The sequence below is a fragment of the Amblyomma americanum genome, chromosome 8, assembly GCF_052857255.1.
Source record: "Amblyomma americanum isolate KBUSLIRL-KWMA chromosome 8, ASM5285725v1, whole genome shotgun sequence".
Taxonomy (NCBI): Eukaryota; Metazoa; Arthropoda; class Arachnida; order Ixodida; family Ixodidae; genus Amblyomma; species Amblyomma americanum.
In genome coordinates, this window is record NC_135504.1 from 102,828,970 (window position 1) to 102,901,058 (window position 72,089).

Here is a 72,089-nt window from a genome sequence, read left to right on the forward strand (position 1 = left end):
GAGATGACGCCTTTTAGGCTCGTCCATGGCAGGGAAGCAACGACAACGCTAGGAGCCATGCTACCCAAAGTTACCGAAGAAGATAACGTCAGCGTCGCCGCCTAGTTTCGACGCTCAGATACCCGAAGACATCCCTGATTACGGATGCAATGCCATGAGCGGACCGATGCCGGACGTTACAACTTGCGAAGACGCATCGCTGAATAGAGGCCAGAAGACCGAGTCTGGGTTTGGACTCCCATTTGTCGCCGCGGATTGCGTGAAAAGCTTTTGCGCCACTATTTCGGCCCGTACAATGTTCTTCGTCGGCTTGATGAACTGGACTATGAAGTCATCCCTAATGAAATGATTACATCCCAGCGACGCTGCGCAGAACCAGAAGTTGTCCATGTAGTTCATCTAAAGCCCTATTATGCGCCCTTAAAGATGCTGTGTTTTATCGGTCAATTATTATTTTTGCACAATATATTTTGTTTCCTGCCGCCTCAACTGTTTTAAAGCATCGAGTCGATTCTTCTTTGAGAGGATAGCAATGGCGCAAATCTTTGCAGTGTGTGTTCATTCTTCAAAGCTGTCGGGACGCCGCTTTATCGCTTTATTTGGGATACAAGACGCCACCAGATTTATCTCGATCGATCGCACCCTGGCGGAGCCAACTCCACATTTTTCCAGAATGTTCTAGACACTTTGCACGCTTTAGCTGGAAAGCTCGCTACCTGGTTGAAAGTGAGCACGGCCGACAGCGACTGGGATTGTGTTCGACGACCGACGAGCACGGTTGTCACTACGCCGCCGCCGAGTTATTCAGTTTATTGTGGGTGCCAGTGAGGCCCAGTAAAGTTTTGTTTGGACGCCATTTTCGCTGTCTTTCTGCTCTCCAGGTGGCAGTCACCACCGCGTGAAAAAAATTTTATGACCATCCTTGATTGCAGGCTGAACATGTGCATATGTATATTCCAATCATTTAAGGAATATGAAATACTGATTAGTGATTCCTTCAATGCTTCTACAGACTATCGACAAAGTTCAAACTCAATCATTTCTTTTTGGCCTTACGGAAAGTGCATCACAAAAAATATAGACTGATTGATCACGCTTACTAGAAAGTCGCCATGCATGACTGAAACAGCCAGAAGCATATTCCGATTTCGAAGGTTGGCCTAAAGACACGGTTAGTGTAAGACCTTTGTACAAAATATAGAGGGAAGGCCAGGAGCACTCAGGAATGTTTGGGATTTTTTATCGGCGGCGCTGACTAGCAGACCCACAGGGAATTTTGTCTCAAAATAGCTCTTCTCGTTCTACGCATCAGAAAAAGAATCCTTTCATTACCATTCCGGCATCCGTCCAAATAAACGATTTGGTCGCGCTACGCCGCATGCAGGCATCATGGTGAGTAAATTCACACTCAGGCCGGCGCAGCTTCAAGCTGCCTGCCGGCCGGAATGGTGCTGAGGGGTAAAACTCTCTTGTGTCGAGTCGTTTTCTAGACCAGAGGCCCGCAAGTAGCTTCAAAAGACTGTGTCAGGGCACACTCTCTCTGGACCGACCACCTACAGATATCAAAATGGGCATTTCGTTAATGCAGTTTGCAAATAACATGAAAAATTGTTTACAAAATTTCTCGCACATTTGCTTCACTCGCATTTTCCGCTTCCAGATGCCTCTGCTGCGTCTTTTCTTCCATTTCAGCAGCACAGATAAGATTTTCCTGCCATTTATAGGCGGTCGCGGCTTCAGAGTTGTTAGCGAGAAAACATTCGATATTGCCCTTTTATTTGGCCTTAAGGAATCATTGGCCAGTTTTCTGCTCGCATCACAGTTATCAGGGACCATAAATTCCCGCAGAGAAAACGAGCAATCACGACCGCCGAAGGCATGAGGAACAGGAGATGATCGGGTCAAAAAAGAAGCAACGTTCTCACATTCCGTCTTACAGTTGCTGTCACATGCACTTTAACATAGATTGACTAAACTCTATGTGGCAAGTTCATTATATCAAAAGCATTGTTTGTAAATTGGAGCTGGGGACGACCTGGGGGAAGATGAATGTTTATATTAGAGGGGCACAAGAAATGTTTATTGTGTTGAATAACCAGAATTGTATGATGGCTCGGAAGCTACATAGCCCTTTGTTAAAAGACGTTTTAGTATTACTTGTCACTTATTGAGGTGTAGCGCTAAGAGTGTCTCATTAGTACTGTGGTGCGCCCGTTTTCAAAGATCAGGGCAATTTAGAAATTCCACAGAACGCTTCAGTTAATTATAAATTGAATGACCTTTAATATTTAGAAGCCTGCGCAAAAAAATACACGTTTATGTGTGGTAATGACAGGCTGAAAGGAGAACCAAAATTTTCCAGCGGTCTTTGACACGCCTAAGTTCAAAGGTCAAATTCTTTGCAGCCAAATAGATGAACATGGGCCTGCTCTGAATCACAACACCTTCGAAATGCGTTGTTCACTTCGAGAGAGGCAGAAATAACATCTGAGCTTAGTTGGGGTAGAAACGTGGAGGCTAATAAAAAACGGTTCAGCGTAAGTTAAGAACAACACAGCGAGCTATGCAAAGAAAAGTGATGGGTGTAGCCTTAAGAGACCGGAAGCGGGCAGAGTGGGTAAGGAAAGAAACGTGGGTTAGTGACATCCTAGTCGAAATCTATCGGAAGAAATGGGCTTGTGCAGAGCATGTAATGCGAAGGCAAGATAGCCGCTGGTCGTACAGGTTACCGCAGTGGATTCAAAGAGAAGGCATGCGAAGTTCAGGCTGATGATGATGATGATGATAGTGGTGATGACATGCTGCATGCATCTGCAGTGTTCAGGTCGTGAGCACACGTATTTCGGTGGCACCTTCTCTTGGAACATGTTACACACGCTTGATATCAGAGAATAAACGGTGCAGAGAGCTGAAGAGCCTTATAAACGAAATGCAAAATCTCCACATGCCAAATATGTCTTTTGAGGCAGTTTTGCTATTTCGCATAAGACGAAAACGTGGTAGGCTTACAGGTTTATTATATTTTATTCTAAAAGACGTTTTTTTACAGCAGTGCACCAAAACCAAATCTTTAGAGTGGGGCAATACGGCCTCACGAAGTAGATAATTATGTATGGGCATTTGCAGGCAAAGAGCCTTGGAAATAAACATTCAGCACAACTGGAAATGCTATTAGTGGCTCTAAGCTTAGCGGCAAAGCGCATTAAACAAAAGAAATCTGACTGGCATTAGCCGTGGAGAGGCCTGTAGTGAGAGACTTGCTTTGACTTTCGTTGTCTTTTTGAGGAAACGAAAATGCGCAGTAATTCTCTCATGTTTCGGTGGAACCCTGACCCATGCCGTAAGAGAAGTGTGCAAGGTGGGAGTGAAGGAAGAAAGAGAGAAAGAGGTGTCGTAGTGGAGGGCTCCGAAATAACTACAGCCACCTGGGGATAATTAATCTTAATTTGCACTCACAGCACACGGGCAACCTTTGCCGCCGAGCTCGGGTTGGAACCCCGGTTCTCAAGCTCAATAGACGAGCGCCTTACCACTCAGCCACCGCAGTGGGTATTTTTTGTTTACTTTTAACAGGACACAGCACGGTTGGGCGCCTCACAGGCCTGTTTTCACGTCTATACATTAACGCGCTTGCTCATCTTTCTTCTGCTTGCAGTCTTTGGCTAGATCGCACTCCCGGAACAGTTCACGGACTTGCAAGTCTGCTTGCATGAAACTAATAATTTTTGATCCCAGTGTTGATTTCGACCACGGCAGCTACATTTCGGTGGAAGCGAGACTCAAAAGACGCTCAGCGATGTAAGGTGTCAGTGCACCTGAAACATTCCCAAGTGGTCGATTAGATTGCAAACCTTTCATTGTCAAAGCAGTTCCTTGTGCTCAAAGCCTGCAGGACGGCCAAGAGGTCTTAGCTCTTGGCGGCGGCTTCAGCAAGTCGGACGGCTTCTAGTTAAATCTCTGAGCTATAGTTGAGTACGAGAGCCTCCCATTGGTCAAGTGACATTATTTTTGACTGTCCGGAGACGCAAGAGGGCATTGCCAAAGGATACAATTCAGGTTAGCTTTATTTTCACAGAGCTTAAAGAAAGTTGGATATTAACCCGGGTAATAAAGGCTGCACATCACTGGGTTCGATAATGTAGTGGTTTGCTGGCAATGCCGGGTGCAGCCCTCTGTTTTAGTTATTGTTTTTTGGCTTACGGGTACCAAGTCCTGCTGCGTCTGTAATGAGTAATTTCTCGGTAAGACACAAGACAATACATGTCTGTGAAGCCCTTAGTACGACCTCCAGCTCGTAAAACGAGACCGCGAGCTAGGTCGTGAGCTGGTTCATTACTAGCAACGAATGTGTGTGCAAGTCTTGAGGTTACTTTAACTTTACGGCCGTCTGTTGCGGCCCGCAAGACTCCTTTCGTCAACGAAGAGATCATCCGTCTGGCGAAGTTCATGTGGTCGAAAATATTTCGCAGCCTTAGCACGGTACCTATTTCTCTCCTTCTTTCACTCCTTTAATCCTTTTCTCACCTTCCGTTTTAGGTATTCACCGACAAGTGAGACAGTTATTGTGCTTTTGGTTTTCTCAAAAACTGACTTTCATCGCGTTCTTAACCGGTTTACTCCGCTTGTTCTAGGAAAGTGACAGTGCATAAGTGACTCACTTGTTTAGTGAACACATCAATCGCGCTTTGAGGTACTGGTGGTACTGGTAGTGGCGATTACAAAATTTATTCACCAGTGAGACAATTTGAAGCACCTGGCCACCAGTAAACTAGGTGTCGTCCTTAGTCCGGGACGTCATTGGGCGAAGCCGCTACTCGAGTCCGTTGGACCAGAGTTCGTTGTTCCTCTAATCTGGAGCTGCTATGCAGGGACGGGAAATAGAAAATAGTTTGAGGTTCTGTTTGCAGGCAAAGACCATGTGATATATATCTGCCAAATCACCACAGTGCCGGAATTTCCCATTGACGTTTGAATCAAATATTTTATTATAGCTGGACAGAGCAGCGTGTTTTTTTTTGTGGTGCCACAGGACAAGTTCTGTTTTAGACAGATCGTTCGCCGGAGGGGGATGCACCCGGCGCTGCTCGCAGTAGTAACCTCAGATTACAGTGAACTGTAGTAAGAGGTAGGACATTCAGGCTGCTCAGGGCAGCAGGGAGGTTCCCGTTTAATGAGTGCGCGGGCCTCTGCCTCTGCAGCATCATTACATCGAAGGCCCTGAATGGCTGGAGCTTTGATTTTTCGTTTTGGTGCAGGATCCCGATCCCTGATCAAAGTCGCAGAATTTTGTTGGCCAGCGGAGATTTGCCCTGCCAAGTAGCTCTCACAGGCCCTTTCAGAGCCTGTGAGTGTGCAATTGGACGTTTGGCCTGCAGCCGTCAAGGCGATAGCGAGCTCCTCTGCTTGGTATGAGTTGCGGCTCTAAATGAGATTCCGTCCACCTGAGTTACTTGACGTAAAACAGCCGCTGCATAATATTCATTGGGCGATGGTTCATATGCACCAACTTAGTAAATCATCTCTTGTTCAGTTTGTGGTTCCAGAGAACCACCTGCCTACCCACACTTTAAGATTGACTCCTCAGTATGTTATTCGATAGGTGAGATTCCGCTCATTTATAGCTTGGCCCGTTTTTCCTGCTATTTTACACTGTGTCCTTTTTATTTACCAGAATCATGATCACGACGTCTAAGCGTTTTGTTAATGATCATCTTTCTGACACTTTACAACTTTGTGAGGGCTAAGAATATAGTTTGGGCTAGTTGGTTTCTGTTTGAAACATTGTAGGGCAGCGTAAAAGAGGGGCACGGAACACAGCAGAAACAAAGCAGGAAAGGACGTATGCTGTGTCGCGTGTGCTGTGACCGTGGGCATAGTAGCATGGTCGCTGATCGAAAACAGTTTGCTAGAGTTTGCTGCATGTGCCTCCATATGTTACTTTGCTCACTTTCGTTATGCACTCAGCTTTAGCCGTTTATAGTCCGAGACTGGCACATTAAGCATTTTTATATGTCCACAAAAAGGCAACAAGCCCCTCTACTGAAAATTCTCATACCCACTAATCAAACGAGGCTCGTATTTAGAAGTTTATGGTATAAGTGTTTGGTGTGTCGTCAGAGTATACGGAGTATTGAGGGGACATACTAAGAGAAAAAGCAGGCTTGAAAAAACAAAATCAATTCGTACGACAACGCTGGCCTTTATTTATAGCGTAAAACACTAAAATAAGATGTCATCAGCCTCATGTTATTCATATTCAGCCCGCGTAATGAGACACCTGCATGAGGGCTCACAACAAAATACATGAACAGTCATTATTTTCGTGTATAAGACGTCTCAAAAAGCTTTTCTGCCTGTTTGGTTCCGACAGTAGCTGCTCAACTCCTCAGAATTTGTACTGAAGCATCTATCAGGCGCACGCGAGCTGCCACTGAAATCCTGAATTTAGATGCGCACTGTGATATGCCTCGAAACATCTTATCATAAGTTTACGCATCGCAGGCTGTTTGGGCTTGCTGACGTAGCGTATCAAGTCTAACGTTTTCGGCAAAATTTTTGAAAATTGGAAGATTGCAATATACTCTCGCGGAAATATTGAAGCCAATGGTCAATTGTTCTGACAGGTAGCAAAATCTTTGTTTAAAGGTTTGAATCGGTCGCATCGGACATTTAAGACTGCCTTAGAAAACCAATAGGGAACGTTTTTAACGATTGTTGAACCACCAATATAAAGAAGTTTTAAAACCGTTGTTGGGTGATCTGCGGGTATATATTGATTGTTATAGTGAAATTTTGCATCATAAAAAACAAATTGCGTTCATAAGCGCTTTCCCGCTCAAAAATACTTTTGTCCAGAATTGCTGCATATGCGAAGCCGATATCTCTATTATTACCGAACGGCTGAAGACCGCACTTGCGAATTTAAAAGAGCAAAATTCTAAATTTTACCTTCACAAGTGTTGTGTCCAGCCGCAGGCTAATAGCAGAGCTGTCGGCTTGGTTCGAAGTACACGTGATCCATAAACTTTTGTCCCGGCAGTACATAAACCTCACGTGACCCAGAGTGTTGTCGCATTACGCAATTTCGGATCTGCAGTGCCTTTCATCAGAACCGTGCAACATAGTATAGAAGAGCACATTTACTTACGAAGTAAAAGGACATTACCAAATACCTGAGGAAACGCTTAGAGGCGGACAGCTCAGCTAGATGACACACAGAACGAGAAAAAGAGTGTCAAAAGAGGTTAATAGCCTAGAAATACAGACAAAATTTTTCGAAACTGAAGCTGTTTTTTTTTTCCTTAGGCCCTGCTTCTTCCCTCGGCGCTCCTGTTTCGTGGCTCATCTTCTTTTCGGTTTGTTTCCTTTTCGGGGTGCGGGATTATAGCGTGCGCATATGCTCGTTATCTTCTCACGACAAAGCCTGGAATGAAGAGAGCCTTGAAAATTAAGCTTATATTTGTGTTCAATACAATGTTAAGACATTTTCAAAACATAGCATAACCGAGCCTTCACAAGAAAAAAAATCAATAAAATGGGTATGTAAAATTATTTGCCACGAATCAAAAGTAAATTCTTCCTCCCACTGCCTAATTGCAATGTGTGCTCTTGTACGCATAAAACTTGAGCATGTAGATCACTTTAGCTAAGGAGCGCTTTAAACCTATAAAATTTATGTCTTGTGGTGTTGTTTCAAGACTGGAGTAAAAAATTAGAGATTACTGCGACTACCCGCATTGGAAGAATGCGAAAGCGTTGAAGCCTCCGCGACACTGGTCGCCTTTCAAATTTGGCGCCATGGTTGTTTTCTCTTTCACTTGAATGATTGGTTACCAATTAACTCTGATCATATCCTCGTTTCACCCCTGCGACCATTTCCAGTTTTCAAATTTTCCGCCACGCTTCGTTCCCACCCACTCACTATATACCCGTCCAGTCTATTTACCCGTCCATTACCTTTTGCTTCTAAATAATTGCCTAATTTCCTCTAATTATCATTCTTTTTTTCCTATCTTCTGGTTACGTATCGATCACTTCAATGACCACGTGATTGCCCATTTCGAGTTTTCAGACTTGTTGCCATGCTCTGACTCCGTCAACAGTTCCGGTTTTGAAATTTTGCGCTACGCTGTAGCTGCGCCTACTTCCGGCGTTTTCAAATTTCGCGGCACTTTTGCTCTGGCCCCGCCCATTTTATAGACATTTTTGGCTCTAAATAATTAATGGTTCATCCGATTTCGAAATTTTGGGGGGGGGGGGGGGGGGCAGCGTCGTCACATCATCCTCTTTCGGCTACAATCACTTGTTTGACGCTACCACTTTTCAGTTGCCCACAACTCCAGCCTACACGTTTGGAGGACACTATCTCTGCCGACATAGCCTTGTAAAGTTTTCGCTTTAAAAATTTACTGTAACTTCACTGCATAGCTCATGTCAGAGTGGTTACTACCTTGTATGCAGCCATGAATAGATGCAAAGAGCCAAAGCACTCTACTCAAACGTTTTTAAAGTGTTCAGATATGTGGACGAATTTTTAATCATTTTTACTAAGGACGGAAGTTTGAACTTCGAAGAAAGTGTGCGCGATGTTTTATCCTTGTTTAGACAACATAGAAATGACTTTAGTTTTACTTGTGAAGTACATAAAGGTAATGTTTTACAGTTTTTAGATCTTAGTATTGAGTTTGTGAGGAACAGGTTTTTTGGGCGTATGCTCCGCGCGCATAAAAGGGGCTTCTGCCATATGACTCCACCCATTCAAAGCTAATAAAAAGGGCGATTGCTTCACATTGCCTCGAATCCACCCTCGGAAAATCATGCTCTCACAAGATGCGCCTAAGCTTTCAAAACCAATTGGCCAGGCTGTCTTCAGCTGGGTCCCCTGGTTCGCTCATAACGCGGTCGCTGAAGGCCGGCTACAGACGATGAATGGCTGTGAGAACTGGGGAGGATGTCCCTTGAGAAGAGGTGGTGCGACCTGTGGTGGTGCCCCACGTGCACAAGTTAGCCCCCAACTTGAAAAAGGTCGTGAGCAGGTAAGGTGTGCCGCTTGTTTTTTCAGCCACAGAAAAGCTCGGAAACCTTTGCTCTCGTATTGAAAGAGAACGAAAAGAAGAGAGAGGGTCTGGCGCCAAACAGTGGCGTTCGTTCATGAAGGCGCTGAAGGTGTTGTCTACGAAATTCCCCTCTCGTGCGGCCGCTATTATATAAGGCAAACTGAGCGCTGTGTTAACGAGCGAATCAGGGAACATGAGAGAAACGTTGAACAAGATAAAGAGGGCCCAAATATGCCTAAGTATATAAGGTCCTGCCCGTCAAGCTCTTGTGAGCCGTGTTATTCCGGTGCGTGAATTCTTTGAAAAAGCAAAGATACCAAAGTCCGAGAATTAATCGAAGGTTTTTTATTACAAAGAAAGGAAGCATGTGCATCAGCGACATGTCTATATTTTGTATAACGCTGAGAACAATTTTGTCGCATTTTTGCTATCATATCAACTTTGATGATGATAGTATATTCCTTGCGCGTAAGATGGTATATATTTTTCCGTGCTGCCTTAAAATAAATAAGTTGTGAGTGGCGCTCCGTCCCGTCGTTCTGCCTTGTGTTGTGTCAGTTTTCGCGCCTGTAGCCAAAGATACATTCAAATGGTTTGTACCTACGATCCGAGCAAACCATGCAATGAGATGCTGAGCTACACACTCTCGCACCAGCTAAACAAGGAGTTCGAATATATGCACAGCTTATGTCACCTCTGGAAAACATTCGCGCGGTTTTTTGTATGTTGTACAATATCCGATGCCTAATACCAATTTCTGTACGAGAAACAATTGTTCATGCCTTAGTTTACAGTATTATGCGTTATAGTTTGAGTGTGTATGGTCACTGCAACCTTAGATGGAGCTCAAGGGTTAATTCAATTTTACGTTCTTTGCTGTTGTCAATGGTATATGATTTATTCCCTAAGAAAGACACAGATGTGTTTAAGCTTTTGAATATGCCCTCGTTTACGTCTCCTCTGGTCGAAACTGTTACAATTAACTACTTTTGAAACAATGATTTTAAAACACTATTCACACCAACCCGCTGCCTAAGACCAGAGGATCCTTTCATAATCCCCAAGACTTCAACGAAATATGGAAAACCAACGCGACAATATTATGTTCCCGCAATATTTAACAAATTACCAGCGCCTGTTTTAAAAGCGAACACTAAACAAGAGATAAAAAGGCTGTTAAGAAGCACTTAATTTTTATGTTATTTTTTCAGTCATCTTTATATTTTTCTCTTTCACTGCTATCTTCAATAACAACTTTCTGCATTTTCTTGTTTTCTGACTGCAAGGCACTGCCAGTCAAGCCCTCTGAGGCTTTGGAAGGCCTGTCACGTGTATTGTGTTTTTGATTGCGCAAAATAAATATTGTATTGTATTGTTATGTTTTCGGTGTTTGCTTCTGGATGTGCTGTCTTGCGTACCACAGCAATGCCTCTGTGGGCTGCATCGGCCTCGTGAAGCCTTTTCAGTTGCTTTTTGTCGGCACGGCCAACATCGTCATGATGTTAAATAAAATTAATCCTGATTCTCCCAAGCAGCACAGGTAATCAGCCCAACATTGCAACAGGATGGTTTCATCCTGGTCCTTTGTAGGGCCGGCCTTTGCCAATACGGCTCCAATGTTTGGCCAATTGCCTGTGGTGCTTGGGCTGTACGTGAAATTTCATGGTTCGGATGGCGACGATATGTATATTTATTGTACACAGGTTGCAAGGTGTTGCACACTACTGGCTTTAACACCGGCTGCGGTGAATGCACCCATTATCAAAGTTGTTACACCTGCATCTAAGGTGACTGTACCCAAAGTTCATGATTTATGGGTGTTTAACGTCCCAAAGCGACTCAGGCTGTGAGGAAGGCCCTAGTGAAGGGCTCAGGAAATTTTGACCACATGGAGTGCTTTAACACGCACTGATATAGCTCAGTACACGGGACTCTAGAATATTAGCTCCACCGACATGCGACTGCCACGGCTAAGATCAAACCCGCGTCTTTTGGGTAAGCAGCCGAACGCATAACCACTGAACGATCGCGGCGGCTTCTACGCAAAGCTTTGAAGCGTGCCGATGAAGATAGGTAGAGGCAACCTCAAACATTTTATTAACCATTGTATATTATCACTGCAAGCATATTTGTATTTGGTTTGATTAGGTAAAGCACACACTTTGTATTCAGCCAGTCCACTTTAAGCAATTAATGCAGCGCCACATTTGATAGCGCCCAAAAACGTCTAAATCTGCATTCTTTTATTTCGATGTGTAGTATAGATGACGTTTTGTGCGCTGGAAAGATAACTCCTCCATAATATTAAAACAGCGCTAAGCAACAAGGACCAAGAAATAACGGAGCACACACAACGGCGCTGATCTTACAAATAAATTTTATTTGAAGTAAGCACGTCAATTTATACGTACACAAGAACACCAGAACAACCAGAACGTACACCAGTCCCTCAGCGAAATGTCTTGCAATTTCTTGATTTGAAACGGACTTTTGAACCAGACCATGTGCGTTGGCAATATTCCCCTCGGAGCGAGAAGCCCGTACTGAACTATAAGTCGTTCCATTCAAATCTTGTAAAAGCTAGAATTGTTACTAGTTGCTTAAGTATGGAAGGAAATAAATATTGCCTTCATCAAATGAGCAGCAGTCTCCTAGCCAAAGTGCGCAAGTGCAAAGAAGCAGGATACCCGGACTCGGTTACGGTATTAAGTGCTGATAAAGTGTTAAAAACGTTGAAGTCCACTGAGCGCACCTCAGATGTCCAGTCTAGTCAAAAAGACGTTGACTACCTGTTCACAAATAACCTGTTACACCGGTTTAAAAAACTGGAGGCTAAGTATCGAGTTAATTTTTTTTACAGCTTCTAATAAACTATATAATGTAGGGGCTGCAAGACAAAGAAAAAGCGAAGAACATAAAAAGAGGGAAGTGTGTAGCATCAACCATGTCATTTAATAGGTCCCTTGCACGACTGTCTTTGTCTACCACATCCCGTTGTCTTGTGGTCATACGAACATAGGTCATTCCGGCCGATGTATAAAGGTACGCTTCAAGGAGCACGCCAATTCAACGCGAAAAAAAGAGACTAACTTAGCCAAGCATTGCTTCACGTGTCAATACACACCGCATTTTGTCGACACTGAAGTGTTGTTTGTGCACAACGATCGGCGCACAAGAGAGATAGCAGAGGCCTTCCATATCAACAGAAAGACAAGCAGTTGCGTCATCACACCTTCAGTAACCTCAACCTCCAAGGAAATGATGCTGTTGCACAGGGCATAGCATATCGGCAATAATCGCACGAGCCTTTGGGGCGGTTTTATTTTTCTTTGCATTTTTTAATCAGTACCTTTGTGTTTGACAGTGCACATGCGCGTAGTTCTGGTGTACGTTTAAATTGACGTGCTTACACAAAATATAATTTAGTTGTAAGATCAGCGCTGTTGTGGGTTCCCTTCTTTCTTGGTCCTTTTTGCTCAGCGCTGTTTTATGATTGTGGAGCATCTCCAATTCACCCAATCTGCCGTTCTTCTAAAGATAACTCGTGTTTTTGAACCTCTCACGTGATCATGCGGTTGTGCGATGCAGCAGCAGCGCTCTAAAACGTCGAATTCATGAACGTAGCCACATTCGAAGGTGCCGCGAAGGTGGCGAGCGAGATGAATGGAGTGAGCAGTGGGTGCAAAATTCGAAGTAACAGATGTGAGCTGACGGCCTTCAGTACGGAAAAACCACCGAACAAGATAGTTTTCGCTGCCTAGACACAGGCCAGAACTCTGAGTTGTGTACCTAGTCAGCGGACGACATGTTACATCTGGCGCCTTGCATGTGGCATCTGCGAGCCTACGCAGTTTACTGCTTCTGGAATTCGCAGGTGTGAAATCCGAACCGCCCGACAGACGACCAGAATGCTTTTGTGCTGCAGACGAGCAAGAAGGTTCGCGCAGTACATGTATCATGTTATCTGCCGTCGCATGGAGAAGTGAGAAAGACGCCTAGAGACGACACTGCATCGGCATGGCACAGGGCACAAATTTGTGCTTTGTTGTTTTTTGTACCGATTTTGGTTTGGTTTCGTATGGTTTATGTGGGTTTAACGTCTCAAAGCGACTAGGGCTATGAGAGACGCCGTAGTGGAGGGCTCCGGAAATTTCGACCACCTGGGGTTCTTTAACGTGCACTGACATCGCACAGTACACGGGACTCTAGCATTTCGCCTCCATCAAATTCGACCGCCGCGGCAGGGATCGAACCCGCGTCTTTCGGGCCATCAGCCGATCGCCATAACCACTCCGCCACTGCGGCGGCTGTGTATCGATTTTAAAACCCAGCTTGTTTTTTTCTGTCCACTTAAGCAACAAACGTCCATATTCTGAAAATAACAGTTTCCGTTTGTTGTAAACTTATCTTCTCAATGCTTCTGGGCAAATAATTTAATAAGAAGTACATCGCACAGAATGCAGTTAGATTTTTGTCCTTATGTTCTACGTGAGGATGGCAAATCTCGCACGCACAAGGAAACTGCTCTTTGTGGGCGCTTTGCAAGTTGGTTCAGTTTAAGAAGTTTCAGCAGCCATTCCTGTCAGGAGTTGAAAAGCAAGAAGCGTAAATTACACAAGTTATCAGCTGCAATTGTGTAAAATGTTTCAGGAATTAACTAATCTATTTTAAGTGTATAAGTTGTTTTCATGCCGCAACTCCGCTCTCATTTACAGTGACTTCTTCATTGCATGTCATTTCGTAACTATTTTGCTCTTCTCTCGAATTTCAGAACTTTTCTCATGGGTGGCGTCATCGCAGAGAGCTGCCGCCAGATACCGTGCTGATCAGCGTTTTTTTGGTTTTCCCTAATAATCTATAATGAGCTATAATGACGCGTTAGAAGCTGTTGGTTCATAATATATATATATATATATATATATATATATATATATATATATATATATATATATATATATATATATATATATACGTGTTAGAAGCTGTTGGTTCATTATATATATATATATATATATATATATATATATATATATATGGTTGTTTTTTCTGCTACTTTATAAGTAATTTTCTTTAAACCGATTGATTGGCACTACAAATAAAAAAAAGATTTAAAAAAAAAAGATTCCCCTATGCCCCTTCGTTTCAGTGACTGTTGGCTTCCTTAATATGTCAAAACGAGCCCCTCATTTCCTTTACCTTGTCTGCTAATATATATATATATATATATATATATATATATATATATATATATATATATATATATATATATATATATATATATATATATATATATATATATATATATATATGTGCTAGCCATACAATCTTGACGGTAGAGATCCGGTGCACAAGTGCATAGGGCCTGACTGGAGCAGGTTCGATCTATGGCACATTCCTGAAACGATATCGTTCATATATATATATATATATATATATATATATATATATATATATATAATGTCTTGCAACAAAACCGAGGCTTTAATCAGTGAAAATGACAAAACAAAGCAGTTTAGTTCGTGTACCGTTCAGAACCGATAAGCCGGCTTAATTGAAGTTTCGGTGTTTTTCCGGGTCCCGTGCGGCACTCTGGCTAGCAATAGTTTCATTACGCACAGTACGCGTGACGTTGTTTGGCAGCCGTATTTTTTTTCGCTTTACTGTGTTGTATATAAGCATATATATATATATATATATATATATATTGTTACGGTGTGGGATGCCACGGGGTGGCCACGGGCCCGCCCAGAGAAATATAGCAGCAGTACGGAGGAGAGCCGGCCAAGCACGACCGGCGGCGGCCAAGCTTTTTCGTTCTATCTCCCTCGTGCTAGATCCGCGCGCTCGCCGCTCGCGCTCGCTCTCCGCCTCTTCTTTTATTCCCGTATCACCTTTCCACCGGGGGGGGGGGGGGGGGGGGGGGAGAGGCGGAGAAGTCAGGCCGTGCTTTGATGCAGGGTTTCCTGGGGCGATGCAATGTGGGCTCGCAGATAGGAAACGGTCACACTCTTCGTTGAATTCGAAGTGTGTGAGCTGGGCGAAGGTGTCTGCAGTCGCCGAAGAAGGTCCCACACCGGTTAGGCTAACTTCAGGGAGTTTTATGCATATTGAGCGGCGATCCGTTTATGGGACTGCATTGCGTGGGGAAGGCATGGAGCCAGCAGGCGGCGACGGCACTGATGAGGACCCGGTAGCTAAGTCGGAGTCACCGCAGGCGCCGTAGACATATCGCTTCATGTTTGAAACATGCTCTGGGAAAATGTGGTGCACACCGCATGGTCGATGCTCTGGCAGGTCTTCGAGGCGGTATGTCACGGGGCCGAGTCGGGCAACGACACGGTAAGGGCCGCGGTATCGGGGCAAGAGCTTTGCGGCACGGCCAGTCGCACGGATGGTGCGGCGAACGAGGACCAAGTCACCGGGCCGGAAGGGTGGATGTGGTGGTGCTGCCGCGTTGGCCGCTTGCACACGCGCGTGTGAGGAGGTTGCGCTGGGCGTCGAGGCGGGCGGAATGAAGTCGTTGAGCAGATTCAGTTGGTGACGCAGTAGGATGGGGAAGGCCCAACTGCGCGTCGAGAGGGATGGAGGGCGTTCTGCCATAGACGACTGAGAACGGCGTCACATGCGTTGTTTCTTGCGCTGCAGTGTTGACTGCAAAAGCTGCAGCAGAAACAAAATGATCCCAGTTTGTGTGGGACGGAGCGACGTAGGATGCGAGTATATCCGTGAGGGTACGGTTAACACGCTCCACGAGGCCATTGCACTGCGGATGATTGACGGATGTAGTGGAATGCGCAATGCCGAAGGAGCGGAGGGCTCGCTCGAATTCATGGGACATAAAGCAGCTCCCACGGTCCGTGATGAGGCACCGGGGAACACCGTGCCGAAGAACGAGATGCTGTTCCACAAACGCGACGGCATGAGCGGACGACGTGTCTGGAACGGGCAGTGCTTCGACCCACTTGGAGAAGTAGTCGATCGCAACCAGAACATACCGGTTGCCGGCACGCGTCTTCGGAAACGGGCCCAAATGATCCAGTCCAACCAGCTCGAAAGGTGAACTTGGTGGCGAAAAAGCCTGCGGGGGTGGCTTGGTTACACCTGTCGACGGTTTTCTGTACTGGCATGTCTGGCAGGACGCCACGTGTTCCTTGACATCTCTGGACATATTAGGCCACCAAAACCGCTCCGACACTCGTGCGTAGGTCTTGCCGCGACCAAGGTGACCAGCCATGGGAGCGTCGTGTAAGCCGCGCAAGATTTGCGACCGCAGTGTTGCCGGCACAACTGGCAACCAGACGGGTGGTCGACCACGGAGCCGCTTCACATGACACAAGAGGTCGTTCTTCATTCGATAGACCCGGCGTAGTTGGCGGAGGCCTGCGCCGGCGGCGGTGGAAAGGGAGTGGATTATGGCAGCAATGGCGGGATCTTGCGTTTGTGCAGTCCTCAGGTCCGTCAAAGCCGTCACGGAACAAGGCTGGCGAGAAAGGAAATCGGCATCTTGATGGGCAGAGCCGCGCCGATGCACTATTGTGAAATTGTACTCTTGAAGTTGCAGGGACCAGCGTGCAATCTTGGCATTCAAATGTTTGGCGGACTGCAGCCAAGTGAGAGCGCTATTGTCCGTGACTATGGTGAAGTGACGGCCATACAGGTAGGGACGGAACTTCTCGACGGCCCAGACAACGGCGAGGCACTCGAGTTCTGAAGAGTGGCGGCGGCGCTCAACGTCGGAAAGCTGGCGGCTGGCATAAGCTAGGACTTTGTGGTCACCAGACTCGTCTTCTTGCAGGAGGACAGCGCCGAGCCCATCTTGGCTGGCATCCGTGTGGAGGACGATGGGGGCCGATTCGTCGTAATGGGCCAATGTAGGAGGCTCGAGGAGGGCGTGCTTGACGTCAAGAAACGCGAGCTGTTGGGCCTGCGTCCAACTCCACGGTGCATTCTTCTTCAGCAGGGCGGTCAATGGAGCGCTGCGCTTGGCAAAGTCCGGAATGAAACGACGGAAATACGAAGCAAATCCAAGGAAACTTTTGAGCTCCTTGGCGGTGGTGGGAGCTTCGTAAGCTGTAAGCGCTTTTAGCTTTTCAGGGTCGGGACGGATGCCATGCCGGCTCACAACGTGACCCAAGTACGTCACCTCCGCGAAACCGAAGAAACATTTTTTTGGTGTTAAGCGAAGCCCAGCAGAGGTAAGGGCTTCGAGGGCGAGTTTGAGGCGTCTCTGGTGTTCTTCAAATGTAGCCGCGTAGACAATTACGTCATCCAGGTAGACCAAGGCCATAGTCCACTTCAAATGGCCTAAGACTCGGTCCATGAGACGCTGGAAGGTGGCTGGAGCGTTCGAGAGACCGAAGGGCATACGGTTGAACTGGTAAAGGCCGTCGGGAGTCACGAAAGCCGTCTTTTCCGCATCATCGGGGTGAACAGGCACCTGCCAGTAGCCCGAGAGCAGATCTAGCGTGGAAAAATAACGGGCCCCCTTCAGGCGGTCAAGCGCATCGTCGAGGCGAGGCAGCGGGTACACGTCGCAATTAGTAATAGCATTTAGCTTCCGATAGTCAACGCAGAAGCGGAGTGTTCCATCCTTCTTGCGCACAAGGACGACAGGGGAGGACCAAGGGCTACAAGAAGGGGCAATGATTCCCTGGTCAAGCATGTCGCACACGTGCTGCTGGATGACTCTCCGTTCGGCTGGCGCTACACGGCGAGGTTGGTGATGAACGGGCCCGCGGTTTTCGGTGTTGATCCGGTGTTGAGCCCAGGAAGTGCACCCGAGTTCACCGGCGCTGAGAGCAAGGCAACTGCGATGCTCGAGCAGCAAGGTCTTCAGAGAGGCGAGCTCCGCGCAGGTCAGGCTGGGTCCAAAGTTAAATTCTTCCCATGATAGGATCGCCGGCGCTGGAGGGTGGCGAGGCGGGGCTTCAGGTTGCAGAGACGCCTTTGGTGACCCGGGGTCCAAAACTGAGGCTGTACCCAATTGCGTGCCGGGAGTCAGCGCGAGAGGTACGCTGCTGATGTTGAGAATAAATACGTGGGCCTCTCCTTTGAGCACAGGCAGAAGGCTTCGAGGGGAGGTCATCTGACGGGCTGGATCTGAACACCGGATGGGTTCGAACAGCACGTCTGCTGTGACCGGACTGTCAAGCTTGGCATACACCCACGTTGCCGCACCCGGTGGCAGGGTCACGGCGGACGCCACAGTCACGGTAGTGCCGTCGAACGGCTTGACTCGACACGGCCACTTCGTCGCGAGGTCACGCAGAGATGTTGAGGCACGCTTGGTCGCCGACACCAGGGACTGCCACAGGGCGACACCGAGGCTGGAAACCCGGCTAAACCAGCCCGGCCCACAGAGAGTTCGGCTCGCCCGTGGTTTGGTTCTAGTAAAATTAAGGACGACTCCGGCTTGCTGGCACCACCCGCACCCGAGGACCACTGGCCAAATAGGGCTGTCTGCGACAACAAACTCGGTGGAGATGGTATTTCCGAGTGCTGTCAGGTTGACGACGACACGTCCGACTTGCTCCACAGGGGTGCCGTTAAAAGCTAAGAGCCGGGTTTTGGCGGCTGGCAGAAGCAGGTGGGGCGCGTTAGCAACAAACGATTTGTGCAGTACATTGACAGCCGCTCCAGTGTCAACCAAGGCCTTTACGTGCCGGTCAAGCAGGGCGACGTCGACGAGCACGTAAGGAGCATCAGTGCTAATCGGAGCCGACGAAAGGAGGGGACACGGAGAACGAAGGAGTGTGGGGACGGACTTTGTGTGGGGACGGAGTTCCGCCAAATCGTTTCCCGACGTTGGAGGGCCGGCACAGTCCCTCGCGTAGTGTCCCCGCAGGCCGCAGCGGAAGCAGGTCATGCGGACGTCGTTACGCAGGCGTCGGATAGAGGCCGCAGTTGGGGCTGCGGACCGAGGAGCCTGCACCCGGACGCTGCGCTCGGCAGACGGTGGCGACCCCCGCGTGGCCAGCAAAGTCAATTCCGCCTCGATGGCGAGCGCCATGGCGGCGCGGACGGAATCAGGACGGCCAGAGCGGACCAAGCGCTGCACCTCGGGGAGTCGGATGGCGTCGACAAACGCCTCGGTGCCGACCAGGGCCACGGCGTTCTGAGGCGCTCCCGGCAGCGACTGCAGAGCCAGGCGCTCAATGGCGGCGGCGGGGTCCTGGTACGTATCCCCGGGCTCTTGACGGCGGGCTCGCAGGCGGTGGTACTGCACATGGGGTTGACCTGAGGCACCATAGTGGTCGGCGAGGAGGCTCGCCAGAACAGTGTAAGAGCCCAGCTGGTCGGGCGGCACGTTCTGCAGCAGCTCGGTGGCGCGGCCCCTCAGTTTTGCAACGAGCATCCACGCCTTCATTTGCTCGTCCCAGCTTCTCGCCGCCGCAATACCGTCCAGCTGGATGCGGTAAGCATCCCACGAGATGGTGCCGTCAAATGTGGGCAATTCCACAACGTCCAACGAACACTGCGGCGAGGACGCACCCGCGCCGAGCACGCCATTGGCGGCCACGACCGCAGGACCAGCGACGGCAGAGCCGTAAACAGCGGCGGCGGGGACGCCCAAAGGCACCTGACCTGTGCTCGGCTCGGCTGGCACCAGGCGACGGAGTTCGCGCCGGAGAGCTTCCATCTCCCCAGCCTGGGCAGTCAGACGGGCCTCCCATGCGTCCATCCGTTGGGTGACTGTATCCAGGAGGCACTCAACACCGGCGTCCGGCTGCTGCGAAGAGCCGAGCCTCTCCGAGCGCCTAGGTCTAGCGGCGCCGGCCGCCGCGTCGTCGGCGCTATCGGCTGGTGGTGGACTCCTGTCGTCTGGCACGTCGGGTGCTTGATTCTGGGAGCGGGTGAGCGGCATGATCCCACCGCTGCCACCAAAATTTTACGGTGTGGGATGCCACGGGGTGGCCACGGACCCGCCCAGAGAAATATAGCAGCAGTACGGAGGAGAGCCGGCGAAGCACGACCGGCGGCGGCCAAGCTTTTTCGTTCTATCTCCCTCGTGCTAGAGCCGCGCGCTCGCCGCTGGCGCTCGCTCTCCGCCTCTTCTTTTATTCCCCTATCAATATATATATATATATATATATATATATATATCAACGATATCCTTTCTGGTTTTCGAGTCATGTCGAAAACTACGTCCTTCTTCGAATGTGCCATAGATCGAACCTGCTCCAGTCAGGCCCTATGCACTTGTGCACCGGATCTCTACCGTCAAGATTGTATGGCTAGCATCTAAACCTACGATTGAAGTTTCCTTTTCTTTGGTGCCAGCAGTACTTCTGAGTTAAGACGCTCGCTGAAGGATCAAACTTTAAAGACTCCCGTAGCCACCGTAATCCAGTTGTTAGAGTGCGTCGACGCCGGAAAGGGGCGTAGTAGGTCGGCACCAGTATAGTGGTAAAAACCTTTCGCCAAAAGGTGAGATGGCTGTAGATGTCTTACTCTATCAAACCATCTCTTTTCTTTTAAAAAAAGGGCAGCTTCGGTATTACTGAACAACTGCCGCCACTGATGGATGATTTTTTTTCTATGTCCACGTTGACAATACGGTGTAAAGGGCAAGCAGCTGCAGGCAGCGGCACTACTTATAACGAATTCTTGCAGAACGAATTTTAAACGCGGCAAAAACCTTTTTGCAATCTACAAAATAAAAAGCTAAAAGGACATAAAAGCTGGCCTGTATAAGACAAGAGTTGCAGTAGTCGCTTTATTTTTGGCGTCATATCCAACATTCCCCTGCTTTTTTCACGGCAATCCGAGGTGCTTTGCAAAATGCCTCGAGTATAAACTATCATGCCGGGTGAAGGTTTCCTATGCTGCGTAGTTTCGTCCAGCATGTGCACTGTGTCTTCTCTGAAAACAAAGACTAATTGTCGTAAAATCAGCGTTTCTCGTAGTGAACATAAATATTACTTCATTGGTATCTTTTGGCACCATAGCTAACCTTTCATGAAATTGTCTTACATGACCCAATTCCGCCATTGTGCGCAGTTTATATTTAACCGCTTTTCAAGATTTTTGAAAAGAATACACGTCCGAGTTAAGAAAATACCACCAAGGCTTTCTCTTTCACATTCCCATTCACATTCACTTTATTTCTCTTTTTTCCGCCGGCTGACTGACAAAATGCAGTGATGGCGCCGAGGTACAGCATGAGACTCGCTTGCAAGAGGGAAGCGTTTCGGATCCAGGTGCCACGCTATTCTCCACCGGGTTTAAAAAAAAAAACCTCCGCGTGTCGTTGGAATTGCATAAACAGCCTGAGGTACGGCCTGACCTCGGTGACCACTACCGAAGGTGCAACCATGACGACTAAATTGTTGAAAGCTGCTGTGAAGACGTGTAATCGGCAATGAATAAAGTAAAATCACATTACAATGTACTCATCAGTGGTTTAAATGCGAAAGTAGGCAAGAATTTTTGAAAACAGCGCAAAAAAAAGACACGGACGACACAGATGTGGAGGGGACTACATTTTTGCCGTTCGTCTTTTTTGCCCTATTTGCTACTGCTGTAGGCGTGAAGCAGGCCGCAGACCAGGTGGTAGGCGACTATGGGATAGGTTGTAGGAATAGCAGTCGGAAGGAGTAGAGTTCACTGAGAGAAATAATTTGCCGATGATGAATACCTTCATCCGCAAACGAGACGACAGTAAGAGGATGTGGAAGAGCTATAATAGTGATTATAAAAATAAAATACACTTCATATTCCTACATACGTTTGTAGGACGGCGAAGTGCTTTTGAGAGCGACGACGACACCGTTGTGCGCTCTTGTGATATTTTGTGAGGGGTTCGGCTGTCTCAGGCCTTCGGCCTTTGGTCTCGCTGAATGCCTTTGCTACCTCGTGGTTGCGAGTCGTGGGCAACGTTAATTCCTGCCCGAATCTTTCAGTGATCGCTTGCCGCCGCGGTGGCTCAGTGGGTACGGCACTCGGCCGCTGACCCGAAAGACGCGGGTTCAATCCCGGCCGCAGCGGTCGAATTCAGGTGCAGGCGAAATTCTAGACCCCTGTACTGTGCGATGTCTGTGAACGTTAAAGAACCCCAGGTGGTATAAATTTCTAGAGTCCTTCACTACAGCGTCCATCATAACCTGAGTCGCTGTGGAATGTTAAAACCCCCATAAACCACCAACCATCCAGTGATCACGGCTTCCACTTCTACTACCAACTTTTCGCCTCTGTACTGGTACCGCAACCATTATGAATAGCGTACCCCCGATGATCGCCTTTTCTACTTTAAATGATCGCGCGTAGGACACATCTTCCATCGCTGCCGCAGTTGTCTCCTCCATCCCGTTGCTTCCCTTTCGCTTCCGTTGCTTCTCCATTGCTTCACGTCATGATCCCCTGCGTGATGAGGCCACACCGCCAGCTTGGGGGTCCAGCCGCTGACCATCCCCGCAAGGTCGCCAATCCCGAGCTTCTCTGGCCCGCCGCAACTCGTTCCTGTTCAACTCCCGCCATTTCCCGGAAAACTAGGTGATGCAGCCCCCCGAGGTGATGCTGCGTCATTGACCCGGCCTGAAAACTTCTTTTGTCTCTCGCACCTCCGAGTAATCTCTTGAACGTTCTTGCGGATGGCGTCCCCGGTCACTGCCCTCATTGATACTAGTGCCCACGTGTCTGTCATGAGCTTTTTTCGGCACCGCCGCCTCAAAGAAAGTAAAACTGCTGCCGTGAATTTAATGTGCACTGCGCTAGTCAGCATTGCCGGTCTTCATGTTCCACTTCTGTTAACCGCCCAGACCAGCTGCCCTGGGGACGTGAACCTTGGCCTTGACTTTTTAACTGCCCAATCAGCATCTGTTGACTGTTCCTCTGGCCTTCTCCTGTTCAGTCCGATTCTGTGACCACTCCACCTGCTCTCTTGACCTTCACTCTACGGAGTTTGCTTGTCAGCCGCCTCAAGTTGACGTCTACATTTCTATGTCGCCTTCTCTACCTGTTCGTGAAGAAGGCTACGTCACTCACCCTATCAGCGCAATGACTCTGCAGCGTAACGTTGTCTTTCCCACCACCGCGGTCCATATCACCCATCTATATAACAACAGCGGCAACTACTGACATTGTCTGTATCACCCAAAACTGCACCCACCTCCCTGTGCTCAGCTGCAGCCTGCATGCTCTAGTTCTCCCCGGCAGCATTTTATTTGCTGACCCGTTCTAATTTACCGACTGCACAGCTTCTTTCCAAGCTCTTGTCCCACCGCCTGACGTTTCCAAAGCTCCTGCATCACCGCCCTTCCGTATCTTATTTTCGAGATTGTTGCAGACAATCTGTTCCTTGAGGACTTCACACAACTTTATAACCTCTTGCCTTCATACAGCAAAATTTCCGACTTTTATTGACCGTCCCTTGGGGCAAACGTCTGTGGTCAGCCATCGAATTGACCGCCGAGATGCCCGCCCTATTTACAGATGGCCCTATAGGGTCTCTCTCTCTCTGAGGGCCGTGTTATCCAGAACGATGTGTACAAGATATATAGAGCGGAAGGTTATCCAGCTTTGGAGTAGTCCATGGGCGTCGCCTGTCGCCCTTGTCAAAAAATAAAGATTAAACCTGGAGGTTCTCAATCAATTTCTGCCATTTGAATACCATAGTAAAAAAATACGTCTAGCTTCTTCCCTGCATTGAGGCGCCAGCTACTTTTCCTGCATCTGTCTCCGTTATGTGGACTGGCAGATAGCTGTCGACGAACGGGTCCGGGAGAAAACCGCCTTCATTACCCCGGACGGCCTGTATCAATTTAGTCATGCCTTTCTGACTCTGCAATAGCCGTGCGACCTTTTAGCGCATGATGGACTCGCTCCTGTGTGGCTTCAAATGACCGACGTGCCCTTCTAATTGGGTGATGTGATCGTATTTCGTGTGCATTTCAAAACTACCTGAACCGCCTTTCAGCAATCCTTTCCGTCTTCGGCCGCTATGGCCCTCGGTCACTTGGTTGATTCTACCGGGGTTGAACCCGACCCAGATAAAATTCGCGCCGTCAGTTCTATCCCTAATTCGCGTTTCTCTAGCGATGTGCACAGCATACTCGGGCTCTGCTCATATTTCTCCGGGCTCATTGAGAACTTTGCGGCTATTGTTCGCTCTCTTAGCGCGCTCCTCCAATAGGACGCCCCGTTTTCTTGGGCGCTCGACCAAACTGCCACCTTAAGAACAATTACCTGTGCCCTCGCCGATTCACCTGCCTTGGCTCATTTCGATGCTTGAGCACACACGGAACTTCAGGCCGACGCGAGTCGCAATTGCATTGGTGCCATACTAGCTCAGCGGCAACACGATCAGATTCTCGTGGTTGCGTAAGGTAGCTTCCTCCTTTTCCATTAAGAGCATTACTCTACAGGCAAGCGGAAATGTCTCATCTTCGTTTGGGCAGTTACCAAATTCCGTCCGTACTTGTTCTGCCACCCCTTCAATGTTATAACGGATCATCAGGCCTTGTGCTGGCTATCTTCACTCAAAGACCCTGCTGGACGGTTTGGGCGCTGGGGTCTTCGCCTTCAAGAACACATATTTTCTGTCGTTCGTAGGCCAGGCCGCTTGCACCAAGAAGCAGTCCCGTTTCGCGGTCGACCAGCTTTCCTCAAGCTGAAGTTAGACTTACGCCTGCGTTTTGTCCATATAAGACTTTCTCAACATTCCGCAAGAACAGCGCTCAGATTTCTCGCTATGCTGTCTTATCGACCGCATCACAGCTAGCATATCTGCTGCTTCTCTCGCCACATTCCTGCTCCACGAGAAGTTCCTATATCGGCTCAATATGCGGCCTGACAGTGCTGAGCTTTTGCTCGTGATTACTGAAGACCTGCGTTCCGGCGTATTTGAACAGCTCCATGATGCTCCCATGGCAGGTCATTTTGGCGTATCCCCGCTCATACACAGTGCGCCGCCGCTTCTTTTGGCAAGGTCTCTACTGCTCTGTCCGGCGCTATGTAGCCGCTTGCGACCTCTTCCATTGCCGGAAAAAGCCAGGACTTCTTCCGGCGCTGGAAGAGTGCGCAAGCCGCCGCCTTAAGCCGATTGCCATCCCGATAGATACGTTTTCCCGCGTCGGCCTCGACCTGTTCAGCCCTTTTCCGGTGTCTGCTATAGGAAACAAATGAATAGCACTTACGACGCACTACTCAACACGCTATGCCATCTCACGAGGGATTCCAAACAGCTGCGCCACTGATGTCGCTGAATTCCTACCGCATGATGTCATCCTCCATCGCGGTGCTTCCCGCCACATACTCACAGATCGCGGTCGCTGCTTTCTAGTCCAAGTGGTCGCCGAACTCCTCAGCTCGTGCTCCGTCCGTCATAATTTCGGCACGGCTTATCACCCCTAGACAAACGGCCACACCTAGCGCCTGAACCGTAACTTGACCGACATGATTTCCGTGTACGTCTCTGAACATCACTGTGACTTGTAAATTAGATTCATATTTGAGAACTTCGCATATAATTTCACACGTCACGATACAGCGGGCTCTTATGCATTTTATCTTCGGTTTCTCCACGATCTGCTGATGCCCTTCGACAGTGTACTGCCCACTACATGCTTCACGACTACTTACGCTCGGGACGCCATAGCCCGCACTGACGCCGCTCGTACTGCAGCTCGCGAAAGGTTGTCCGCATCCCAAGACTTACAGAAGCGCCGTCATGGCTGTCGCGATCAAAAGGTCACCTACCTTTCAGGCTCCCCCTCTTGCTGTGAGTCCTGTCCTCCCGTATGAACCTGTGTGAAAACTCCTACCCCGCTGCAGGCCTTTGCAGTGTCGTACGTCCTGTGACCGCGGTGACATACGGGATCATGCTGCTGCACCCACAGTCCTCCCTACCCGCTCCACCTCGCACAGACATCGTACACGTTTGCCTCCTCAAGCCTCACTAATCGAACGCGTCTAATACGCAGGACGAACCCTTGGTGCAGTCTTGTGATATCTTGTGAGCGGTTTGGCTCTTGGGCCCTTGGCCTTATTGAATACATTTGTCTTCAAGTAAATATTATATGCGCTCACCCTGGGATAGTGCAGGATCTGGAGGTCCTCGGACAGGTGCGTTGTAGCGACCACAGAATCTTTAAGTCTGAAATCAGCCTAGTCTTGAAGAGGGAACAGAAGAAATTTGTGAAGCGGAAGCTAATTAACGAGATACCTCTAAGACGGGAAGTAGCGGAATTCAGAATATCGCTACTGAACAGATTTTCGGTTTTAACTGAAGAATACGATCTTAATGATCAAACAATGAACTATAATCTCACAGCTGTTATTATGGAGTGCGCTGCAGGAGTGGGCGGCAAAATGTTTTCACAGGAAAACGCCAAGCTGTCTCAGGAGATGAAAGATCTGATTATGAAATGTGAAAGCATTAAAGTGTCTCTATGAACAGAACAGAACAGGCAGATCTTTGAAAGGTGATAAATAAGCGCAAGGTAGCCGACAGAAGAGAAGAAAAAGAAGAAAATTTAGCCGACGTTTAAAAACCGCTGGCACGCTACTCTGCGTTGGAGAGGGTATTTGGGCGGTAAGGACACAAGGAGAGCAGTGCGGGAAAGGTTGAATAAAGAAAGAAATAAAAGGGGGAGAACACAAAATGCGGTCATTAAATGCCTACTAAGGGGCATCGACGAGAAATTATGTAACATGTTAATTGATAAAGTACATAGTCTGAGAAATGGGCTAACAAAATTCCGCGATGAGAGTGCATGAAGGCAACATGCTAGATTAAATTAAAGCTTGTCAACAAGTCCAATTTCTTTTAAATACGCAAACAAAAATCTCATTGAAGTTTATGTTCTCTAAAGCTGGCTAAGGAACCGAAAACACTGTCTATTGTTAGTGGCACTGGGGAGGTGCTTTTCCGTGCAGTGTTTATAGTATGCACGCTCATAAGCATACGCAGGGCACACAAGAAGGAAGTGTTCCACGGATTCGATGGAGCCTCAGTTGTCACAAAGCGGGCTGTTCGCTTGACTGAAACTGTATCGCAAGCCGCTTGTAAACGCGGCGATCAGGGGAAGTCTGTGATAAAGTGTTTCCAGGTGGCGAGGAACTCTGGGTGGGACTCCTGATCCCAGATGTGGGTCAAGTGAGAGAAGAAATTGGTGGTGATGTGTCGGCAAGCTCCAGAGCCGACATAGGGAAGTTTATTATGGAGAGAATCGAGCGCGCTCAATAGGATTAACAGCCTAAAATTGATTAAGAGGATACTAGTTACAGGTAACATCAAGATCTATGCATTACACACAACGAGGGCAATGTGATTAGCAATACGCACACGATAGTTAACGTAGCTGAATAGTTCTACTCTAATCTATACAGTAGCCAATGTAATCAGAATGTTATTGAGATATACACTAGTGCAGAGAAATGGAGCATTCCTCATTAAAGAAAGAGGAAGTAAAGAAAGCCTTAAGAGCAATGCAAAGGCAGAAAACAGCTCGTGAGGATCAGCTTCCAGCAGATGTGTTGAAGGACAGAGGGTAGATTGTGTTAAAAAAACTAGCCATCTTGTATACGGAAGGCCTTATAACGTCAAGCGTTCAAGAACTTTTGAAGAGTGCCAAAACTAAATTAATTGATAAGTAAGGAGTCGTAAAGAAACTGAAAACTACAGACCGATCAGCGTACTGTCCATTGTCTATAATGCATTTTCTAAGGTAATCGCTAACAGATGAAGGGCAACCTAAGATTTCAATCAATCAAAGAATCAGGCAAACACTCGTAATGGATACTCAACAATGGCCACATTCACACAATCAATAGGGTGATAGAGAAATGCACAGAACAAAACGAAACCCTATATACTCTGTAGCTTTCATTGAATACAAAAAAAGCATTTGACTCTGCAGCCGTGCAGGCATTGCGTAATCAGGGTGTACTTGAGTGTTACCTGAAAATACAGGAAGATATCTGCAACGACTTCACCGCTCCAACAGACCTCCATAAAGTCAGCAGTAAAATTCCAATAAGGCAGAGTGTCAGGGAGGGAAACATAATCTTGGCAATGATATTCACTGTGTGTTTACTGAATTTATTCTGAGTCTTAGATTCAGAACAGTTGGGCAGAAGAGTTACTTGTTAATACCTAAGTAACCTGCGATTCGGCAATGATATTGCCTTGCTAAGACACAGGGGAGATGAACTGCAATCATGACCAATAAATTAGACAGGCAGAGCAGAACAGGGAGTTTTAAAATTAACACGCAGAAAACAAAAGAAATGCCAACAGTATCGCAAGTGAACAGCAGTTGAAAATTGGTAGCGAGGTTCTGGAAGTAGCAAGGGAATACGTCTATTCTGGGAACGTAGTAACCGCTGATCTCGACCGTGAGATGCAATTAACTAGAACAATAAAAATGGGATAGAGCGCATATGGCAAGTTCTCTCAGACCATTAAAGGCACTTTACCAATATCCCCTCGAGAGAAAAGTGTACAACAGCTGTATCTTACCAGCACTGACCTAAAGGCAGAAACATGGAGCTTAAAAAAAGATTCAGTTTGGGTTAAGGACAACGCAGTCAGCTGTGGAAAGAAAATTAATAGGTACAACGTTGAGATACTAGAGGGGCACAGTGGGTGAGGGAACAAGCGCGGGTTAATGACAGCCTGGCGGAAATTAAGAGCAAGAAACGGGCTTAGGTACAGCATGTAATGTGAAGGCAAGACAACGACTGGTCCTTAAGGGGAACGGAATGGGTTCCAAGAAATGTCAAGCGAAGCAGGTGGCGGCAAAATGTAGGTGGCCGGATGAGATTAAGGTGGGGTGAGACTCTGAAAGTGAGTTTCGAATGTTGGCTGTATAGCAGTTGTAATAAGAGCTATGGCTATAATTTTTTCAGTAATCTTAAAGATAGACGCAGCTTGCGTTGAGCTCAAAACGTGTTTTAAATTTAGTTTATTATTTTTATTCTTGTTGTTTCCTACTAACGTACGTTTTTCTTAAAATATCCTATCCGCAGATTGTTGCAATTTTGTGCGAAAGTATCAACCAATGCTATCCTTAAAGGGAACTAAACTTATGCGCTTCCATGAACACCTAGACCTGTTATGTTTTTATCTTTGTCGATGCAATAAAATCGGCACATACGAACGGGGCGTTTTTTCCAGAGAAACGCAAATCTACCTAAGCTAATGCTTCTAGTTTTAGGTAAGCAAATGCTATTAATTAACACCTGTGAAAACTTTTGTTTCCTTATTGCTTATAGTTCCTAATGAAATGGTGCACAAAACATCCAAAAAAGATTGTTTGAGGAAAATAACAATAAAACACCTGAAAATAATTCTGTTCACGAAAACTTCCCTTGACAAAAGAGAAACAGGAGAAGCCCCACGATGAGTAACCCCGTGATGAATAACCATGTGTGCACAAGCTTTTCGCTGAATTCCAGGGATAGCCAAGTTAAACCACTGGCAATTTTTTTTCCTCGATCAGGTTATCACCCCCTGCAGCGCGTGTGTCGCGCAACTTTTCTTTCCATTTAGCGCCGCGGTGAACTTAACAGAAGCCGCAAAACGCTTCTAGGAAATTGAAAACGAGAGTGTTTTGACAAAGCAGGGTCACACCACACCTGAAGAAGTTTACAGGGATACGGGGGCAGCAGCTGCCAAAAGACAGGGTGAATTGGCGAGACATGGGAGATGTATTTTTCCTGCAGTGGGTGCGCGTGGCTGATGATAATGATGACAAAATACCGTTGGGCTATGTGGCTATGTGGTTTTAGGAATGCGACTACTATATTACAGCGAAGTATATTGTGTGGAGGGGAGCACGGGAGACACCTTATGTACGGCGCATTCAAAGCAGCGGCTTGTGCGCCAGGCCGTCCACTCACATGCCCTCGGCTGCTGTGTTCTTTGAGGCTCAGAGGAAAAGTGGCGCGATTCATTCTGATATCTTTATGCAGAAAAAGCTTGCGAAGCTACCAAAATGAGTTGTTGCTGACCGCTTTTTGAAAGGTACGGTGGGAGACATGAGATCAATGCGTTTTGGCACCGAAGGCAACCTACTGGGAGCCTTGCTTGAATTCAGGAATATGAGCTGGTACCTTCTGCGTCATTTAGAGCACGTAAGCGTTTGCAGCAGCAGCACCATTTACCTCCTGCCTCATAGCTCTAGTGGTGGAGGACAAGCGTCGGCTCGGATGATGCCGCCGTTTGTACTGTCGAAGGGGAAGGCGGTCGTCGTCAGACCCCGACAGTGCGTTGCCGCCACTGGTTGAAGGATTCCATAGTGCATGCGCGAAAGGTTGCCGTTGAGCGTGGCCATCGCTAGGCCAGTGGTAGGTTTCTTCACAGACTGCCTATTTTCTGTTAAAGAAATAGACTCTCAACAACAAAGAAAAAATGACAGCAAGGAACCACAAGCAGCAATACAGCGCCAGTTTTCTGTGGTTGTAGTGAGTTATGCAGCATAAAGTGACGACTGACAGGTTTTATTAGTTTCTCCTTCGGCCTTTTTTCTGGATACATACCAAATAATTAGGCATTGATTTACCAAGTCTTCAGTACAAAAGACTGCTAGTTACTTAAAAATAGTCCCGAACAGGTTGTACTATCGATGATTGGAGAATTGCGAACAGTCGTTGTTCATCACGAAGCAGTAAAAATTTCAGCCGTCTACGGGACCTAGGGTTCTGATGCTCCCACCAAGGTATGAAGCCTTAGCTGGAGTGTGACGACCAAGTCTTAGTATGCGAGTTTGGATTCTTGAACAATATTAAAATAAGCATCGTCTGGGTTGGTTTTTATTATATTTCTGCAAGGCCTTTTGGTGAGAGCGCGGAATACCCGTCTGTCTAATCGGACATAGCGTGACACTACACCCGTCGCACTAAGAGCACACTTAGCTGAAAACACATTCAGCCTTCGCTCAGCGTTTCAAGTTTGCGGGAGCCGAGATTCCTTGCGCTGTAGTGCAGATGTCAATATGCTTTTTTTTTTGAAATGTGAAATAGTGATCAGAACCTATGATGCCTATCTTAAATATTGTATATAGAATTTAGCGCCAAAGTGCTAAACGATTCTCATGTTTCAGTTCACCCTGCCAGTTCACAGCGATGAAACATTCTATGAGATCATCCACCACCGCGACTGCGACGGCGCCAAAAGCAGTAATTTTATTTCGAGACATTTTTTGAAAAGTTGTATACGGGTTACAATACACAACGCGAATGAGTACGAAATTGCCTCAGTTAGCATATGCTTCCAAAAACCAGGCTGCGTTGTTTGCGCTGGCGTTGGTTTTAATCGATCTGGAGTGCTATCAGAAATTTCTTTATTTCCATGCAAGGTAGCGAATGATTGTTGATAACTAATTACTTACGCTATCACAAATCTAATTGAACATGGGAGATTCTTCTACAAAATAGACCAACACCATTGGAAGATAAAGTTGTTGATGAATTCGCTGTCGCCCTATCATATGCTAGCCGTCCTGGTGAGCTCGACTGATAGCGCGACTACTCCAGTGAGGCGTGGTTCCATGCTCGAACCCCTGACCAGGAAGAATTCTTTTTTAGATAAGAAGTTTCTGTGCAAGCTGCAGAGCTTTCCTTAATCGGTACGTGGATGCGCTCATGGCGGCTGGTAATGAGTGATTACCCTTTATTAAAGAAGAACAATGTGTTGCATCACTTAGTGACTCACCTACGTAGTTTCCTGAAGGTTGTTACCAATGCGATAACACCTTAATTTTGCGCAGTTCGCGGTAAAATATTTTACAATTATATTTCGCCCGCTATCAAGCATCTGTGATTTAGTTATGATGAAGCTATTCCTGGGACACAAGAGAAGAAATAATTATCAGAATCTCTGCAAATTTAAAAAAGAATCCTTCGGCAGTTAAGACATGAATGCGGTAACGAAATCTTTTCTTCGTCAACGATGTCGTCCCAACCTTCGCAAGACGCGCCTATATTATGTTTTTGGCGTTCAGACTGCTTTGGCCATGATAACAATTTATTTTATTGGCACCAAGTTAGCGTTACCCAAAGGCACAAGGAATTTTTTTTTCATTACAAGATGGTGTCAGATGCTACTTTCCAAGCATTTTACCCAAAAGGAGTCTAGAACCACACTAGAAAACCTAAGCTCTTGCTTAAGAAAACAGATGCAAACTCGACACTGTGAGGCTCAAGCAGCGCACCTCTCGTATATGGTACTGATGATCAAAGGTTTGTTGAGGTTATTTGAACTTGTATAATGCCAAAAAGTGCGGGGAACTAGGACGAAAAATATGTTTGGAAGGGCACAGTTTCCCTTCCGTCACAGCATTTTCGACACAGTTGTCATGGTTGTCGTACTAATGGCTGCCGCCCAGACGATGCGAAAGGTGTGGCATCTGCCGGTAGCACATAGATATGCTACTTTGAGATTCTAATGTAGTCAAGAAGTATTTGGAGATAAACGAAGAGATGCTTCGCAAATCATCTGAAATGTAGTAGCCAACTGACCAAATCAGTGCACCTGCTACGGCCGAAACTGTGAATGTCAACAAATGAGATCGCTGATATATTTCGTCAAGATATCTTCGTTCGCAATCTCCAAAACGGCCCCTCGATGACCCAATTTCGCACGTCGCCGGTGATAGTGGTATGCTTTTATTTTATTTCGCACACTTGCCGTTAAGGCATAAATTTGTTTCGCTGAATGCTAAAGAAAATCATGTGAAATAATTTCTTGCAGGAAGAGAACAAGGCTGCTGCTCTTATCTTTTTTTTTCATACACTTGGATAAATTTTCCTATCTTGTCGCTGGTAGTCCCACTTCATGTAAAATTGGTTTCCTTGAAGTCCTTCTTCCAGTATACGTCCACACCAAGTGGCGCACATCCACCTCTGCAGCAGGCGTGGAATGCTTCGGGAAGTTGGTGGGTCCTGTGTCTTCTTAAACGCCCCATTGGCACGTGACAGAGGTGGTAAGGGACGCACCAGCTGTTATCCTTTTAAGGGATACCTCCTCCAATTTCCTTATGTTATGAGGGAAGGGGGAAGTGCACGAGGGATTGACGGCGCGTGTACTTTTCCTTAAAGAGGATGCTAAGATGGGGAGAGCGGAGCGGGGGTCGAAAGGTAGCCTCGTGGGGGCTACATTATTGTTCTGGACTTGGTGTGTAAGGTTGCTTTTCTCTGCTCAGCGTTCTCTTCACCGTCTTGTGTCCAGTGTATCTGGATGCGTATCTTTGTCTTCTTATTCAGTGCGTGAGTCTCCTGATTTAAAGTGTCCTTTTTACTCTTGTTAGTTGCTTTAACACGACTAAGGAATCTGCATAGATATTGGCTTCTGTTATAGACTATTTATGGCCTCTATAACATCGTGGGTTGCATAAAGTTCCAACACAAGAGGGTCCGGGTCGTCCGATACGTATTTTTGATGCATATTTAGCTCTCTGTACGTCATGTGCTGTTCTACCGTCAATTAATATAATCTACATGTCTGCACATGCACTACGTGTTCCGGGGCATACATCAACGACAGGTCGAGTTGTCAGCTTCTCTTTACGGCGAAGTTTAGTCGCATGGAAGTGATCACTTCCCAATATCTTTAAAATATACAGAAAATATCAACCAGCGGGTAAATAACCCTAGGAAGATTAAAGAACAGATTTCTGATTGGAAGATGTTCCGGGAACTACCATCATTGCCCAGTTCATCGATTACAGAACTCGAAATAGTATAATCTCAATTCCTGATCACACTGAATATATTAGAAGCTGCACAAAAATTCATCCCACAGACATCAGGCAAAACAGGAAAGAAACGAAGACCATGGTGGAATGCGCAGTGCAAGAAAGCTCGTCAAGACCAAAATTATACATGATCAAAAGTCCGCGGTTATCCTACGATTCACAACTTGATAAATTTTAAGCGAGCTAAAGCAAGTGGCAGGCATACTCGCTCTATATCCAAACAGGACCGCCGTTGTTTCTCACCTCTGTAAAATCTTACACAGATACACTTAAAGTGTACACTAGACTAAAAGCACATAAAGGGCACAGTTCACATCTAATACATCTTGTAAGCACTGCTGGTGATATTTTGGAGTACCAAGCAGATGCAGTCGGCAAACACTTCGAATACACTTCTAACTCAGCACATTATACAGCTTCTTTCTTGAGATACAAGCTAGCTGAGGAGCGCAAACCTGTTCACAATAATAAAAGGCCATCAGTAGGAGCATACAATAGCCCATTTACTTAACAAGAGTTGAAAGTCGCCTTAGGCACTGATGGGAACTCAACAGCAGCAGGCTCTGACAGGGTTACATATTGAATGCTCAGGCACTTCCATGAAGAAACCATTGAAACTATCCTGTGCCTGTTTAATAAAATGTGGGCTGCTGGACATATTCCAAAACCCTGGAAAGAAGCGATTATTATCCCGCTACTAAAGCAAGGCAAAGAAGCCACAGTTATTGTCCAATTGCCCTAGCCAGCTGCTTAGGTAAGCTCTTTGAAAAAAATGGTAAATCGTCGCCTTGTGCATTCTTTAAATCAATGGTTTCCTTGACCAGCACCAAGCTGGATTTAGAGCTAAGCGGTAAACCACTGACCAGCTCGTTGCCTTCGAATCTTACGTAAGGGACGCCTTTGTGCATAAACAGCACTGTTTATCTGTTTTCTTTGATTTGTGAAGAAGATGATGACCCAGACAAAGCAGATAACTAGTGAAAACGAAGATGGCCCTGCGCGTCAGCCGTATTGCGCTCGCCACGTGTGTCTGTGCCCGACCTGGTTGCCCTCGGATTGTTCTCGCCGCTGCTCCCTTCCTCCCAGCTCTTTTAAATAAACCCCCGCCTTACATTTAGTGGAGGTGCTGGGAAACAGCCCTGGAATTGCGCAACCGTACTCTCCCGCCACCTGCGATGCCTCACGACGTTCAACATCAAGCCGTGCAAGTGGGCCCAGCTGTTACCTGCGCCGGCTCCCTTCGCCAACGGGACCCGGCCATCTTCAGTGGGACCGATGAGCAGGATGTCGAAGATTGGCTCACTTCTTATGATAGGGTGAGCCTTTACAAGAAATGGGATGATGCTACCAAACTAAATAACGTAATTTTTTTATCTCAACGGCGTGGCTAACCTGTGGTATCGGAACCACGTGGTGGACAATCGCACCTGGTCTGCTTTCAAGATAACCTTCTCCGAAGTGTTTGGTCGTCCTGCTGTTCGGAAACTCCGCGCCGAACAGCGCTTGCGTGAACGCTCTCAGCAGGTTGGCGAAAGCTTTACCAGTTACATCGAAGACGTCATTGACCTATGCAAGTGTGTCAACCTCAACATGTCAGAAGCTTACAAGATTAAACACATTTTGAAGGGTGTTGACGACGACGCCTTTCAGATGCTGGTAGCGCGCGACTTGCGCACCGTTGCTGAAGTCGTCACCCTCTGCCAAAGCTTCGAGGAGCTGCGGAAGCAGAGGCTCCTGACTCGACAGCACCCTCGCCAGGTTGAGTCGCTTTCTGGACTGACACCAGCACCTGACACATCATCGCTGCTGCAACAAATCAAAGACTTTGTTCGGGAAGAAGTGGCGCGTCAGCTTTCTCTTCTGCCGAACCCGACAGGGCAAGCTCCAGATTTGGCTCCGGCCCTTCGACACGCCATCCAAGAGCAGGTTGCCGAGGCTCTTCCGCCCGCCCATCCGCCACCACCTGTCGCCGCTCCGCTGACATACGCGGACGTTGTCGCCCAGACGCCGCCCCCTATGGCCGCTCCGCTGACATACGCGGACGTCGTCGCCAGACCTCGACCGCCTACCTATGCTTTTCCTCCAACACCTGTGCGAGCGGTGGCTCCTTCTCTTCGGCCGTCTCCGCTACTCAGCAATCCCTGGCGCACCATCGACAACCGGCCTATCTGCTACAATTCCGGCTTGCCTGGTCATGTGGCCCGGCTTTGCCGCCGCCGTCTCCCAGTCTACGCGCCACCTCATCCAGCTCCCGCGTACTGGCCTTCCACGAGTCAGTACTCCGGATCTGCTGAGCCGCCGTCTAGTCCTTTTTCTCCTGACCGTTCAGCCCTTTCTAGACGCCGTTCACCTTCACCGAGGCGCCGCTCCGTTTCTCCTATGCGACGTCGCCCCAATCTCCCTCAGGAGGAAAACTAGGTGCCGCCGTTCCTAAGGCGAGAAATGCGTCCCCGTCGAACTTTCCAAGGCCTCACATATCCCCTGCTAATCTGATCGAAATTTCTGTCGAGGGCATTACTTTCTTGACCCTTGTGGACACCGGTGCTGCGATTTCTGTTATGGACGAAAAGTTTTGTAGTTCGTTGAAGAAGGTAAAAACGCCGATTGCTGGACTGTCGCTGCGTACGGCCAGCGCTGAGCACATCAAGCCGTCAGCAGCGTGTACCGCTCGAGTTGTGATTCAGGACTCCCTCTACACAATAGAATTCATGCTGCCTTCCTGTTCCATCCTGTTATTCTGGGCTGGGATTTCCTTTCCGTCCATGAAGCTATCATCGACTGTGCTCGAGCGGAAGTCGGGTTCTCTTCTCTGCCCAATCCTTTTCTGGACGCTTCTCCTACTGTTGGCTGTGTTAAAGCCCTCGCCGCCGAAGACATCGACATTCCCCCTTGCTCTTCCGTTCTTGTACACTTGTCTTGCGACTCTATCGGTGACGACACTGTCCTCTTTACTCCAGGCCATACTTTTCTGCACCGCAATTGTGTCCCTCTGCCATACGCCGTACTGACTGTGTCCGCTGGCCTTTCGATGCTTTTGGTTTCTAACCCGTTTTCCTGCCCTACCGCTCTCCGCCTTGGTGAATGCCTCGGCAGTGTGCCGCCCATCGCATCTCTGCTCATCTGCCAGGAGACCGACGACACACCGCTCCTCGCCATGAACACGCTCAGCCCTCCTGCCTCTACGCCAGATCGCTCTTCTACCGAATTGTTCTTGCGCTCCATCGACGCCGATCTTCCCCCGCCACACAGACACACGTGGTGATCGCAATACGGCTGACGCGCAGGGCCACCTTCGTTTTCACGAGTTATCTGCTTTGTCTGGGTCATCATCTACTTCACAATCAGATTTAAAAAAGCTTACGATATCACATGACGCTATGGTGTCATCCGTGAAGTTTTCGTCTTTGGTATCTCGGGAAATATGCTGTCCACCATTCAAAGTAATCTGTTTGAACGAACATTCAAGGTCCGTGTAGGGAACTCGCTATCCAAGCAGTTTATACAAGAGATTGGTGTCCCTCAAGGCGGCGTTCTTAGCTGCACTCTTTATATAGTGAAAATGAATTCAGTAAAGAGCGTCCTGCCTAGATCTACATCCTACTCCGTTTATGTCGACGATGTACAAATAAGTTACAAGTCATGTAATTTGGCCATCTGTGAGCGGCAAATTCAACTAGGAGTAAACAAAGTAGCAAGGTGGGGAGACCAAACGTATTTAAATTCGATTCATCAAAGACTGTAGGCGTACTCTTCACAAAAAAACGTGGTATTAGTCCTAAACCCGACATCACACTTAACGGGCAGAGTATTGCTGTCCAAAAAGAGCACAAATTTCTTGGCGTTATAGTCGACAAAAAGCTTACATTCATCAAACACATTAAGCAACTTAGACTTAAATGCATTAAATGAATGAAGCTTTTAAAAATCCTGTCCCACCAGTCTTGGGGTACAGATCGAGACTGCCTGCTGAGTATTCTAAATAGTGTAGTTCTATCACGTTTAGACTACGGCTCAGTAGTGTACTAGTCAGCACAAAAAAGCACGTTTAAAATGATCGATGTTGTGTACCACCATGGTCTGCGGTTGTCTTCTGATGCTTTCCGTGCAAGCCCAATTACAAGTTTATACGTTGAGGCGGACCGATGGGCACTTGAATGGCGACAAAAATACACAATATAACGTACGCTACAAAGGTATTATCTCATGCTGAATCCATGCAATGCACTTTTGCGAAAACCAACCAGTAAACTGCCCTTTTAAACCCGACCGTCTGAAACCCCACCTTTACCCATTAGATTCGCCACATTTGTCCAAGACATAGTGATACCAGTCACCAAAATTTTGGTAACTGCTTCTAAAGACATAATTGCTCTCTGGCAAGTGTATCAAAATGACTGCGACACATCTTTTAGTCAGGCTGGTAAAAATGGGTCAGTAATTGGCATAAAACAGCATTTCCACTCTTTACAAGAAAAATATCAGTGCACAGAGTTTTACACTTATGCCTCAAAGAATTCCTCAGTTTCATGTGCAGTGCAAAGTTGTCAATTTTCTAAAACAAAAGCAATGAATAGACACACGACGATTTACTGCGGAATGCAATGGTATTCTGTTGGCTGTTAGATTCAACCTGGAAAAGAGAGTCTCAAGCTTTATTTTATACTCACATTTCTTAAGTGTGATTATAGCCCTGTCTTCTTGGAAACCTTGTAAAAACACTAAAATGAATTCCCTCTTGAAATGCTTTATATCTGCAAGCACATTGAAGCTTAATATTACAGTATGCTGCGTACCAGGTAATTGTGGAATAGGTGGAAAAGAAGAAGCTGATAGGCTTGCAGCATCAGGTGCCGAACTAAGTAGGATGAATATAAAACAACTTACATACCACGACCTCAGGCTATATATTAGGACTGCACTCAGCAAAGAGTGGCAGCAGGATGAACAAACAGGCAACAAACTGCACACAATAAAACCACAAAATTGGGAGGTATGCCACAGAAAAACAAAATAGATTCAAAGAAGTTTCTCTCTCCAGACTTAGGATAGGACATACATACATCAAACACTCGCATCTTTTACAGGATGCTCCGGCACCACAATGCGCAAGATGTGGAGTCCACATCTCAGTTGTCCACGCCTGAATCACATGCCCCAGACTGGATATGCAAAGACAACAGCATTTTCCTGAACTTTACGCGTTTAAAATACCAGTGCTCATTATTTTTAAGTGATCGCCACATGTTCTTATTGCATAGGGTTTTTACATTTTTAACTGATGCGGTTTCAAGAGAGATTTCATATTCAAAGTAACTTCAGCACCTCCTCATTGCTGAGGAGAGGGCTGAGTTTACCTATAGCTGCCAGGCGCCTCGCTCCTCTTGCTCAAGCAAGGACTGTGGTTGAGGCTATCTGGCTTTGTTGTTCATATATAACTCCGGTTAGAACAAGGTTTAGGCACTATACATCATTTTAAGCCATTCCGACATATATTTAGGCACATTTAGGCACCCTCTTCAGACTCTATAATCATGCACTTATTCACTACTCCTAGGCCCTATACACCTCGTTTTAATGCTATTATCTGTACACATTTTAGCCCGAGTCGACCAAAACATCGAGTTTGGCGCTCTTTGACCTTAATTGCCCTTGCTTCATAAAAAGCTATCATCATCATCATCAATTTCCTTCGCAGCCGTAAAAAAATAAGAAGTTCGTTTGAACAAAGTAAGCTTTCTATAGCTGGGCGAGACTTCTCGGCTCTAGCTAGGCTCATATAAAACATGAAAACCCGTTTGAGCGCGTTTGTGCCACAATAGGACTATGTCCTCCCAAAAGCGATAGGCAGCTCCCGAAGAGCCTTATGCCTACTCGCTCTGACACTTGCCGGTGCCATGAAAGGGCCAAGAACGATAGCTAGAACAGAACGCCGCGAGGAGATACGTTTCTGCCCAAGGTGACCCTAAACTCGCTTGCTGCCATACCAGCAAATTCTGAGCGAAACGACGCCCATCACTTCCAGCAGTGTCGGAGCACGTCGGTGGTTTTCCTCCAATCACGGCTGCAATGCAAATCAGCTGATTACGGCACCCGGCTCCCAGAGCCAAAGAGGCAGCACAGAGAATATTTACAACTACGTACAAGAAACATCGGGCCACCCTTCAGGCTTCCGCATAACTCGCTTCTGACTTGCTGTTCCCCGTGGACGGCTCGGTCTCGCTCGACATGTGCGGACCTCGTAGGTTCACTTTCGAAAGGTATATCGATTAAGAGTAATATATCTATGTTCTAGATGGAAGGTATATTGCTTGTTTGCATTGCGTGCATGCATCGTATTTTTGCATTGATTGCCTGAAAATGGTGCCCTTAAGTTTTTTGGGGATCTGAGAAACGGTCTTGAGATGTTTTTATGCGCAGCAGTGAAAAGCTGTGCATCGTTTTAGTGCAATTGTCGAGTAGTAATAAAATTGTAGGTGATAAAATGAAGTTCTGGGCGGTTCTCGTCTTGGATGCCATGCCATTCAGGACGCGCTGCTTTACACATAACTCACGATTTGAATGAGAACCATGCTGCCCGGAGAAGCTTCCCAATGACACCCAAACGTTGATAATTATTTTTCTTCTGTCATCGGAATAAGCTAAGTTTTGCAGACTGTCCTCAGGCTTGTTTATAACAATGTTAAAGTTCAGCGAACTTCTCAAGATTACCATCGCTCCAAACTCGTAGCCTATACAACCACTATTTGGAGATTTAATGTCATTGAAGTGATTAACCTTCGACGTTCACTGATATCGACGGCGGCGTTGCCTCTCCAGAAATGCGAGTGCTCTAACTGAGAAGAGGCAAGCACATTTTGCAAAATTCTGTATAGCGCATGTTTCATTATGCGGGCAAACTTTCTTGAGTTGCTCACGATAGTTTTGTAGCTTAACATTGTTACGCACTCAGCAAACACTGAGGACGTCTGGGGCATCTATTTAGGAGGTTTAGTGACGGGGGTGGAGAGCTGGGTCCGGCGAGGCCGACCAGGTTCTTTTTTCTCTACGCTTCTGATTTCCTCCACTTTGTCGTCGACACAAAGCACGTTACACTTCTCCCTCCGCAGACGAAGCCTCCGAAGGCGAGCTAAGCAGTGTCCCGAGGGCTGAATCGTTTCGGCCAAGCAATATGCACAACTTGCGTCTTTCGTGAGCATCGGGCACTGTCAGTAAGACTCGAGACGACGTAGTTCTAATCACTGATGCGCTCAAGCACAATAAAAGGGCCAGTGTTGTGGGACAGGAGCTTCTGACACAAACCACGCTTGCCGAGCGGCGTCCACAAGCACACTCGATCGCCAGAGCCATAGGAGATCGGCTGGCGGTGCATGTCGTAGCTGAGTTTAGAGCGCTGCTGTACGTCCAATATGCGGAGGCGGGCAATTCGACGTGCTTCTTCAGCTCGGCTGAGTGTGGCGGAGATAGAAGGCTCGTCGTGGATGGGAAAATGAAGAATGGTGTCGATACAGCGGCGGAAAACGTGAGCGTACAGGAGGTAGAATGGGCTGTAGCCAGTTGTTTCATGTTGTGCAGTGTTGTACGCATACGTAATAAAAGATTGGATGTCATCCCAGTTCATATGGTGGTCAGTGGTCAGTGTGTCAGCACCGCTTCTTTGTCTCTTTTTGATAATGAAATGGCGTTTTTGGATCATTGCGGTTCATTGCCACAAGGCGATAGTACCGCTGCACTTAGCTTTAGTCTTCTCAATAAAAATCAATGGGAAGCGCAGGAATCGCCCTGTCGTTTGTGTGTATATTTCGTCCCCGTTTTTTCGCGCGGCTACGTTTATTTCAAGATGAATCAAAACCAACTGGCCCGAACTTCGTTGCTTATGCAAAATCTAAATACACTGCCAGCACAGTGGTTTGCGTACGGTTAGCGCGTTAGACGAGGCCGCTCGTTTGTGGATGATACGATGTCGAGTGACAAAAATTGCATTCGCAGCGACGAAGTAGTTCTTCGACCACATCCGCAGTAAATTGGCGCCCTTGATCACTGATGAGAACGCGAGTAGGTTCATGACGGAGAATGAGAAAGCGCAAGAAAAAAATAGACACATCGGAAGCAGTGGTGGACGGTATGGTGGCTGTTTCACAGTATCGTGTTAGGATGTCAACACACACGATAACCCAGCGATTACCATTCGCAGACCGGGGAAAAGGGCTTACAGGACAATGGCCACTTGCTCAAATGGTGTGGTCGGAGGTGTGGCAGGGTGCAGCTAGCCTGGCGAACACGAGTAGGGAGCTTAAAACGCTGGCACTGGACACAGCTGGCTGGGTATTGTTGAATCTTTTGACGCATTTTGGGCCAGTAAAAACGTTTTGTGTGCGGTTAAGGGTCCGGACCGCTCCCATGTGGCCACATGGGGCATCGTCGTGCAGAAGAAGAGGGATGTAAAGGCTTTGCGGCACGACGAGAAGGAACCGTGCACAGCTGGTCGCGAAATTCTTCTTGTAAAGCAAACCGCGAGAATACGGAAACGGGCGCCGGGGGAATGACCGGCGGCGTCGAAGAGCGCCGTTAATGTTGTCTTTGCGCTGTTCAGTCACGAACTTGTTAGGATCAGGAAACGCGGTTGATAAGAAGCGAGGTACTCATCGAAGTTGTCGTCATCGCAAGCAGTCGTGGAAAGCGAAAAGCGCGAGAGACAGTCAGCTACGACGTGCTCACAACCGCTTTTTTACACGACAGGAACTTTAACTCTTGTAGCCGCAAAGCCCAGCGAGCAAGCCGGCCTCATGGGTCACGGAGGTTCACGAGCCAACAGAGGGAATGATAGTCGGTGACGATGATAAAAGCATTGCCGTACGAGTAGGAAGGAAGGCGCTGCACAGCAAAAACACTCTTGTTCGGTAACAGTGGAGTTTTGTTCCGACTTGCTCAACGACCTACTGGCATAGGCTATCACATGCTGATCTCCGCCGTGGCGCAGATAAACAGCGCCTACTCCGACACCACTGGCGTCGGTGTGAACTTCGTGTGGACCAGACGGGCAGAAATGGTGCACGATAGAACCCGACGTCAGGAGAAATTTCAGATGGCGGAATGCCGACTCACAGTCAGGGGTCCACTGGAATGGCACGTCTTTTTGAAGGAGGCACGTGAGAGAGAAGGAGACGTCGGCAAACAGCGGCACAAAACGGTGAAAATACGAGCATAGCCCTAAACGCTGCGATGTTCTTGTGATGTTGGTGACAGCTTCAACGCTCTGGGGATCCGGCCGGACACCGTCCTTATCAAGCAAGTGACCGAGGACAATTATTTTGCGTTCGCCAAAGTGACACTTCTTAGAGTTATGGGCCAGGCCCACTGTTTCAATGCGGCCGAGAACAATAGAGAGACAGCTCTTATGTTCGCTAAGTGTCTTCCGAAAGGTCACAACATCATCCAAATGACGCAATCAATTCTGCCACTTAAGACCACGCAAAATAGTGTCAATAAATCTTTAAAATGTGGCAGGTGCATTGCATAGTCAAAAATGCATAACATTAAATTCATAGAGTCCGTCAGGTGAGACAAAAGCCGTCTTTGTCGTTCGGGTGCATTGGTATTTGCCAGTACCCTGATCTCACATCAACCGAGGAAGAGTATGAGGCGGATTGAAGACAGTTGATGGCATCGCCTATGCATGGTAGCAGATACACATCTTTTTTTGTGATGGCATTTAGGCGACGATAGTCTAGGCAAAATTGCTACGTATTATCTTTCTTGTTCAATAGGATAACTGGGCCCACCCAAGGGCTTGAAGATTCTTGGATAACTGCTCGGTATAACATGTCAAGAACTTTTGGTCTATTAGCTCACGTTCGGTCGGTGTTAAGCGATAAGGCCTCTGTCGTATTAGAGGTGCGTAGCCAGTATCGATCACATGATGAATGCGTGAGCGTGGAATGGTTGCTAGAACGTCTGTGGAGAAACCAAACACAGTGGCATGCTGCAAAAGCAGTTCCACCAAAATGCGGCGCTCGTTTGTTGATGGAGACTTAATAATCATAGCCTGAACTTTGGACTCTTCACAAGGGTGTTTCGTCTCTTCAAAAGCGTAGTTACTGAGCGCAGCGACTGAAACTGACAAGCTTTCCTCGAAATGGGCAAGTTTCATGCCACGAGGTAATACGGCGGGCTCTTCCGAATAGTTCACTGTCCACAGCGCAGTGTGGCCACGAGTCACTGGACAATGCAACAGGGTACGAGGACACTCTTCTTAGCCCACTTAAGTGAAGTGGCTTCCACCACGGCGTCAAAGGCGTCGCACAAAATTTTAGATAGAACAACGGGCACAAATCCAGCGGACATCACCGGGACAAGTGTGTCCTCTGACACAGAGAACGCTCCGAAAACAAGAGGGGTATTTTCTACCAGAGCCGACATCAGAATTTCGTTCATTGAATTCTCTCCAGTGCGACATTCTAATGTTGCACCAAACTGATGCAAAAATCAATTCCCAGTATAACGTCATGCGTAGAATGCAACAGCACAGTAAATCCAGTGCGCAAGACTTGTCCACCAATAACAACATTCGCACAGCAGACACCAAGTGGAACTAATGTTTCACTCCCAACACCCCGAAACATCAGAGCTTGATCCCAGCCGAAGATTACTTTCCGCCCCAAACTATTATTTAAGGTCAAACTCATTACAGATACTGTCGCACCGGAGTCTAATAATGCCATAGTCCATCGATAAGCACTTTTTATTGGTTTTGGGGGAAAGGAAATGGCGCAGTATCTGTCTCATATATCGTTGGACACCTGAACCGCGCCGTAAGGGAAGGAATAAAGGAGGGAGTGAAAGAAGAAAGGAAGAAGGAGGTGCCGTAGTGGAGGGCTCCGGAATAATTTCGACCACCTGGGTATCTTTAACGTGCACTGACATCGCACAGCACACGGGCGCCTTAGCGTTTTTCCTCCATAAAAACGCAGCCGCCGCGATGAGCACTTCAAGTTTGTTCTTTAGCATACACATGGGAAGACGGATTGATATCGACTCGCTGGCGGCATCACCTCCATCTGCCGTGCCGTCTAGCTTTCCGGAGGGGGAGAGCGGCGCCGAAGGGATGGTGAGCATCGCTGACGTGAGAGCGGTGATGTCGGGCTGCGGCCGGAGACAGGCGAGGCATTTAGCAGAGATGCCGAACGGTAGCTACCCCAAGAGGATGTTGGCGTTGGGTGCTGAACTTTAATATCGGGGTTGATAGAAGTGTTCGGCCACGGGTGGTGGTCTTGTTGGATCGGCTCTCGTCGGCGGCAGTATCGGGATATATATCCGGTCATGACAAAGCGGTAACACACAGGTGGAGGGCGCCAGCGGTCAGCGTATGGCGCCTTCCAAGCGTGGTCAGAATGTTGGTTGTAGTCAGGTCGACTCTGTTGCCGTTCCAAGTCGCCTTTGTAGACGCGCCGTCTTCCCACAGACTGGTAGGCAGACCGGACATCGCAGGGTGTCTGATCGGCGAGGTTCTGCGGACCGCCAGCTGGTACCCAAGAGTGGGATGGTGTTGCGGGCTCTGCCCGCAATGCGCAACTGTCCTGCTGGGCGTCATCCCAGCGCACAGATTCTTGGTGCCGGAGTAGTTCCTCGCGCACAATTTGGCGAATCATGTCTGCCAACGACCCAGGAGCAGCGACGTCAACGCTGGCGATGGAGGTGACATTGGCCATGCGCCCAAATTTCGGCACAATACGACGAAGCTTCAAGGCCTTGAACGCTCTGCACAGCTTGGTGACGTCGGCCGTATAGATTTAAAACTGTCTTTGCTAATAAGGAACTTGTATACATCTTCAAGAATCCTTTTAAGCAAATGTCCAACCTTGTCTTCTTCAGACATCCGTGTATTCACTACCCTGCACAACTTTATGATGTCGTCGATGTACATGGTGCAAGTCTAACCAGGTAATTGGGCCCGTTGAAGCAGCGTTTGTTCGGCGCGTTTCTTTTTAGCAGAGCCGTCACCAAAACTTTTCTTTATCTCTTCTGTGAAACGTACCCATGTGGTAAGGTAGTATTCATGGTTTTCAAACCGAAATCAGCGCTGTCGCTTCCAAAAAGAATACGACGTTGGCTGGCTTCACTGTACCATTTAATCACTGTACCAGGGTGCTGCTTGCTCGGTGCCGCCGTCCTGAGGCATATCTAGTGAATGGGATCGTAATCCGACAACCATGCGGCTCCTTCGAGGACCGAGGGATCCGTGTTGAAACCCACCAACGTCCACAACTACTGTTGCGTACTCAGCAGGCACTGGTCAAATCTAGGGCGTTTATTTAAGAGGCTTAATGACGGGGGCAGAGAGCTCAACCCGGCCAGGCCGACCAGCTTCTTTTTGTTGTTGTTGTTGTTAGCCTATCAAAAGATGTTACATACCCACACTAGGGATCGGCCATGAATCGGATGGCTATTCACCTGTACTCGGGTAATAAAAAAGAAAACCACGGGAACGCAACACCGGAGGATTCTTCTCCATTAAAAGAAAAGTGATAAGAGTTTTCATTTCAAAAGTAATAATAACAATATTAACAATAATAAAGAGAGTGGTTGAAACAGAATTATGTAGTCAAAGTGTTATATTTGATAGAAATGATAATTTTGTAACACATAGCATGGCAGTCAGTGGGAATCTTGCAGGAAATTTAAAACAACGGTTCAAACCGATCTTTCGGTTAAGCCAAATTTGGTGGCACCAAATGATAGCAAGAGCGGGCAGCTTAAACTAAGGCCAAGGGGCCGCAAGGGCTCCTCCAGCAACCTTTTTCTCAAAGAGGAGTATCGGCGACAATATAGCCAAAAGTGGTCAACAGATTGAGGCTCACGGCAAATTGCACAAAGAGAAGAGAGCGCCAAACCCGACCTGTGTAGATAGAAATTTGGAGGAGGGATACGTCAGCGCAGCGTCGTCAGATACTTCAAGCTGCCGAAATCGACAAATTTTATGGTTGCAAGAAAATCTGAGGTACTGATAATCCGCTGATGTTAAAAGTACTACGTCTTGCGTGCTTTAAAACGCAAGCCGCCGAAACCTAGATGCTGTAATATCCCTATTGAAAAATGTGTACAGGTCTGAATAGGTCGAGAAATAGGATTATGGCACATTTCGTTTAACATTATGGGATGAATCTTCCAAAGCGATTCAGCCTTTGAGTGGCTCCTTAGTGGAGGGCTCCGTATATCTTCGATTACCCGTGGTTAATCACCGTGCACTTACATCTCACAGTGCATGCAAGTCGTGGGTTCGAACCCGCCCGCTACGGTAGCACTTCGGTGGAGAAAAAATGTGAAAGGTCCGTGTACTGTGCATTGTTAGTGCTCATTAAGAACCCCAGGCGGTCGAAATTATCCGGAGCCCTCAACTACAGCGTCCCTCATAGACTGTGCTACTTTAGGTCGTCCATCCTATAGAGCCAAACCAAATGTACCATAATCCTATTTGCTGACCCATTCAAACTTATATAGATTTTTCACTAGGGATATGCTGTAGCCGGGATGACATAAAACACGAGGCCGCTTAGAGAAGCCTTGGCGAGATTATCAGCAATCTCATTAACTGTCACACGGCTGTGGCCGGAACCCATACTATATGAACAAGACTCAAATGCGGAGGAAGCAGGGATAAGAATGTGTTTAAAATGGGACCGTCAACATGCGCGGCGAGAGACAAACACGGAGAAAAAGAATCCGCAATTACTGCCACTGCGGTAATAGAGGGGCGTAGGTTGCGTGGAGCAAGTACTACTGCCAGAAGCTCTGCTTGAAAAATAGGAGTGAAATCTGGAAGGCGCAGTGAAAAGTACCAATCTAAATGCAAACAGAATACTCCCACACCTGTCTTTTCATTGAATTGTGATGCGTCGGTTGCTATTGCAATATTTCAGGTAGCCGAGCCTGAAAACAACACAGACCCGAATTCTAAAATTGGCCTGACATACATTTTGTAAATCATTATAACTCACCTTTTCGCATGCCGTACCGGTGACTACATAATCTACATAAAATGCCCACGGCACGAGCCCCTTTTTACCGCGACATGATCAATGTGGGGTGGCCAGGTGAGCTTATCGTCATAAAGGACCCCTGGGTATTTTAGTGATTGAACCTGCGGTATTGTTTGTAACTTGGAAGAGAGAGAGACCACAACAAGATTCTGTAGAGGGAAAATAAGGATGGCGCACATGCTAACATTAACTTCCGGTGTAAGCTGCTCAACTAATGCTCAAGTGTACTCTAATATGACTGCAACAGACCGTACAGGGAATGTATGTCCGGCGCAGCCGAAAAAAACGCAACGTCGTCCGTATAGACGTAAGTGTGTAAATGGTGATGGAGAGGAATTGAGTTTAGAAGAATATTAAAGAGCACAGGAGAAAGAACAGCTCCTTCCGGTACACCTCTCGTTTGTTTGTACCTCTCTGAATAAACACTATTAAGGACGCAAAAAAATTCCCTGTTATAAAGAAATGCAGATATTCAACAACTTTGTGATCTTGAAGCTGGAGAGACTGTAGCCTATGTATTTGGATAAAGTCTTCTACACTGTCGTAAGCTTTGGCGACGTCTAGCGCAACCGAAGCCGTGACCAGGCGTCGACGACGAGCAAGAATTCTGCTCTCAAGATCAGCATATGCATTGCACATCGAACACATGTGGCGGGACGGGCTGAGTATAGTTCAGCGTTGCACGAAGGCTGACACTCGAATTAGTAACACCCTTCCTATTAATTTTACCACGTTTGATGTTAAAGAAATTGGCCTAGTATTATCCAATTCACAGCCTCCACCCTGATTTTTAAGTAAAGGAATTACCTTGGCCAGCTTCCACTCAGGAGGCATCCAAGCATGTTTGAAAGAGTAGTTTATTAGGGGCAATAAGGAGTCGGGAGACTCTTCAAAGAAAATCTTGAGCATCTTCGTACTGACACCAACAGGACCAGCAGCCGCAGCTGGTAATCTCTGTACAATTTGGGAAAGCTCCGATAGATTAAATTGTGAGGCATTATTATTTGGCACTACTGACGCAAACAACAATGGTCGCAAATGTAGTAGCGACTAAAACCGCTTTTGCAGGCCCGTTGTAATTAATTCAACCACCTGTATAGCTTCTTTAGGAGACGAAGGAAATTACTAGAGGATGTGAGCAGTTTTCTAGACCGTGGAAAACCGAATAGTGCACGTCGGTTGCCCGACATTGAAAGGTAATCGAAATGTTCTGAGTCACATTTTTCATTCGCACGAGAAACTGTGCGTTGAAAGATGGCTGCAATAAATTTTTAATCACTCCAGTTATCTGGGCATTGGTTATGAAGAAGCTTTGTTCATGCTGCCTACCTGCACCTGTAATCTCTTTTACAGTCCGCATTCCACCAGGTAGAAGAATTCTCTTTTGATGGCTGCGTCAGAAACTCCGACTTCTTACGGCATTCTTCTGCAGCCAGACATATGCTTGTTGACTGCTGGGCCTCGGCGATGTTAGACACTGACGCAATGGCAGAGTGAACCGCCATCCGAAATCTGTCATAATTTAATTGTGACCGACATACGATATCAAAATGAATAGGTATATGGTCACTTGGGGTGCCGCAGTCAACTGTCGACCAATTCGTTACATCAATGCCAATACTTCGTTGTCGACACAAAGCATGTTACATTATATATATATATATATATATATATATATATATATATATATATATATATATATATATATATATGTGAAGGACACCAACAGTATCCGAAACCCAGGCAGCACACAGCATTGGGCGAACACTGGGAGATCATTGGCAAAAAGTAGTATGAACGGCGGTCCTACATTGTCATTTAGGCAAAACGCTAGCAATTTGACACATTGGCCCTACTTTCAGGCCAGATTTGGGCCAACGTTCGGCCAATCGAGGGGCCAACGCAGGTCTGGCGTTCATTGCGCGACATGGGCCAGTAAAGGCCTGGGATTGGCTTTCCAGCCTTCGAACACTGGCATCTAGCTATTGAACATTGTTATCAAGCTTTCAAACATTAATAGCCAGTTTTCAAACAGTAGTACCCTGCTTTCGAAAATTGGCACATGCAACATAACCCACTGCCCGATGACTAAAACTGTGGATGCACCATTCAACGTAGCAAATATTCATAAATGAGGGTGCCTGGGAATTCAGAAAAAGACCGGTTTATTGCACCGCGCTACAAGGATCACGCTTCTAGCGCACGCAGAATGGCTTGCGCTTCTACCAGTCATCCTGGGAATTAAAGGAAAGGAGGACTCAAGAGCATGGTGGCAGAGGCTGTCGAGAAACCATTTATTTTCAAGCTTGCTGCGTGCCTATGATTCGGGTTGGAAAACACAGCTCGGCAAGCTGCTGTAGCACAGCTATGACATTCATAAAGTGCTTAACGGAGCTGTCCTCCTGTGAAACGATCAGTCATATCTGAAGTAATCGTTGCACTCCTCTTGCAATTTAGAGGACTCTTCCAATGCACTCAGATTCCTCGTCCAGTTCTTGCACGATGACCTCACAATGCGTCAAGCCTGGAAATAGAGGCATGATGTCATGATGAACCTCAATATGACCGTCACAGGTCAAAAACAGAAATGGTTAAATAACACTGAGTGGCCCTCAGACAACTGCAGACGCTCACCTACACCAACCCGGCACAATACCACAGACTCTACTCCGGAACATACCCGTCAAATACATCCAAGGTCTACCACACTGCTATAGCAACTTTACCCCATATGCTCTGGGACTGAAGCAAAAACCCTGACGGTGCTAACTCCGGAACCCTCCCGCCGCGGTGGGCCGCTGCCTTGCGCAGCCTCAGCCTCGGTGACCAACTCTGGGGCGTCCAGCAGGCCCGCGAGGCGACGGCGAGGCAACACCTCGACGTCCCCATGTGGAAGACCTAAGGCCCCGTCGGCGAAAGCTCTGCATATGAAGGACACCAACAGTCATATGAAGGACGCCAACAGTCACCGAAACCAAGGTGCATAGGGGAATGTTTTTTTTTAATTTGTAGCTGTCGTCAGTGGGAGAATAATACATTATTCGGTCGCTTAAAGAAAATGACATAAAGCAGCAGAAAAAACAACCATGCCGCCGGTGGGATCCGAACCCAAGACCTCCGAATATCTTGTCCGGTCTCTTAACCAACTGAGCTACGGCGACGGCCGTCTAAGCTGCCCCTCTCGTGGGCATTTATCTTTATTGCGTGTAAGCGAACCTTGAGGGTGTTCACCAGTTGTTTTTTCTGCTGCTTTATATGTCATTTTCTTTAAGCGACAGATGAATCTAAGTATTAGTATCCCACTGATCAGAGCTACAATTAAAAAAAACATTTCCCTATGCACCTTGGTTTCGGAGAATGTTGGCATCCTTCATATCGCGCACCTTTAAGGCTGCAATGGTCGTGTTCCGCGTGTTTTCCTTCGTGGGCTGTAGTCCTTCACACTGCGAAGTGATGTCCTCCACAGCGCAACTTTGAGAGAAACACATTGATGTTTCTGCTCGTCGTGTCAACACAGTTGCGACTGGATATCTTGAGCGCGTGCCACGCCGAACCATCTGTCCTCCCACCTGGGAGTGAGTAGTACTGTAGCAAGGTATTAGCAGATGTATATTTGCCCAGATTACTTCCAGCAGTGACTTCCGTTTAATGCTGTCGCTAATGCCAAAGCCGTAATTCTCCACCCTTGAAACCCGCCGGATATCTTCACCCCATGGCGCCTCCAAAGGCGCCTTTCAACAACAGGGAATAGACCTTGTCTGCTCTTTCTCTATTGTGGGTCTCCATAGTGGTCCACGAGCGCCTCATGCGTCGTTACACGCGTGTTGAAAGATTTACACAGGTCTACTTCTGACCTCCGAAACTGCACTCACTTGCACGAATCCAAATTCCTATTTCCTGTTTCCCGCCCATTAACTGATATTGTTGCTTTCATAATTATATCACCGTCAAGCTGCTGGCCAAGTCCAGTTTATCAGTGCAGCGCTTGATGTTACATTTGAAGCACAGTTTCTTGATACACTATTAAGTGCTTTAGAAGAGGATATCATTGTTGCACATCATGACCACCTGCTGCCTTCCATTTGCCTGTGAATAACTGCAATCAACCTGGCTCCCGAACTAAAGCGACGATATAAATAAGACATTATAGTGGGCGTTATACAACAATTGCGAAGTCTCCTAATTCATTCTTGAGATTACAGCGTTTCTATATGCATTCCTCAGTGTGCTCAGGGCAGTGGATGGTGGTGGTGAAAACATTTATTTGGTACCCAGGGGACAGGAGTTATGTTTTGATCAGGTTTTAAGTTACCGGTCTTTACAAACACTAGAACACTAGGTGGAGGTACCCAATTCGGAACACCAGTGGCAGTGGCCGCCGCCTGGACGCGCCCGACTAAGTTTCTTGGGCCTGCAAGTCGTGCCACCGGAGCAGGGTCGCCTCTCAGTCCCCCCGGGTTCGGATCGGTCAGACATATATCACGTGGTATGGGCCTGCCTCTCCAACCCTGTTATTCACGACAGTTCTATTTTCACGCAAGTTCTCGAACAACAATCAATACCTTTTTCTGTTCTTTCTAAATGTGCTAAGCACTGTCGCAAAGTGGTTTGTTGTGTAACGCCGATATCGGCCTTCGCTGTCAGTCCTGCCATACTGAATCAACTTTCGACCTATGGAGGGTGAGACCACATTTCTTTTAGCCCACTTTCTCACTGTTCTCATTGAAAGATATGTCACGTCTGCTTAGATTCACAGTTTCGCTGCTCTGCAGCTGCCTCAAGTTCCGATCATGCCCCCGCTGCCTCAGAAACAAGGAACACTAGATTCCGAAGTATTTGTGTTTTTCTTCTCTTTTTGCTGTATGCTCGGTTTAAAAAATGTTAGTTTAGTTTTATCGCCTTTGGAAAGACATCGTTGAGTTTACCAGCAAAAATTGTACTCCAAGCAAGCCTTCTATTTATTTACTTTTGCAGCAAAATTTTTAACGTGCACTGAGCATTGCACTCTAGGAATTGAGTCGCTGAGCCATCACCTATATTATGCGAAGAGAAGCAATTTAGGAGCAAGAAATTGAGTGAGAAGGATGCTCCTGGTTGTAAATTGGTTACGAAAATTTTTTGGCGTGCAGTGCGGCGAGCGGTGTGATGGCAAATTCATGGGATCAAAGGACTAAACACAAAACTTTACTGCGCTTTTTTCTGTCAAACCATGCGGTAGACAATCAAATACTTGGATTATCGGATGGTATTTGCCTACAACCGCTAAATTACAATATTAATGTAATTGCTGATATGTAGATTTAGTTCACTACGACGTTCAATCCAACCTTTTCCAAGACGTCGAATGACAAAAATTGACCTGTCACAAATTATATAACCAAGTTTATGCCTCTTGTGACATAAACATCAACTACGCGTCACATTCATCGTTCGACTGATGAAACCCAAACAGAAACACCGGCAAGAAGAAATTCAATTATAATTTATTTACTACCTTTCGTGCCCTCTTCTTTCCAAGTGGGCTAACTGGGATGGCTAGCAGTTGGCAGGACAAGGCCAAGTGGATCAATTCGAATTGGGAACGCAGGTATTCAATCAAATTTGTTGCTGTAATGCGGCGCTCAGGTGGTAGTCAATGAGCAATTACTCCCAGCATTAAATTTAATTTGTGGTAGAGCTCTGAGCACCTGCACTGCAGCACTTATGAGCTCTTTGTGCTGCGAATTTGTGGTCATGTCAAGGATTGCAACAGATAGCTAGTCAGGGGCTTCCTGCTTTTTGTGAGTGGATTTCACTTTACATACTGAAGTCATCTGGTTCATACAGGATAAAGGAAATGTCATTATCGCAGTGCCGTCAGGCCTAAGCACTACAGGCAACTTTCTTTGGGTTCCATTTTGGTGTTTTTGTCACTATAATATAACATTTTAAAATGTGTTTCATCTTTGGAGTCCCTGTCCTTTGTCATAGGTTGGTGTGATATCATGCCCTGGGCTTCAACTACTAACAATGAGGAAACACGGAGCAGGAAATTGCTTCAGCCATTGATGAATAGGAAATTCCGGAATGGAATGAAATTGCTCACGGGATCATTCTGCTTTACAGACTCCGAGTTTTTTTCTCTATTGCACCAGCTGTGGCATTCATCATAGTGCAGTTCATCAACATGTCTGGTGTATGCTCCTAATAAGACTACATTGCTGAAAAAGAATAAGTGATTCACTATTTTCTGTGCTTTGCTGATGGGGGGTTTTCTACTGCATGTGCACAACAGGCGCAGAGGTGAGCAAATGGGAGAAAAAAAAAGACGTTGGGACAGGGTTTGATTCTATGAAACTGGTTAGTCAGGATAACATTGGATATTGGGAAAGTGCTGACATGATAATAATGAGCGCTTTTCAGAAGTCAAGGCATGCAGCCTGGTGCAGTATGCGGGCTGTATGCACTTCACAGGAATTTGGAAAAGTTGCATACAACTGAGATGGTCTATTGTATTGCGATGTCCGTCATTGTACCTGCATTTGCTTGGCACAAACTGGCTCAGCCGGGGCCACTCTATGCAAGGAAGCTGATGCAGGTACTGCTGTACTGCCATGTTACTGTTGCGTATGCAAATGCGTATGTTCATTCTTAGTGATTACAGAGAAATGTGATATTTTATCACAGGTACAATCCCTGTTATGTGGTGTCAATTTCAGCCATTGTATTGTTGAAGGCAGCATCTTAATGATATGCTGTATATGTAGTTAGTGCAGCCGAATACATGTGTTTGTGTATCTATACAAAGTACGCATTTGTCCGAAATATCACTTGTAATAATTCATACTGATGTACACTTTCAATTTGGTTTTACTTGGTGTTCATTGTTATGCTTTGCATTTTGATGTGAAATAAACGACTGTACACCTTGTGTTACCTTCAGTGGACACAGTCCACTATGTGTTCCCAATAAATTATGTATGCACTTCTTGCACATTCGTAAGTGCATAAAGCCCACATACTGCGTCAGGGTGCATGCCTTGCTGTCTGCAATGCGCTGATTACTAACGCGTCATGATTTTCTCAATATCCATGTTGTCCAAACGATGCCACTGATTTATTCTGAGTAGCAAAACCCACAGTGTCGCTGCGCGGGAAAAGCATTTCTGATTTCTCCTACGACGCAGCTTGGGAGAACTCTGAGATTTCTCCTCCCAAGGCGACGCCAAATCCCGCGCACGATCTGTCGGTACGCCGTGTACCTGTAACGACTGCAAAAAAATGGTCGCTGCCTTATGATGGTGTAGTGCAAAACACAAAAAAGAAACTGTTAGTCACAGAACCCTGAATCAGTTTTTCCTTTAGTTGTTCAATATCAGTGGCAAGTGCCAGCAACTTGGGTGCCAGGCTAGGTGTATAGAGCGAATAAGAGAGTATGTAGCGATATTATGTAGGAAGCTATATTTTCACTTCTTTCAGCTTTGCTGCAAGGATTGCCAAAATTTAAACTACTGCGCTGAAACTTGAAAACTTAGTTAATAAGAAGGTGGCTGCGTTCAAACGGTATAGCTGAAAGAAACTTGGTGGCGAAGCTAGGTATGAAGCTCAAGACAAATGTGGAGTTTAATGCAAGAGCCATAAATGTCATCATTGAAACTGCTTCAGGAGTTGAGCATAATAAAGTCTCAAGTGCCTCTAGCATATATGATTCAACATGCAGCATCCAGTTATCTGTGGATTTCTGGTGCGTTGACTAGGTCCGGTCTATCTTCGAGTAGTGCCAGATACGCAAGTTGTAGTGCATAGATGTTGATGCACCCTTGCACGAACATGTTGCTGCTTGTGATGCACTGCACACTCTCGGGGATTTGGGCGGTTACTGCGGAGATTTCGCGGCAGCACACACAGTCGAGCACGGTGTTCATGGCGTGACAGCGGCCGCATTCACACCTACCATAAATGTCGTTATTGCTATTATTACAACTGCTATTGCAGCACGCAAAACTGTGCTTACAAGCCGTCGTGTCTGCTGCCGAAAGCGATTTCGAAAATATCGCTTTGTGCATTCACCGGGCGCGCGTTTTCGCGAGCTGTCGAATTAACGCACGCTCGCCACAAAGCATGCGACCACAAGCGCAAGATCGTGCGTTTCACAGAGCACAATCAACAAAACAGGAACAAATGGAGGTGTGCGAATAACTTGTTGGAGCGGGAAAATTATACCCCTCAATCACGCAAAGTCTACGGCAGTATAGACTTGGGAAAACACGTGCAAACAGGGAGAAATGGCATCCAAATACAAACGGCGTAATGGATGCTCGCGACCAAATATATACGCATTGTTTACGTAAACAGGGATGCAGCGATGGCGTAGAGGTAGAACATCCGCCTCGCGTGCAAGAGGACCGGGGTTCAAATCCTGGGGCCGCGCAATTCTCCACCGGGTTTAAAAAAAAAAAAAAATCCGCGTGTCGATGGAATTGCATAACCAGGCCTGGAGTGCGGCCTTATCTCGGTGACCAGAACCGACAAAGCACTCTCTCACCAGAGCAGGATTTGGCCACCCTGGTGTAGTACTTGGCCACAACCTTCTATGATCAAACCAATTAACCCTCGGCCCTCAGTCCCCAGCGGCTGCAGAGCAACTGACCACGGCGGCGGTCAGACCTGTGACGCAGCGGAGGGTGCTAAGAATCTCTGGCTCCGGACAGGCCGCCATTGGAATCTGAACCTGGCAACGTTTAACGCTAGAACTTTAGCTAGTGAGGCTAGCCTAGCAGTGCTGTTCGAGGAACTAGCGGGAATTAAATGGGATGTGATAGGGCTTAGCGAAGTTAGGAGGACAGGTGAGGCGTATACAGTACTAAAGGACGGACACATACTGTGCTATCGCGGGTTAGAGGGTAGACGAGAACTAGGTGTGGGTTTCCTCATTAATAAGGATATAGCTGGCAACGTAGAGGAGTTCTACAGTATTAACGAGAGGGTAGCAGCTATAGTAATTAGGCTGAATAGGAGGTACAAGCTGAAAGTGGTGCAGGCCTACGCACCCACATCCAGCCATGATGACCAGACCGTTGAAAGCTTCTATGAGGACGTAGAATCAGCAATGAATAGAGTAAAATCGCAGTACACTGTACTGATGGGCGACTTCAATGCGAAGGTGGGCAAGAAGCAGGCTGACGACTACGCGACAGGTGACTATGGGATAGGCTCCAGAAATAGCAGGGGAGAGTTATTAGTCGAATTCGCGGATAGAAATAATTTACGGATCATGAATACCTTCTTCCGCAAACAAGAAAACAGGAAGTGGACCTGGAAGAGCCCCAATGGTGAGATTAAAAATGAAATAGACTTCATACTATGCGCTAAACCTGGCATCATTCAGGATGTGGCCGTCCTCGGAAGGGTGCGTTGCAGCGACCATAGAATGGTAAGGTCTAGAATTAGCCTAGACTTGAAGAGGGAACGGAAGAAGCTAGCGAAGAAGAAGACCATTAACGAGTTAGCCGTAAGAGGGAAAGCACAGGAGTTTAGGATAGCGCTGCAAAATAGATACTCGGCTTTAACTGAGGAAGATGATCTTGATGTTCATTCAATGCACGATAACCTGACATCAATAATTACGGAGTGCGCAGTAGAAGTAGGCGGTAGGACAGTTCGAAAAGATACCGGGAAGCTATCTCAGGTGACGAAAGATCTGATTAAGAAGCGCCAAAACATGAAGGCATCTAACACTACCGATAGAATAGAACTAACGGAGCTATCAAAGTTAATAAATAAGCGCAAGGTAGCCGACATAAGGAAGTTTAATATGGAGAGAATCGAGCATGCTCTAAAGAACGGAGGTAGCCTATAAACAGTGAAGAGGAAACTAGGCATAGGTAAAAACCAGATGTATGCATTAAGAGACAAGCAGGGCAATGTCATTAGCAATATGGATAAGATAGTTAAAGTAGCCGAAGAGTTCTACACAGACCTGTACAGTAGCCAATGTAATCAGAACGCTAATGAGAAAGACAGCAGTGCACAGCAATGCGTCATCCCGCCAGTAACGAAAGATGAAGTAAAGAAAGCCTTAGAAGCAATGAAAAGGGGAAAAGCAGCTGGGGAGGATCAGGTAACAGCAGATCTGTTGAAGGATGGAGGGGACATCGTGCTAGAAAAACTAGCCACCCTGTATACGCAATGCCTTATGACCTCGACTGTACCAGAAGCTTGGAAGAATGCAAACATTATCTTAATTCATAAGAAGGGGGACGCCAAGGACTTGAAAAATTACAGGCCGATCAGCTTACTATCTGTTGCCTACAAAGTATTTACTAAGGTAATCGCTAATAGAGTCAGGGCAACGTTAGACTTTAATCAACCAAATGATCAGGCAGGCTTTCGTAAAGGATATTCTACAATAGATCATATTCACACCATCAATCAGGTGATAGAGAAATGCGCAGAATATAACCAACCTCTATATATAGCATTCATTGATTACGAGAAAGCATTCGACTCAGTGGAAACCTCAGCAGTCATACAGGCATTGCGTAATCAGGGGGTAGAAGAGCCTTATGTCAAAATACTGGAAGATATATATAGCAACTGCACAGCTACTATAGTCCTCCATAAAGTCAGCAATAAAATCCCAATAAGGAAGGGCGTCAGGCAAGGAGACACGATCTCACCAATGCTGTTCACCGCATGTTTGCAGGAGGTATTTCGAGGCCTGAATTGGGAACAGTTGGGAATAAGAATAAATGGAGAATACCTAAATAATCTGAGATTTGCTGATGACATTGCCTTGCTGAGTCACTCAGGAGGTGAACTGCAAATCATGATCAACGAGTTAGACAGGCAGAGCAGATCGATGGGTCTAAAAATTAACATGCAGAAAACCAAGGTAATGTTCAACAGCCTAGCAAGGGAACAGCAGTTCACAATTGGCAGCGAGAGCCTAGAAATTGTGCCGGAATACGTCTACTTAGGGCAGGTAGCGACAGCTGATCCGGATCATGAGAAGGAGATAACTAGAAGGATAAGAATGGGGTGGAGCGCATATGGCAAATTCTCGCAGATCATGAGTGGCAGTTTACCAATTTCCCTCAAGAGGAAAGTGTACAACAGCATAATCTTACCGGTACTCACCTACGGGGCAGAAACGTGGAGGCTAACGAAAAGAGTTCAGCTTAAGTTAAGGACAACGCAGCGAGCCATGGAAAGAAAAATGATAGGTGTAACGTTAAGAGATCGGAAGCGGGCAGAGTGGGTGAGGGAACAAACACGGGTTAATGACATCCTAGTCGAAATCAAGAGAAAGAAATGGGCTTGGGCAGGGCATGTAATGCGAAGGCAAGATAACCGCTGGTCTTTAAGGGTAACGGAGTGGGTTCCAAGAGAAAGTAAGCGTAGCAGGGGGCGGCAGAAGGTTAGATGGGCGGATGAGATTAAGAAGTTTGCAGGCAAAGGGTGGATGCAGCTGGCAAAGGATAGGGTTAATTGGAGAGACATGGGAGAGGCCTTTGCCCTGCAGTGGGTGTAGTAGGGCTGATGATGATGATGATGTTTACGTAAACAGCAAACACCGAACTACAACATGCGGGATTGCACGTGTTAGTGGCCTCGTTTTTTTTGTCCTTCGCGATGTTTGACTGGCAGTGACTGACATATAATGGCAAACAGATCGGACACTGCAGCTGGGACGAAAACAAGCAAAAATCCCTTAGACGAGCCGTAAAATAACGAAACGCTGCTTAGCAGTTGACGTTGCCTATACGCTCCGCTACCGCTGGCACAACCTCAACTGCGTCGGAACTGACGCCTGCCTCGTGTTCACAATTGCTGGCGAGCGGGCCAAAATTAAAGTGGTCGGTGTTTGCAACCGCGGCTCATACTTCGTCGTCTGTGTCGTCTCCGATGCCTTTTAATCGGTGTCCTCGCCAAGATAAAATTATTCGCCTTAGGACTCAGAGCTATTCAACATTGCGACTTGCCCTGCTCCCGTCTGTCCGTCGTCTCCGTGTTTATGCGCGTGCGTGCAAGGAGACGACGTGCCCACTGATGTCACGGTTTTCCGGACCCAAGTGGCAACGCATTGTTTGGTTTTTGACGTCGTGTAGAAATCTGGCAACGACGAGCCGAAACCGAAACTGGTAGAGGTACAAATAGTACGATTAAAATTGTGTCATACGAGTTCGTGCTTCTAATATTGCGTACGATACTTACAGAATCGCTACGCATTATTTACACCCAAGAGGTGTAACACAAAATGTGGTGTCTTTACCCATTTAAGCCGCAAATGGAGCTTTGGAAGTTAAATTGTTCGCTTGTAAGCGACCAGAAGTCCGCCGTTCGAATACGCTCACAACTGCAATTATGTTTGATTTGTGCCATGCCATTTTTTGCTGCTTGGGAGATGTTTAAACAGGAAGTTCCAGCGATAGCTCTTGAAATTGGGACTATCAGGTCTTTTTACAGGAAGTTTCAGGAGAGGACACTGCACAAGAGTTTGTGTAATCTCTTTGAATTGGAATGTGAGGCATCTAGAATATATTTAGACTAAATTGCTAGTTTTATGTGTTACCTACAAAAACACGACGTAGAAAGATGCAGGAGCGCCAGAGTAGGACCTCGTACAAATTGTGTTTTGCACTGTGAATATCCTATGCAACAAGCTCTACTTGACGAACACCGTCACACTACTGCTAAGCTGATACCCGAAATGATGTACGTAAGGGTGCCAGTACGCGCTACGTGATCGTTTGTGAATGATTATACAGCGCTGTTCAGTGACGCTCCTGCTACTCATAATTCGAACCTACTAGCTAGCTACACAGCTCTTAAAACCCTTTTATCAGATGACGACTGTGCGATTATCAATGGTCCCGTTATGAACGGCTGAAATAAAATAAGTAAATCATCAGTTACCTCTCTTCAAAATCCCAGGCCCAGATGGCACCTCAGGCGAGTTTGAGAAAGCTTTTAAATCTATGCTGAGTTCAGTCCTCATCCAGGTTTTCGCTTCAAGTTTAGATGTAGAGGTCCTTCCTGAGTCGTTTACTAGGAATTACAGAGCCTTAATTCCAAAGAACTCTGACAATGAAAAGTTGCGCTAAGTAGACTGCTGGCAAATGCGCAGTATAAAATTTTAGCGAAAATTCTATCAAATCGTCTGCAACACGCGATGTCATTTCTAATTAGCCCTGATCAGACATGCGGTCTGAGAGGCCGCTCTATACAAAGTAACATACATATTGCGGCCACAATTCTTGTATTTTTCTCCAGCTCTTATGAGCACTTTGCTTTACTGCAGATTGACGTTGCTGAGGCATTGGATCGTGTCCGGCATTCTTTACTGTTTTCTCTTCTCGACCGTAGGAACGTTGGATCATCTGCACTAAAACGGGTGCAACTTTGTTACGAGAACTGTTCCGCTAGCTTGATTCTTAACTGTCACATTTCAGATCCTGTACCTATTCGCTCACCCGTGAAGCAAGGCTGTCCTGTGTCACCCCTACTACTTGCCCTCCACAGTAGAGCGAGCCACTTTATTTGAGTGTGCTACGCAACGATGAAGTGAAAGTTCTTTTGTACGCCGATGATTTGGCGTTTTTCTGCATCGACAAACCCAGTATTGACAAAACTATAACCGCTATTGAGCAGTTTGGCATTGTATCTGGAACTCCAATGAATAGCTCTAAGAGTTCGTGTCTGTGGTTCGGTTCATGAGGATCAATGCCGACTCAGTGCGCTGGAATTCAATAGTCTCGTTTCCTCCCGCCCCGCCTTCCCCTCCCCCCCCCCCAATTACTATGCTGTTCCCCTTCATTCATTCAAGTATAGTGGAAATTACTGGAATGGAGGGAGCAGAACCCGGACTTTCAGAGCTATGCCCAGACATTTGTTACGGACCACCTAACAATTTTTAGTTCAGCGCAGACCTGCAACATTTTTCTGGCAACAAAAATTTATTACATTTTGCATGTACTCCATTACGCTAGTCACTACATGGAAAGCTTTCACCGAACATTTGCAACGTTCATATGGCCTCCAGTTTTGAGCGAATCCGGAGCGATAACCTCTTCAGGCCTGCTTCTGCTGGCGTACTACGTCTGATACACCTCTATGTGGCACAGTTGGTTGCACGCGTCTTGTTTTTCCGTAACGCTTCCCATACAACTACCAGAGCTTTTCTGCAAACTAACTTTGTGAACTTTCTATCGAACTTAGCGATATCTTCCAATTTTATCGAGCGGCCTATATTATTTGCTTCTATGAAGGACGTTTATGACTCAGTGAGTTTTCTGCCTGTTGGCTTTTCTGATGAGTACTTATTTTCTGATTCACATAAAAAATTAAACACATGATTAATATGTATGCTCTTTCCACCTCCATGATACCACTCTCTCTGCTCTAATTTTATTGGTCATGATATTGCCACACTACTAACTCCTATAATGCCGCCGTATCGTGGCTAAACTGCATTACCTGGCAGTTCGCAAGCCGTGAGCCTTCTCGGGCTAGCTTTTTCCTTGTCTTCATTTCTCGAGCTGCCAGCTGCCTTGCGCGCTCAGCGTCTTGCGGGTACAAGGAATCCAGCCCTGCGTACGTCCACCGTTTCTCGGTGACATTTGATAGAGCCTCTGGGTCAATATGCTGAGACGAGTACGTAAATTGCCGATTTCGCCTTGTACTAAAACATTTTTCTTAAAACTTCCATGCCGAAGTTCTACCTGTTAAAATGTGGTTTCACAAACTAAATATTTTGTATTTTCTGTTATAGTCGCCTATGTTATGCACCTGAAAACATCCAACACTGCCCTAACGGCTGCAAAGACGCGATAGTGCCTTGAGACATTCTACAAAGGACTCTGAAGAAAGTCTCTTTTGAACTCCCACAGTGTGCGTTACCTAATGGCCACCCAACATGACCACCAACCATTTGACATGATTTTTCCCTTTGGGACTGCACATCCTCTGGAAACCGATCATGCTGGAGCGGAGTGCTGAGCCTGTCGTCTCCCTCAGCACATACTGTGGCCAGATGGTCCACAAGCGGAAAGAGACTTACGAAGACACGTACTATCGACCGGACTGGCGCCCGTTATTGAAGTCTTTTCTTGCCAACGTTTTAGTTGTGTTAAGGCGTTCGTTTTAGACGTATGATGTTGTGTTGCCATTATTTTTATGTTTTCTAGCATTTTTTTTATTTTAGTGTCATTCGTTGTTCACTGATGCACTCATGTTTATTATGGCGAACGTTTTACCATTGTGTGAGTCCTATATACTAAACCCCCTCCCACACACAATAACGCTTTCTTGCGACTTAGTTGTTCGGAATATATAAATTAATATGAAAAGAAATAAATTAATTGATTACTTTCTCGGCTACTGAGTGATTACTTTATCCCTTCCCTTACGGCGTGGTTCAGGTGTCCAACAATACTGCGTCATTTCCTTTCCCCAGAAACTAATTATTATTATTATTATTCCTTGATTAGTTAACTACAAAGAAATAAAATTACACCTTATCGCCCCTATGCAATCCTCCTCTATGCAAAGATCTATCTCTTCATCCGTACCACAGCACAGCACGCAGGTGCTCCTCAGTGTGAAGAATTTGGTGCGGCTCATACAGGAGAATGAAGAGTTATTCTGCGCAAATGAGTCATGGATGGATTCCAGAGAGACCTCTCGTAGGCGGCAATCTTCGCCCGAAGGAAGAGCACACGTATAAAAACCATGCAAATACGTTGTACTTAGCTTGTTGTCTTCTTCACGCCCTTACCACAAAACAGGTCCTTCCTCGGCGGTAATTTCCACATAAACGATCTGGTAATGATACTCAAATATTCCAACAGAAATTTTTCCTAGAGTAGATAAGTTACTTGGATATGCTACATTTAAAACTGCTAAGCCTAGTTTTACTTTCATTTTTCAATTCCCAAGAACTGTGCATTTTCTGCAGAAGTTAAATGAACTCTACAAATGAGTTAATTTAACAACTGCTTTTGTTCATACGAATGGGTTCCGAAAACCAACGAATTGAGAAACGTATGAGCGCTCTCGGCTTCGTATACTCAGTTTCGCGTCCTGAAGAAAAGTTCAAACAATGTATTGCGAAATGTCGAACAGAAAAGTTCAAACTATGTATTGTGAAATGTCGTCTAGACATTTCGGCATCGCCGCATGCGTACTGTGCAAGCTCCTTTTTTTGCTTGAAATGATTTACAGACGGCGTGCAACAGCAATGAGAATGATGATGCACGAACCAAACCTATTGGACATTTCGTTGCTTCCCACGTCAAAGATGCCGAGGGTGAAGAATACCAGTTATATTGCTAGCAAAAACATCAATATTCCTTTCCTTCCCTCTTTTAGTCTTCTTCCTTCCTTCTCTTTCACTCTGGGTATTTCCCTCTTTATACGTTTCCTCTTCTCCGCGTCTCCCCAAGAAAGACAATGACGTATACAGTCTCTTCGTGGACGGAAGACTTCTCGATGCGTGAGAAGGTTTTGCAGCGAGTGAGGAGTCGGCGCCCTGATCTGGCTGTACCTACATTCACGCCTTCACTATTAATACTTTTCAGTATTTAATATGTCATATGTATTGTTATGACCCAGTTTCACTGCCCTGTGCAGTTGAAGCAAGACGATTGCAATCATATTTTTTTCTAAACTTATTTTTAAATGGGCATTACGTTGTGGCTAGCTAAAAGACGCAAAAAGGTGTATTGCTGCCTTCATTTTTCCCAATTAGCATATATATCGATTACCTCGCTGTACTCATGGCAATGTCTTCAATGTTATACACGCAAGGAGAGCTTAAGGAGAGCAACTAAAGTTCATTTCACTCTGCTCATTGGTGCAGCTGTTATATAAGTGTTGTTTGCCTCACGTTGGGCCAGCAAGCGATCCATCTTCGTTTTCGAAGCACTCTCTTTGTCTCCTTCATCGTTGTTGTGGTCTGCGTGCACGTGAAACGGTCCGCCCGCTATAAGTCGCATGATCGATGACGAGCAATGCGGTAGAAACAACCGCAGGCATCCGAAACTGGATCAATTCCCCATTAGCCGCCGCGGGAGACCGATGAATTTGCGTTGCTCTTCTGCTTCGCGGTTGAGCAACAAAGTCTCGCAGGATTGTGCATATCTATTTGAGTCGTTGTAGAAAGGGCAGGTCCGGGCTATGTGTACTAGATCTGCAGTGCTATTGGTGTGCGTACATCAAGAGGTTTGGGAACACACCGGTTTGCAATTTCCTCCACATGATTTCCTCTTTCGCACTGAGCTTTTTATATGCTGCTGGATAGGTCTTACGACCGAGTTTATAATAAATTATTTCACAAAATGTGGCGAGTTCGTCACCATAAGGGAGGTGTTCCTCGCGTGGAGGCGGCGCTTCAGCGGCGATCGACGGAAAGTGAGCCCTCGGGTAATCGCGTGCGCTTTCTGTTCCCCCACAGGCCCCGATGAGCCGGGGTCCAGATCAGTGGGATTAGCTCTGATGGTACTTAATCTTCTCTCACAATTTTGGTGGCAGCAGCAGAGATTCTGCCCATATCCTAAATCTTAATGTCTGCCTTAGAGTCTAACTATCGCCCTTGTACCGTTTTGGCATCGTAATCCGCCTCACTTCCACATGTTCTTTCAATGGTGCAGCACGAGACCGGGTCTCAACTCTCACGAACCACTACAGCTGTGTGTGCTGCCTTCCGATCGTATTCGGCAGCGTCCGTGTAGAGCACATCGGACCTACCTCAAAATTTGCCCCGTAGGCCCGCAGCCCTGTCTTTGCGTCTACCTTCGCGAAATACCGAATGCATGTTCCTTGGCAGCGGGGAATTTTGAGTCTAACCCTGGTTGCTCTAGGTACGCTATCTGTCCGCTTTGAACACTCCGTCGGTTCGAACCGCAGGCGCTGCATGATTTTCCTTCAAGTTTTGCTTTTTAAATGTATTTGATGCTGCGACACCGTGGCGGTTTCTATGAGCTTATTCAGAGTGTTGGAGGCGCCTAGCCTTAGGAGCGTTACCGTCATTTTTTCGGAAGAAGAACAAATACAATTTCAGTTTCGTACTTTCCTGCTTTGCCCAGTTTGAGATAGGGGGCAACGTATAGCACTCGGCTTATGAAGAAAGCCAGAACCAACCTCAAACGATTGGCCTTGAGTATGCGCTTGAGTAGCAGGCATGTAGTAGTAGTAGTAGTATTTATTTGGCCATATAATGCAATATGCCGCCGAGGTGAGGCTAAAGGAGGAAGACAAAGCAAGCGTCCTGACGAGGCCTACACTCCGAATAATACATCGAACATGGTGGCCCAGTGGACAAAAAACCCACACATTTTCCAAACAATCAACAAAATTTGACACGATAGAAATAGCGAGCACTAATAAACGATGCAAAAGGAATTGAACAACATTTGGCAGCAAACACAATATGCACATTCGTCTAGAAAAGGAAAGAGCGCATAAGACAAAGTATACAGAGTTAGCTCAAATTTATACAGGAGGAAAAGGAATCTTCACTTTTTTATTAAACCCAGACAGAATATGACTATCTACAGCAATTTTCAGAAGAGAATAGTAGGCATAACACAATGTTACAATTTGGTTATCTATACATTGCTTTCCATAGTTTGTTCGAGGTCTAGCAGTGGATAGGGCAACCGCACAGAAACAATACGTAACATATCTGGAATTCTAAGCATTTCTAATTCTATGTTCTTTAAATTCAGTTCTTTAGAATTCTAAGAATTGTAAAGAACTGAAATTATGCTTTATTTCATTAAAAATGTGAACAGCCAAACTCAAATTGTAGGAATGAAAAAAAAATTGCTACAAGACATGTTTCGAAAAGATTTTCTTCGACAGCTGCGCTTGAAAATAATGAACGCAGAGCGGTTCTCTAAAATAAAAACAATTTACTCAAATCGGATTTGTTGCAGGTTCCCTACATAAGGTTCCAGTATACAAGGTGGGAATATTTAATTGTCTTCTAACTTGTACTGGAAGCAGATGCCTAATAAGATAGATACCCAAATAGACCTGACCGTGCTTATTTAGTCTAATGCTGTTTACATTATCTGTCCACCCCATATCACTGGAAAAATAAACACCTAGAAACCGGCAACTATCAACTTGCTCGATGTTCAAGTCGTTATAAGCTAATTCGACGTGATGATCTAATAGCTTGTTTTTTGGATGGAAGAGCATAAACTTTGTTTTGTTGATGTTTAACTGAAGTTAGTTAACAGAGAGCAAAACCGCTAACTCGTTAATCCAGGCTGTTCAAGTGCTGGAAGATTGGAGCCAGAAAAAAAGACAGTATCGTCGGCATACATCATAACATTAGGACATAATGGAATGTTGGCAATGTCATTGATGTATAAAGTAAATAAAAGTGGTCCAAACATAAACCCTGAGGGACACCGAAATATATCGTACCAAAAATAGATTTTGCATCGTGGATCTGAGTGTACTGGATTCGTGCTGTTAGGAAACTCTCTAAAAGTGCATTTGCAACTCCTCGGATCCCTTAAATCTCGCATTATAAAGTAGTATTGAATGCTTCACGGAATTGAAGGTTTTGATCAAATCAAGAAAAATTCAAAAAGAAAGAAAGCCTATTTTCAAAATGATTATTGAGAGAGTTTTTAATATCTTACAGAACTTACTGGGTTGATTAACCGGCCTGAAAACCATATTGTTGGGGACAGATTAGATGCTTAATGTGTAACGAAATCGACGTGCAACTTCTAAAGCACATAAACACCGTTACTGTGAATAAACTAATTAAAGAATTTGGCTGGAATGCGATGATGTGCCAGAATCACGAGGAAATGTATGAGAAGTTCGTTAAAGAGATGTCGGTCATCTATTTGAAAGCAAATAAACAAAAGGTTTTAAAGCAAAGAAATCCAAAGAACACATGGATTGACCGCGAAATATTAGAACTCTGCAAGGAGAAGGACCACATATGGGAACGGTGCAAACGAGAACCAGACGACATGGTGCTGAAAGAAGAGTATAGAAGGATGAGAAATAAGGTGACAGCAAAGCTAAGGTTGGCGAAAAAGCGATACTTTCTAAACAAATTTTCAAACAGCAAAGGAAATACAAAAGGCACATGGAATTTAGTGAACCAGGTTTTGTGTAAAAAACCCAAGCAAGGTATCGACGAGACCATTAAAGCAAACTTTAGAGAAGATGCAGATGTCAAGAAACTTGCCGACAGATTTAATGACCAGTTCGTAAAATCAATTGAAAGCTTGAGAGATACTGTGCGGGAGGCACGGCCAAAAACAAAGGAGATAGACTCGCTCCAGAAATCGGCCTACTTACCCCCATTAACAGAAACTGACTTGTGGAACATAGTAAATTCAATACAGGTTAATAAGCCAGCAGGAATAGATTGCATTAGACCAAGGGACATTCAGAGGAACTTTAAAGAACTGAAGAACGTTATTCTAACAATCATAAATGGAGCCTTAAACTCTGGAGTAATTCCTGAAAAACTTACAATTTCAGTTGTCAGACCTTTATACAAGAAGGGTAAAAAATATGATTGCATCAATTACAGACCGATATCAATATTACCTGTCCTTGCATACGTAATGGAAAAATATATAGCGAAGATAATGACTGTATTTTGCGAGAAGAACTCAGTGTTTACAACAAGTCAGTATGGTTTTCGAACCGGTCGAAGTACGATTATGCTGTTAGAAGATTTTAGCGACCTTGTGCACTCAAAAATTGACCAAAATGAAATTGTGCTGAGCTTATTTCTTGACCTGAGCAGAGCATTTGATACAATCGATCGCAATATTTTACAAGATAAGCTAAAAAAGTTGGGTTTCCGAGGGCCGTTTGCCGCATGGTTTCAAAATTACTTCACGAACCGTAAACAGACGGTGAAAATTGATACCGAATACAGTGAATTAATAGTCACTAAATTTGGTGTACCCCAAGGTTCTTCTCTAGGACCGTTATTATTCAACTTATACGTGAACGACCTCGGATTCCTAAATTTAAACTCCAAGTTGTACCAATTTGCTGACGACACCGCACTGGTAATGGCACATTCCAGTTTGGAAGAAGCCTCATTCGCTCTTCAATCGGATGTTCATAAGTTTATGAACTGGTACAAGAATAATTACATTTTTCCAAATAGCTCAAAAACAAAGCTCATGTGTTTTCACAATCCCCACAAAAAACTGGATGTGCTACAGCCAATATTTCTACACGTTGAAAAATGCCACAACTGTCTATGTGTCCCACTTGAATACAGTAATAATGTCCGGTACTTAGGCATTGAATTTGATCCTACCTTGTCGTGGAGTAACCATGTGAATTTTATTTGTAAAAAGCTACGAACTGTTGCAGCACAGATGTATCATATAAAAAGCTGCACAACTGTCAACATAAGAAGAATGGTATACCAGTCCTTGGGGGAAGCACAGTTACGGCATGGCATTACACTGTACGGGTTTTGCTCAGAAACACTAAAAAAGAAAATTACCAGCGTAATTTATAAATGTGTTCAAAATGTTTTGTATGGTGTGCTATTAGAGGGTAAAGAGAAAAAAGACCTGTATAGAGCAGGAGACCTACTACCATTTGAATTTATACGAATTATGGCAAACGGTGCAGAGCTTACTATGTGCCTGCATTATTCAATAAACTATCCGATGTCGAGATCAGCCATACATCGATAAAAAAGGTAAAGCGAGTACTAAAGGATGTTTTCCTTAAAAATCTATAAAAAGGTTTGCACCTTAACATTACATGCTGTATATGTGTTACGTTGTATATTTCCACATTCACTATTTCATTTTCTTTATTCAAGTGTCTAGATGTGTAATTATATATATTAGCCTTTTTACTTTGTTTTTTTTTATGGAATTTTCCCGTGTCGTAGAGAAGATGCAGTATCTGTGTATGCTTGCCCAATTCTTTAGATACTAACAAAATTCAATCTGTCCACAGACTAACGATGATGACATGTCGCGCTTGTGTACAAAAACTGTGAATGATCTTGTGCTTTAATCAAAAATTTCCGCTGTCCAGATAGCGACGACGGTAACATGTGCTCTTGTTTTTTTGTTGTACTTTGATAAGATTGTCAAGCCAGTGATTTAGTTCTAGGAAGGTACCGAGAAAACATGTGTATTTCGCAGGCTGCCGGCACCGCAGACAAGCACAACAGTGCTTAAGCGGTGCGGGAATGTACGCTTTGTAAACAGTTGGACAAAATAAAACATTAATATTATTATTATTATTATTAACAAGTTATTTATTCGCTTGAAGAGTAGACGCTGAGCTCATTTTGAAAACAGAGGCAAAACCTAATAGAACGATAATTATTCGGGTCATTTTTGTTGCCACTTTTAAATGGCAGCGCCACACGTGGCACTTTTAATTTGCTAAGGAATACACCAGAGAGCAGCATTCTATTACAAATATGCGTAAGTGGACCAGTGATATTATTAACAGCATATTTGATAGAAAAAAACAGGAACTTCATCGTCTCTGGTTAGCACGTGTTTCTAAAAGCATTTAATGATAGAAAAAATTTCATCCACTGAAGTGGGGAACAAAAATATAGGATCAGCGCTGCAGGAGGGCAAATATGACTCAACAGGGTGAGTTAAGTGGCAGCTAGCTGAAGATTGGTATGGTCCAGCAGCTAAAAAGCGTTCATTGAGTTTATTCGGAAGTGACATTCCGGAATAATTTACCACATTGATATTTAGCTCAGATGTAAGATCATTTATTTTGTTCCCCATGATGGCGTTAACACCTTGCCAAAGTAAATTAGAGCTATGTAAGATAGAGGAGGACTTATTAGGAAAAGTGATTGAGCCTTCTTTAAATTCGAGTTTAATTTGTTACGAAACTTCCTAAAATTAAATAAACAATCCGGGCATTGCGTTTCCAAACAACGAGAGAACATTCTATTCTTTTGTTTAACTTGCTTAAAAAGCGTTCCTGTCATCCATTCCTTCCTAGCCTTTCTGTGTTGTTTATAGTTTTGTTTGGGAACGCAGCGTCGTGGCTTTCAAGCAGTTTCTTAATAAATACATCATAGGCACGGGACGAGTCATCTTCACGATAAACATCTACCCAATTAATTGCAGACATCAAGTGACAAAATCTTGAGATGTTCTTTTCATCAGAAATTCCCCGCGCGCGTACCACTATATACTCTATTTCATCGCATCAGGAAAAAGTGAGAAGATAAGGAAGTGGTCAATAAACCTAGAAGAAAAAAAAAACACCTGATATACACCTATCGGGCGGAAAATGAGAGAAACACAAATCAGTGAATGTTTCAGTGTGTAATGATATACGAGTGTGCGATTGAATAAAACTGTCACAACTATAAGACAACATTATTTCAATTAAACTGATCTTCAAAGGGTTATCCTCCAAGAAGTTAATATTGAAGTCACCTAACACAATGACATGCAACTTCTTTATTGCGGCGATTTCTACTTAAATAAAGTGGCAACCAATCTTAAGTGAAAAGGACATACAAAAATACAAATTGGCGATAATAACAGTTCCTGAGCACAGGGCTAAATTGGCACAGGACCAGCTGCGCACGTTTTTTTATTCTCATAAAAAACGCGGTTCTTTTTCAGGCAGAGCTATTGAATGCGTTAGCGTTGCCTCAATAGGTCTGTCTTAAAAAAGAACTGCGTTTTCTTGATGGGAATAGAAAAACGTGCGCAGCTGGTCTTGTACCACTGTTGCACTGTGCTAAGGAATTGTCATTATTGTCAGTTTGTATTTTGTGTACCTCTGTTTTTCTTTTGAGCTTGTTTATGTTGGAAAATTTCAGAAACGAATCAATTAATCGAAAAAAGTTGACTGAATTACCTTGAGGAGCGATACACAACCATTATAGTGTCTCTATGAAAAGCAATGCAGAAAGTTTCAAAGTCAGCACACACAAGTGAACAATTCTACAATATTTAAAAAGGAAACGGTTTTAGACATAAAAAGATACACCACCACTACGCTATTCATCACGGAATACTGAAATAGGTTTGTCATCAGCAAACTCTAACATCTGCACATGAGCTAAACCAAGTTTTAGTGAAAGCAATAAAGTCGAAATAAAGTTAAGTTTTAGTAATTCAGATTTACCCCGCCGCGGTGGCTCTGTGGTTAGCGCGCTCGGCTACTGAACCGGAGTTCCCGGGTTCGAACCCGACCGCGGCGGCTGCGTTTTTATGGAGGCAAAACGCCAAGGCGCCCATGTGCTGTGCGATGTTCAGGTGTCAGGTTCAGGTGTCCAACGATATATGAGACAGATACTGCGCCATTTC